Below are 72089 nucleotides of genomic sequence, written 5' to 3'. Positions count from 1 at the left end.
CCCTTGTCTATGTCTTTAACGCGCAACAGTGTACGAGTAATGACAAACCAACAAGCCCAAGTAGATACCCTTCTAAATGCGAAGCATTTCTTTGCAAAACAAAGACACTTTGAGCGTTCCTTTCTGTCTAGCCACCTACGTAAAGGTGCTTTTGGTAGTCACCTTCTTAACTTGGATTATAATAAAATTGGCATAGGAGGGTATGAGTGTAGAACGAACACGACTACGAGGTCATGGCATGACTAGCATGACGTGTCTGTCGAGTACGTCATGAATACCACAACCGTGGTATGTGAGTATGCGCCACACGTGATTCCCAGTCTGTCATAACCTAGGAACAGCGAAAATATACAGTGAAAAATTTTATAACAAACTTGCGTGGACTAAACAACAGAAAGACATACGGTTTGTTCCAGTTGTCCAGATTTTATTCCAACAGAAGAATGTTGACAGCTGTGCTGCAAAGACCCTCCACCAGCAACCACGCGGTACAGATCGTAAATAAATATTTTACATCAACAGTTGCCTGACGTCAGTTGTTGTGGTGGCGCTCATCTAACGTCAGTTGTAGTTGCAGTGTGTATTATGCGCTTTATAACAATGTATAAAACATTACATATGTGCTCCTATGACTCGGCAAGCTGTAGTCTAGCATTGCTTCTCCTCGAGCGAATAGCCTAGTGAACGCTGCTTCCACATCCTTTCGATAAATATGACGTCTGTGCTGTAGCGCGAGTGCCCACGTTACGTCGGACCATTGCTTACCCTCTACGAGCCAGTGCAGTTGACGTCCCTGGTAAGCCAACGATATGCACACACATAGGCGTGCGCAGAGTTCCGCATTAGGGGGGGGGGGGCAAAGTTTCGTCACAGCGTCCCCCCACCCTACTAAGTCAATGTATGAGGCAGATTTTGCGCCCCCCCCCTCTTAGGTGACTAGAAGGGTCCCTGTACGGGGCAGATTTTGCGGCCCCATTCTTAAATGATTGGAAGGGGGCGCCCCCCCTGCCCCCCCCCCCCCTGTGCGCACGCCTATGTGCACACAACTAGTTTATACGAAGACCGTGATCCACCCCCTGGTACTTGACTCATAACCCAAAGAGACTCGACACAGCCAACTACTTGCTGACTGGTTCGCATGTATTCAATGCCCACGGTGCATGGGATCCGTCGGAATTTTTTGTGCAGTGATGAAATCCGCCCAAATTCTGCCGTCGAAGGCGTAACTGAAACGCCCAACAGCACAAGCACCCTGCTGTACAGTGTCGTCGAAGTGCTTGCTGCCATACTTACGTTATAAAACTCAAGAGGTATTCTTTGGAATTATCGCACGGTACTCAATAATAGTCTATGACCATGCACGTCACACCTAATGTTCATGAGCCAGCAACTGGCCAAAGAAAATATACATGTCTACGCGTTCAAAAATCCACTGGTGCCTTCAAGGATACTAAATGAATACTTGAATGTCACAACCACCACTTTCTTGTTTAGCACAACGCAGGTGACGAAGCAGATTTGACAACTAAGACACGAGCAGAAGTAAGCTGAGGGAGGCGTGGGTGCTCTGGTTGACCAGAAACGCAGGGATATCGACAGCATTAGTTAATCCATGAAGACCACAGTGAGTATACGTGAAATGTGTTACCTGACCATGGCGACAGTAGTGTTTCGAATGTTTGCGAGCAGCCGAACTGCCTGGCGCAGGCCAGCGCTGCCAAGCGACGCCTGAGCCCTCTCGTGGAAGAGCTCCCGGCGAAATCGGCTTTCGGTGATCGCATAGCAGTCGATGGGTCTGTTTGCCTGTGCCAAAGCTGCGCTTCCGTACGATGCTAGGCCACCGTCAGGCGACGCTATCACAATGTACTGCTGCGCGAACCACCAGCCCAGCGTGTAGAGCAGGTCTTCGTTACTGGGTAGGAAGCAGAGTGTAAGACAAATACTTTTGCAATACTACGGCCGTGATGATAACCTTTATGATTATTTATTCATTTAGTATTTTGACTATACATAGCTTGACATTATTGTCATACCGTTGGAACTAAAAGCGTACACAAACGCCTGACTTAGATCCTAGCACCATAGTTACGCTCGAACTACAGCCAGTAGTGAAGCCAGAAGTGAAGTAGCTGTAGCAAAATTACGATATAGGATGAAAGGCATATGCAGCAACTAGCCTGCAATAGCGCATCGAACACAATAATTTATAAACACAGGTAATGAACCAGATCGTCGCACCACATGTGAAACTATGAACGCAATATTTAATCAAGAGCGCCACATTTACAGAAACAAGCAGTAATATTAAACTAATAAATATATGACACTCCTATATCAGCAGAATACGAAGTCAAGAATGTTACATATACTTTAATAGCGAGTAAACAGCTACAAAAGATAAAAACATTCTAGAGTCAATTTGTGATCGCCTTCTGAATGCAAGAAGAGGTGTAGTTTGCTCAATGGTGTAAATTAATGATCAATGAATATTTAGTATATCGGGGACTATCCATTGCAACACCTAAATGCCGTAATATGTTCTCGTTCGTGTTTTAAACATGCTCTCATTCTAAAAAAAAATATGTAGTTGCGCGAGTGTATGTAGAAAAAACTTATCACAATCTGCTTGCACGAAACAAACTGACAAAGTCCGAGTTTGTTAAACGAAATTTCCTTGGTTTTCAACCAAGCGTCCTCGCCTATCATCATGCGTGTCAGTAACGCTAAGCGCTGAGAGAGCTTGTACATGCTCAAATAAGAGGAGAAGCAGCGAAAGAAATGCAGGCGCAAGATTTAAAAAATGAGCACTAACGATGTTCGTCATCCGGTGGATATCATGTTCCTTGCAGGCTCCTCTACGGTACTCTGCTCTTTATTTATTTGGCCATGTGTTTCCCCCATTCCAGAGACAGTGTAATACTAAACTGCGTAGGGGTGTTTCCACGAGAGATCGAACATGCCTGTCCCGGTCGCAATTTTTGTTTTGCCTGGGTTTTTTATATGTTATGTGGGCACACTTAAAGTGCATGGAACCGAAAATTTTATTTCCAGGAAACGCTCCCAGCGCGCCAAAAAATATTTGAAGGTGGCGGCGCGGGCCTCCTGTTTTTGCTCACTGCAATGTTTTCGGATTTCACGGCCGAATTTAGCGCGAACTATAAATGATGTGTCGAAAGTTCTTTTCTTTTTTTTGCTGGTTTTAATACGCATTACTGTGAATTACATCCATGCTTTTTTATGCTGTCCTAAAAAAGAAGAAAATGTGAAAAAATGGCAAACACGGCCGAAATTAAAAAAAGGGTCCTAAGTTTGAGGTGCCTTGGCGCCTTTGCTATTACAAGCAGAAACTTGAAAACAATGTCAAATATAGAAAAGCGCCTTTGCGACATTTATACTGAAGGTCATTTTCCTACAGGCAGCGCAAAAAAAGAAAAGAATAGTTAAAGAAGCGAGTTTTTTCAAAAAAGTACATTTTCAAAAAATAAAATAAAAAAACTGCCGCCTCAATTTTGACGACAATTTTTTATCAGAGAGCGCTTATGTCAGTGAACACACGGTTTTAACAACATATGTCCTCATTTGCTTTGTTTACGAGATATAACTGGCCAAAATGACCCTTGCTGTGTGTGCTCACTTCAGTGCGACTGATGGTTGTTATTAGCTTGCATTGTGCGTAGGTCTCAGTTTTAATTATTCTGCTGCAGCAAAACCTTGCTCTGGTGGCTTTTCATCGAGCAAAATGTGTTCTCAGATTTTATTTGTGTCTAGCGTGTGCAAAAGTGGGCTGCTACCGCCCTCTAAATGGCTAACGTGTAAACAGTTTGCAGCCTACAACCTCGCCTACAATCATCAGAGTAAAGATGGGCGCGCCTGTTCAAGATATCAATCGTTTCTTCTTCCTGAAGGAATGCCTGGTCTACGTCATCGCGGTTAGATTTAGACAGGTTTTCCTTGAGGAGCGTAAAGCAATGCAAGCAGAATTCGCAGGTGTCGCGAAGATCCTCAGCCTATGACAATAGCTTCTGGAGGTAGGCAACAACAAAAAGAGCAAAGAAAGAAAATTTGCGCAACGAAAATTTTCCTCAGCAATCTTCCTTTTGTGAACGCGTAAATAATCGGCCCAGAATAATAGGACCTAGCCATGGGCCGCGGGCATCGCGTGTAGTGAACAGCTAGACCTAGAGCAAGTCGAAACGTTTATACTGAACGGTGCCGCACAAATTATCTCACATCTGCGCAGCTGTCATGAATGCGTTTCCAGAACTGCTCACGGTTTAACATTTTATGACTAAGGGTGTCTAAGCGCTTTGGGCTGTAATAATTAATTTGTAGGCCACCCTCATTGTCAGAACTAAGGGTAAAGTCCGTCTGGCGCCACCAATGACCTCTGCTGTCCTCGACGTGGGAAAGCACTTTAGTAAAGTGGCAACAAAACATCAATTCGGCCACTCGTGGCTTAATCATGCCGCACCGCATGTTTTCTGGCTGTTGAAACGCTGAGGAAAGGTCGAGATGATACTGGAAGACGTTATCTGCGACGCCGAAAACATGTGATAGCAGGAGGTGAAATAAACGGCTCGGAAATGATTGAGCTAACTTTTTACAAATGTTGTTTAGGCACAGTGTGCGTCGAATGGGGAAGATGGTTAGAGCGTACAATGCACATAATGGAAGGGAAGCAAGCAGGCAGTGAGAAAACAACTGCATAACAGCGCGCCTGTTCATTGTGGCATTTACAGATTAGGTTGGCCTTCGCTGGATAGAGATGCTTTATTCTGTGTGCAAGGAGAGTTTTGACAAAGTGACCTAAACCATGTGTTCGCGGTGTCTCGGGTGTCTCGTACGCGTTAAGCCTTTAGAGAGCGGCAGCAGCCCACCACCGCACACGCTAGACACAATTAAAGTTTGAGAATACATTTTTCTTGACGACAAGACACCAGAGCAAAGTTTTACTGCAGGAAAATAATTAAAACTAGATTTACGTGCGATGCAAGCTGATGACAGCTATCAATCGCACTGAAGTGAGCGCACACAGCAAGGGTAATTTTGACCCGTTAAATCTCAAAAAGCATGGACACAGTAATGCGTATTAAAACCAACAAAAAAATTTTCGACACATCATTTATAGTTCGCGTTAAATTCGGCCGTGAAATCCGAAAACATTGCAGTGAACAAAAACAGGAGGTCCGTGCCGCCACCTTCAAATATTTTTTGGCACGCTGGGAGCGTTTCTTAGAAATAAAATTTTCAGTTCCGTGCACTCTGAATGTGCCCACATAACATATAAAAGACCCAGGCAAAACAAAAATATCGACCGGACAAGCATGTTCGATCTCTCGTGGAATCGCCCGGCGGCAGCAGCCCACTTTCGCACACACTAGAAGCAAATAAAATCTGAGGACACATTTTTCTTGAAGAAAAGCCACCAGAGCAAGATTTTGCTCCAGCAGAATAATTAAAACTGTGATTTACGCACAATGCAAGCTGATCACAACCATCAGTCGCACTGAAGTTAGCACACACTGCAAGGGTCATTTTGGCCAGTTATACCTCGAAACAAAGCAAATGAGGACATATTATATTAAAACCGTGTGTTCACTGACATAAGCGCTCTTCGATAAAAAATTGTCGTCAAAATTGAGACCGGAGTCTTTTTTAGTTTATTTTTTGAAAAAGTACATTTTTGAAAAAACTCGCTTCTTTAACTATTTTTTTCTTTTTTTGCGCTGCCTCTAGGAAAATGATCTTCCGTATAAATGTTGCAAAGGCTCTTTTCTATATTTGACATTGTTTTCAAGTTTCTGTTTGTAATAGCAAAGACGCCAAGGCGCCTCGAACTTAGGACCCTTTTTTGATTTCGGCCGTGTTTGCCATTTTTCCACATTTTCTTCTTTTTAAGGACAGCATAAAAAAAGCATGAATGTAATTCACAGTAATACGTATTAAAACCAGCAAAAAAAATTTTCGGCACATCATTTATAGTTCGCGCTAAATTCGGCCGTGAAATCCGAAAACATTGCAGTGAGCAAAAACAAGAGACCCGCACCGCCACCTTCAAATATTTTTTTGGCGCGCTGGGAGCGTTTCTTGGAAATAAAATTTTCGGTTCCGTGCACTTTAAATGTGCCCACATAACATATAAAAAACCCAGGCAAAACAAAAATTGCGACCGGACAGGCATGTTCGATCTCTCGTGGAATCACCCAGGAGAGTTTTCTCTTGCTGCATCCTTACGAATCTGCTTCACAGAATTCGAGAGAAAAAAAAACGCCTTTAACGAAAAGAGCACATGTTTCATGATGTCGTGAAGCGGCTGCTTTAACTAAAAAATGTACCAGAGCTGCATGCTAGGAAAACCGCAGCGTTCTTCGCCTCCAACCGTTTCTGGCTACCGCTAGAGCTTGAGAAAAAACAAAGCAAAGAAATATAGATATCATACCGCCTTGGCAAAAGATGCTTCCACGAGTGTCCACTTGAGCGTAGTTGAACTGGCTGATTCCTGCCGCACTCGCAGCTAGCGGTGAATGGGACGCGCGGGAAAGTGCCTCAGCGAATCCCAGACGCGGCTCCTTCGACGAGACGTGCGGTGGCAGTTAACTTCGATGCGCGCCTCGTGCTTGGGGCCCCAGCGGCTCGGGCGATACCATTCTGAGATGTGGGGGAGGATGCCAGGGATGCCGCCGCCCCGGTAGCTCTAGTAATGTGAGGCGGAGCTCGCCGCCAGCAGAGTTTTTCAGTCCGGCCGCCAGTATGTTTAACCTACTGCCTGCCCTGTGAGTAGTAAGCACGGCGATGTGGTTTAATCGACCCTTCCCGGCACAGTGTATACTTTGGTTGTGCATAACTGGAGTGGCACAATCATTTAATTTTGGATGCGGTTTTCTTCTTCCAATGATCGAAACAGAGTGTGCATCGCTAAAATTAAAAGGTGCATGAGAGAGCTATGGCACTGCTCCTATTAAATATGGTTTACGCCTCGGTATTTCGGTGTCGTACTAACCCACTGCGAATATCTAAAACGTTTGAACTGCTGTGTTGCTCGTGACTTAATGCATTGTGCTACTGATCATCGAAGGTAACATACCCTTAGCGCAATTACACCGCCTCATTCTTATTGCGGACTTCCTGAACTTACCGTTTATGCCTACAAGTATACTTAGTGTTTACAATATTACCGGAACCGCGCCTGAAGTATAGTAGTATTACGCGAGTGTTACCGTTGAAGAATAGGACGAAACACTTACAGCATAAGCGGGCACAATCATTTTAGGGGCGAAGCTCCTTAAGGCGGCACCCGTTCGTCCCTCGTCGTGCTCGTAGTAGTGAGTAACAAGTCTTACCCTTTGACCTCCAAGGTGGTGCCGGTGGGAGATTTCTCCTGTGCGTTGTTGAACAATAAAAAATTCGCAGCGTGCGCGTTAACTAAAAGCCGAATTCTTCTGTCTCTGTAGAAGTGTAAGTGTTAGCTAAAAGCCGACTTCTTCTGTCTCTCATTCCCATTAGCAGCCATTGTTTACCTCCAAGGTAGTGCCTGGTGAGATTTCTCCTGTGCGTGATTAAACAATAAAAATTTTGTTCAAAACGCCGTTGATTGATGAAATAAACCAACGAAAGACGCCAGATGTTTTGTAAAAACAAAACGAAAGAACGCCAGATGTTTCTAAAGCAAAACGAAAAAGACGCCAGCTGCTTAGCGAAAGAGGCAAGGTGTTTTCTAAAGCAATGGTTTTCTAAACAATGAAAATTCACAGCGTACATGTAAAATTAAAGTGAGCTGCAAGTCGTCATAACTCATCGAACCTTTAGTATAAACGCGCCCGATCTCACGTCGGTGATGATGTACTGGGCAGAATTCACGGAAGATTCACGGTTTACCGATGAACCTCCGCAGCTTCGCCCACTCATCATCATTCACTCCGTGGATATGCTGTGATTTTTTTCTATAGAAGAGCTGACATTCATTTCAAGGGCGTCACTTTGAGTGAATAACAAAATACTTCAGTAGACGTTCGTCTAAAGCAGGGGTCGGCAACCTGCGGCCCGCGAGGCAGTTTTATGCGGCCCCGGCACGAGGTCAGAACCACTCCACTCCCCTTGTCGCTCCCTATCTCAAGGCCGACATGGCAGATTTGACCTAAAACGAGGTAAGACAGGAACAAAGAAAGGTCGCTTCCAGGACTTCATCTTCACACTTAGCTAGATAACGTCCCTACTTTGTTTATTTACACAGGTACAAGACAGAGGGAATAAATACTATTAGGGGAGAAGCACCTTAAGACCTCACCATGTCCTTCCGTCCGCCGTAGTCTACAGTCGAAGCGCAGGTGCAAAACAGCTGTGCATAAACCGTCTACAGAGTGAGCTTATCCCGCATATGGCTTAAAACTAGACCGTACTCGGCGCGGCGCCGCTCGAAAGCTGCTCGAAAACAAGCGCATCGATTAACAGGTGACAACATGAGCAAAACCGTCTACAAAGCGCGCGTAGCGCGCATATGGTCACGAAATAGACAGTTTTCGGGCGGGGCGCTGGGCGACCTTTTCTCTGCCAACTTCAGGCTAGATTCGATCGAAGAACCATTGGCTCTAAATTGTACAGACCACAAAGCAGTAATAATGAAGGCAAAACGGAATCCACAACTGAACACGACATACGAGTTATGACCATTGCACATTGTATATCACTGTACACGCATTGTCACTCATTTACACGCGCGAGTGAGCAATGTCACGGGAGATTCACGATTACAGAACGATCCCCAGTGCTTCGCCCACTCATCGTCATTCACGGCGTGGATATGCGTGGATTTTTTGTGAAAATACTAGCTCATGGACGGACCTTCGTCCAAGGAAAAGGGAAATTAGTGTCCGGCATGCTCGCGTACGTTAAGGCTTTTGAGCTGAAGCTCAACCTTTTCCAACATCAGGCTAGTCAGTCTAATATTTGTCGCTTCCCTTGCTGCAAACGTTTTGTGGGAGATACGAGGACACCAGTTTCCCACAGTTGAACTCTGTCAGATATTACGGAATTTAAAAAGGGAATTCGAAGTTCAGTTCTCTGATTTTCAAACAGATTCGAGTAGCATCCCATTCTTTCATGACCTGTTTAAGGTGGAAATATGCACCTGTTGCAACTGGCTGATCTGCAGAGATCCGATGAGCTCAAAGATGCATTTGATACGAAAGACACTGTGAAGTTTTACGCTGGCCTCACTGACTCAACGTTTTCGAGTTTGAAGACACAAGCAGAAGCCACGATACAGGGTTCGGCAGTAAATAACTCTGCGAACAGTCTTGTTCTATAATGAAGTTCATCAATTGAAACTTGCGTTCCGGAATAACTGATCAACAGCTTCATAAATTTCTGGGTCACTCGGTGAAACCATGATGTAGATATTTGTGAGTTCGCTAAGAATTTTAGGCACCAAAGATTTGTTTTTTTTTTTGCTTGTAGCCAATCCTTGTAAATTGCGACCTTGTGATGTGCGTGGTGCAAATAAACATGGTATATACTTCAGTTTTCTACATTTTTGTCACTTCGCGGAATTTTCGATCTCTGTCTGCAAGGCACCCCCCCCCCCCCGCACTTTGCCATGGGGCCCCCGCCGCGTCGGCTTCATGCAACTCGGCCGTCCACCTCAAAAGATTGCCGATCCTTGGTCTAAAGGGAAGTAAATAGCAATGTGTTAAGACGAGGCATGAACAAGAATGAGTTACCGAGCCTGAGTAGATTAGTGCATGAGAATGAGATCCTATTTGTGTGAGAGGCGGGGGTATAAACAGGATTGCGCACTGTTGCGGTCTTAAAGGGACCCTCAAACGATTTTGACTGTTTTGTACAAACACATTGAGCCTCCAAAGCAAGTCTTAAGGATTATTTGCAGGCCGAGCTCTCAGCTTCAAGTAGGTACTTTGTTACAAGTTTTAAACCTGCGAATCACTACAGATCGAAGCGGCTCAGCAGAACGAGCTTTGAATGTGCCGCTTCCATTGTACATAAAATTCATTCATGATAAGCAGCATCGGTTGTTGATCTGATTGGATATGTCCTGTTACGAGTGGCGTCGGAGGCCGTAGCGGACCAAGGGGGTAGCGTGGTGGTGAGCGGCGGGAGTCGTGCCGCAGGCCCAGGGATTTATATAACAGCAGGAAGCCGAGGCAGAGAGATCGGCGTTGAGGAAAACTTAACAGACGTTTATTTACTACATCGTAGAGGACAGGGTCGTCAGAACGACATCTAGTCCGATCGATCCGTCCCGAGCAGACGCTCTGCTGCTCCTTAAATACGCTTCTATACTCGGCGACAACTTATCTTGACAGTGGAGCGAAGGCTACGGAGGCGGGGCTTCCGCACATTCGTGTTGCTCCGCAAGTAGTGCGGCAGCTTGCGGCTGATTTCGGTTTTGCTCGCTCTCAGTTTAGAAAAAACATATACACGAAAAATGCGAACGGGGTGACATTTAGATTGTTCAGTGTACATTTTCGTGTCGTAATACGAGTATATTTTTCTTAGAGAGCTAAAGAGCACGTTTGCGGCCGCACACTGGCCCACTACGTCACGGACGCCATGTTTACTTGGAAAACGGGCATGCTGAAAAGGTGGTGCTGTCTAAGAAATGGAAAGAAAAGGAAAGGATTCTTGCAGAGTGAACAATAACTGTATTTTACCTACGACTTCCCGCAACTGTTTGAGTCTCATAATAAATAAAGCAGCATTTATTTCAGCAAGGCAAATCAGAGAATTATCAGTAAACTAAAGTACTATTTTCTGGTGCGGTAGCAGGCATGCGCTTTGGTTCTGTAGCTTCCACAGTGCTGTCAAGAAAAGTTGTCGCCGAGTATAGTTAAATGTCCAATCACGAACGTGCATGCCTTTGAAGCGTCCGTCTCTCCGAGACACAGGTCACCGCCCCCACACAGCCGAAGCGCTCAGTTGAGGGAAAGATGGCAGGTGAAGGTGACAAACCCGTTCTCCGCAATGAGAGGGAGAGGTTCCAAGAGGCGGGAAGACCCGTTTGGGGACAGCTGGCCTAGGACCGTCGCATCTGCTTTGTAACAGTCCAGTCTACGTCACTGAACCTCCAGTGGTTGGCGAACGTTGTGTGCCTGTGTTACAACGTTCTCTATGTCGACGGGAGCTTCGCGGCAGCGTTTACTTCGAGTCTTTTTTCCGGGCGCCATGAATTGCCCTAGCTGAGTTGTATGCTGCAAATACAGCCATTGGATATTTGTAAAGCTGCGACATCGTGTAAGGCAACTGGCGTGCGGAGTCGCTTCAGCTAGTAGGTGCAGTGAGCGTCGGGCTCTCGCTGTCCGATCAGCGCGAGGATCCACGCGCCTACGGCTGCACGAGCAGCTTCGTTACTGAAGGCACAAGGGTTCACGCTTATCGTGTATCCTTCTCCAATACTTTTCGTTTGTCCGCATACCTCGCGTTTGCAGATTATCGGCGAGCAGCAGTGTGGATGGTTCTACCGGCGGGATGCTCAGTAGTCCCTTCTGCTTCGTTCTTCAGGTTGGTGATAACCGGCCTTTGCGTTGTTTTCGTAGTGACAACCCTCATTTGTTAATGGTACCTCGCTTACAGTTCGCATTACAAGATGTCACTTATAGTGTCACCATAGCAAAAACTTATTACTTTGTGGGGACATACAAACTAACTCTGGTCCTTCCCAAACTGATACGTTGCGAGAGCTACTTTCCGGATAACAAAAAATAATGGAAATCATGACACCGATGCAGTCCTGATAGATAGATAGATAGATAGATAGATAGATAGATAGATAGATAGATAGATAGATAGATAGATAGATAGATAGATAGATAGATAGATAGATAGATAGATAGATAGATAGATAGATAGATAGATAGATAGATAGATAAAAAAGTCACAGTTTCACCGCAAGGGCGAAGCAATGAATGCGATAGCAATAAATTGTAGTGTTATACGAAGTGAGGCTGGCAGCTAACTCTCTTGTATGCGATCTCGCGTAACTGCAAAACGCTGGTGTAAGAGAATACGGCCGCTCCAGGGAGAGATGCTCTTTCCGCATAGTCAGTTCGTGTTGAGAGCGCAGCACGTAGAAGGGGTAAACGAGCCGCCAGCTGATGGCGCCGGAGATAGCGCGCGCGCCAGCGATCGCGACGCGCCTTTAGAATCAAAATTTAAAGTTGCTGCTCGAGCAACAACACCCCCGTCCTCGCGTCTTTTCTTGCTCGTTCAAGACGGGCGGGGCGTTTCCTGTCTACTCTGACGGCAGACCTCCTGAGCGGGGTAATGTTATCGCATGTGCCCTCGGAGCGACGGAAACGGGCCGGCTCGTTTGATCTGCGCTTCGGCCGCGTTCGTCGCCCCCGCTCGCGTGGTAGAACACACGATGCGCGGTAGAACACACGATGTGCGGCGGGAACTTATCAATTTGCACTTTATACTGAACATGACGGCGACGGCTACGGATAACCCGTCGAGACTGTCCATGTAATTGCCATCGCAATTATAAATGCCTAGATAAAGAAATGCATAAATAAGTAAATTACCACGCAGCGTAACGTGCTGAAATCATAGGATCAGGGCATGTTTGTTAGTCCCTGTGAGTGCGGAATAAATTCGGAACCAAAGCGTAAATACATTTTCCGGCATATGCAGAACGCTTCTCATCAAGCGCCACGCAAAGTATTCATCGTTTTCCGTAGAAGATTAAAAACACAGTGCTACATGTACTCAATATGCGAACATATCTATTTTTACTAGATGACTGAAAACATTGATTTGAACAATTTTGTCTTCATGAATTCTTACAAATACCAGTTCATATTACGATTTGTAGGAACCTAGCATAGATTGTTTCAACGGGCATCGCCAAAGCGTTTTCCGTAAATATTTAGTTCGCATAACTGTGCCTGAGTCTTTATTCCAGAAATGCATACACAAATGCATGGCCGATGAGAGGTGAAAAAAAGCTGCTCAATCGTGGCTTGACGATGCTCTTTTCCCCCACGTACACATCGGTACTGCGGTATGCACAGAACCGAAACAGCGCGGGCTAATGATGTATGAAAAACCCATAAAACAATTCGGTAGATCCCACATACCCAGGGAATCGATGTTATGCGAAGCATGCGGCGGGAAGCCGACCGTGGCGTAATTTTTTACATTGACCAAAACGCTACGAAATGACGCTAAACATATGTGCAAATAGTTTACGCACGCACATATGTTGAAGAGTCGCACATGTGTTACATAACCAGTTGTTTGCAGTTGCGTAACAATGCCAACAGCAACATGGGTATTAACAACACCAGATGCGGTAAGCTGATACCTAGTGCTTATACTTGTCCGTTATGACGGAGAACGCACGCACGTTTCACGAACCCGTGTGCATGTGTGCAAAGGGTTCTTGAGAGTTCTCAGGTAGATGGCGGCGAGCGGAAGCGAGGAAGGAACAGGAGAGAAAGGAAAGGCAGGGATGTTAACCAGTGTAGAAGGACCGGTATGCTACCCTACACTGAAAGAAGGGATGGGGGAGCTTTAAAGATAGGGAGAGACAGAAGAGAGCACGCACAAAGTCACACACAGTCATGCTTTTGTTATTGTAATTCATGTGCGCAACGCAGACCTCGCCGATTCTGCTGCTTGTCTGTGTGTGTTCTGTGTCTGGCGGCCGGCGAAGCGGGATGTGGGATGCGGCCCACGTTGAAATTGCGCATCGCCGTGTTCGTATATGTGCCCCCGCCATGCACCTGGAATGAAGCCGCTTGCTGTGGACGACACAGTGCGCTCATCGCTTCAGGTCTCAGGAAGCAGAACACGCCGGTTTCGGTGAGCAGTCCAAGACAATGCCTAGAGGCCTGTTTGCTAGCCGTGTCATGTCGTCCACAGACTGTCTGTCGATACAGCAGGCGACATGTCGGTACCTGAAGTCACCTTCTGCGTTGGTGACGCATAGGCCATTGAGGCTGGCAGCCCTGGAAACTGTTACGTAGACCAACTTCAATGGTTGGCGCTTATCGTATCCGTAGATTAACTGGGCGTATGTGGCCCTTTGTGACTTATATATAGTTATGGCGTTTGCTTGCGCAATGGGAAACTGTCCTTCTACACGAGATATTTTTCTGGTGTATATCGTGTTTGTGGTCGTTCGCATTTCCACGGGCACCCATTTGAATTCTGTTGAGGCTTGTGGTGTAGTGATGTGCTTCGTCCTGGCTAGGACGACAATGCCGAGAGGGGACGTTGGAAATACAAGCCTCAGTCGCACGAGGTTGCCGTGTTCGTCAAGTTCGACGTGACTCCTCTAAATTAAGAAGTTTCCTGTGCAGAGTCGTGCAACGTGGAGTTCAGGCAAAAACTCTCAAGTGTCTTTCTTCGTGGAGACTTCATGTTCATATTCAAGAAGTGTTGTGAATTCATCATACCAGTGACTTGAAGTACAAAACTGATGGCAACAAACAAAACAATGCTTCGTCACTGTGAGCCATAAATAATGCTTCAAAGTTTAGCAGAACCATTACTGAGTGTCCCCCCACCTCCCATCTATTGTATGGTTTGACTTTGTCATAGATTTATATAACACCTTCGTGTTTTAGGTGAGTGCGTAGTATATCATACACAGTCTAACTTCTGTCCCAGTTCCTTTGGAATAAGCCCTTGATGTGCCTTATCTTCATTAAGTTCAATCATTACTTGCACAATGTATCTGAAACCTTTAAATTTGGGAAAACGCACAGCCCCAAGAGAGGTTGAACAATAGCGCGTTTGTTTTTATGTTCGTGCTCAAGAGGTGAATAAAAAGACTTCATTTAACGAAAGCAAGAAATAAACCTCAAGGATATGAACCTCGAGGCCAGACATCGTGTAAGGTTTAGTACCGCACGCTGTTTACGGTGCGCCTAATGCACAGTACAACATTTTCGAATTGCACCGCCATAACACTACAGCCACCACAGCTGCCAAATTGCACTGAGAGGCTGAACATATAATGTCCCAAGGCCAAAAAACCGAAAACAGTGTATAGAAACATCTAAAATATAGAATAGGCCCTTGTACGTGGCTTTTCTAGACATCACTGGGGCGTACGACAACGTTAATCAGGAAATATTGTGGGATATAGTGAAAGAAATGGGCACACGCGACGACTGTATACAGCTTTTGAGGGAGATATACTGAGAAAATACAGTTTGCATAGAATGGGAAGGAGTTTGTAGCAAAGAGAACGTTGATATTAGCAAGGGGCTGAGACAGGGATGTCCTTTGTCCCTGTTGCTATTCATGCTGTACATAGTGAATATGGAAAAAAAGCGCTAGGAAGGTAGCAACATTGGTTTTAATCTGTCACACAAACAGGGCGGCGTGATGATGGAGCAGAAGCTTCTCTGGGATATTTTATGCTGACGATATTGTCTTATTTGCTGACAGTCGAGATGATATACAGCAGCTGGCGGATAATGCGGAAGGGAAGGGGAAGCTCTAGGACTAGGATTTAGTGTAGCAGAATGTGGATTGGTGGTATTCAATGATCCTTGTGATCAGGCGGTGTCAATACAGGGCCAAGAAATACCGAGGGTGAGCGAATACAAGTACCTCGGTGTATGGATAAATGAGGGTGACAGGTACATGGAGGTACAGGAAAGAGCCTCGGCAGCAAAAGGAAACAGGAATGCTGCAATAATGAAGCACAGAGCATTGTGGGGACACAATAGGTACGGCGTGCTTCGACGTCTGTGTAAAGGTGTAATGGTTCCGGGGCTTACTTTTGCGAACTCAGTGGTGTGCATGAGGGCAGAGGTGCAATCGGGAATGGATGTGAATCAAAGGACTGTGGGACGTCTCGCGTTGGGTGCTCACGGGAAGACGACAAATGAGGCTGTAAAGGGCGATATGGGATGGGCAGGTTTTGAGGCGAGGGAAGCTCAGAGCAAGATAGGGTTCGAAGAAAGTCTAAGGAATATGAAGTAGAGTATATGTGCAGTGAAGGCATTCCGTTATTTGTATAGGAGAGCAGCGCTGGGTAGGTGGCGCGCCGAAAAAGGGCGCCTGGCGGGGAGTCGAGACATAACTCAGCCGCTCGCATGGCCTCCGCACCACCGGCTAATCTCGGAGGCCATGCCGCTCGCGCTCAGACGACCGGCAGCACTGTACCACGGTACCACCATTTTCTGGACGCGTTCTGGGATTTGTGTCAAGCTAGCGCAGGCTCACAAGCCTCCATTGATAAGTACGTGCTGCGTCAATACCAGCTGCCCACTACTGCAGAAAATAAAAAAGTAAGAGGCAAAGGTAGCTGCGTCAACGTTTTTCTGCCGTGGTATGTATGCCCATCCCGCGGTATGTATGCACGCGGACGTTGATCAAGCAGACCACAGTGCTATAGTTACCATAGCATGTATGGTGGCGCGCTGTTATGCTCGAGGGCGCGGGATAGATTCCCGGCCACGGTGGCAGCATTTCGATGGGGTTGAAATACAAAGAACGCCCGCGTACTGAGGTTTATGTGCACGTTCAAGAAACCCAAGCGGTCAAAATTAATCCTGATTCCCACACTACGGCATGCCTCATAATCACACTTTGTTTGGCACGTCAACCACCAGCCATTGTTGTTGTTGATCAAGCGTTTATTCTAAGCAGACACAGGCAAGCGAAAAACCTAACACAGTACGTTAGGAGAATTAAACGGCGAGTAAAAATCCAAGACATTTGACCCTTTTCTAGCGAGTCATAAATTGCGATGTCACTTCGCCGCGGCAGCCAATGCACAAAGAAGCTTTACCGCATCGGCTGACTCCAGAGAGCTAAGCTTCAAGTAGTCCGCTGTTTTGTTCGTGACAAGAACTCTGTCTGTAGCACAAGTGAAGTTCAACGGAGGCATCCATCGCGTGCGTATTTCTGATAACAGTTCAGCGGCTTCGGTGAACGTGCCCCCGTACGCATCTCGTAGACAGACAGTTTCCCTTCTGCGTAACTGTTAGCAAATAATGTAGACTACCTGCCTACCGTATCATATCCACTGCACGCGGTGGCATCAGAAGGAGGTTGGTGGTGGTCAGATGAAAAGATTCTTAGATATGCCGCAGGCTGCATAATATGTATGTTTTATTTGCGACAAAACACCGATTAAATTCTGATCGTTGGCCCCGGTTTTCACTGGTCGCCCACACTATCGATTAAATCTAACAGACACGCGCAATTCGGTTTAGGAACCAGCCCGATGCCACTAGACAGGAGAGCAAGAGCAGAACATACTGTGCTCGCCTGACCGCCGGGATGCAAGGCCGCATCCGTTACTATTCATATGTTTTAAAGCAAAAGCATAGAAGGATACGCCCTCCCTCACTTTTACGTATTGTGGCACTTGAATGCGCAACAGTACCGCCACTATCCTTTAGTTTTTTTTCGGCGATACGCTCCCGCATCTTCTCAACCAGCAGCCACTCTCGTCCGCCGGAGCGGCTGGAGTATGCGCGCTTTCACCGCCAGGGCGGCACTGCCCACACCGCGGGAACTCCAGCACTGGTTCCCTGTAGGAAAAGCGTGGACACATAGTGGAGGAAAAGAACAAGGAGGCTCTCTAGTAAACATACGGATGGTAGTGTAAGCAATATGTCAACAAAGAGCGTTAAGCGAAAAGTCAGAGAGGCGGAGAGGATTTACTGGATGGCAGCTATGCAGAAAAAAACCGGCTTTGACTAACTACCGAAAGGGCAAAAATGAAATAAGGAGGGAGGCATCCTACGATTATTCAAGGGGAAGTGCTTTACTGTTTGAAGCGAGATCGGGTTGCCTTAGAGCGCGTAGTTATAAAGCGAGATTCAGTAAAGAAGAAGAACAATGCACATGCTGCGGGGAAGCTAAGGAAACGGCGGAGCATGTTCTGATTGAATGTGGAGATATCCATCCAGGTGTACGTTTAGGCACGAGCTTACATGAAGCCTTGGGTTTTAGAGACAACGGAAAGCTGAACACACTCGCGAGTGAGATAAGTAAGTGACGGTTAGAGTATTGGTGGCAGAAAATTAGAGACAAAGGATAAAAATAAATATTGGAAAAAAATAACATTCTGCCCTAAAGGGCAGAGAACTGGGCTGAAAATCTAAGTTTTTTTTTTTTGTGTGTGTGTAGTAAGATAGATTTATTGAAGTAGAGACACCAGGCCAGCACCAAGTAAAAGAAGAGTAAAAGTTTTTTTTTGTCCAGCGTGGTGGCACACTTAATTTGTCACCGCCCCGTTATAAAGGGGGCGCTCATAGCATCCATCCATCCATCCAAACTTGAGCTTGGGTTTCCTATCGAGCGGTGTATTAATGATAACTGTGCGTACGATCGTTTGTTAGGGCAACAAAATCACATTCTTTCGATTATGCTCTCCACCGAAACCAACGTTCCGCAGCGCGAAACGGGCTGGGACCGCCCATCGGCGTCTCTCACCGGCGTTGGCTTGAGACGCCGCTAGACATAGCACGGTCCGTGCGGCTATCGCCGTCTGGTACCCACCGGTGAAAGGCATCATTGTGCGTGCCACCACCGCGACGCCCGCGGTCGGCACATTAGTAAGTATATTCTAGGCAATGTAGTTAGAGTGCACTAGAATATTTTGAGTGGCGCAACTGAAGGCGGCGCCCCTTGAAACCGGTGTCCACCATAGAGTTAGTTCCCTACAATACTTACTAGAGGGAACTCTGGCGCTAGTGTCTATGGAAGCTGCAACGCATGACGCTTCAGCCAGCATGGGAATTATAATTATTCTAGCACACTATAATGGGAATGATGGGTAGTACACAAATTTGTATAAACTTCGTTCTTGCGGCTCCGCTTGGCTGCGCGTCGCCTGCATCCGCTTTGTCGCAAAACAATGTTCAGCAAATGTCAGCAGTTCCACTTCACCACTTTCTACGCTCACCAAATCAAACCTGGTCACGAAGTTCACAACGGTCTATTCTTTTATCCGAAACGAACGCCAAAACACAGCAATAAACAAAGCCACAAGTACGTTTGAAGCCGCAAGCACGAAGACTAGGCAAATTTGTGTACTACCCATCATTCCCACGGTAGCTGAACGATCGCAGCGCCAGAGTCCCTCTAGTTAATTTTAGGAAACTCTATGGTGTCCACCATGGCCTCCGAGATTAGCCGGCGGCGCGCCGTTGCTACGGCCGTCCCACTCGGCACGTCGCGAAGGCGCCGCGAGGTGGCGATGTTTCCCCAAGGCTCGTTAAAGGCTCGCACTGCGCTCGTTTGGCTCGTCTGCCTGACACAGCGTGCGATTTCAGTCACGACATCAACCGTGTTGGCACGTAGCAGGCAGTCAACGTGCATCTACGCCTTGCTGCAGCTACAAAGAAGTTCAGGTACGTAATTAAAAAGTTACTCCTTGCTTTTGCATGCAATTTTTATGGTCGTTAAAACCGATTTCGGCAACAGAGGCTGCTACCGCGGAATATTTCATCTAAACTCGGGGACAACTTTCTGTGGCAATGAAGGGAAAGCTACGGGGCGGAGCGTCCGGTTTGGCGCGCGTCTCGTAATGCCGTGGAAAGTGATGGCTAGCGTGTCATTTCGACGCAAACGCTGCTTAGCGTCTAAGGTACGGGTAAAAGGCGCCACTTTTTCACGTATGCAAAAACGCAAAGTGACAACGTATAAAGTAAGAGAAATAAAAATATCTCGCTTGTGTGTGCTGCGTTCCGTCTCAAAAAAAATCGCAGCATAACCACGGAGTGAATGATGATGAGTGGGCGAAGCTGCGGAGGTTCATCGGTAAACCGTGAATCTTCCGTGAATTCTGCCCAGTACATCATCACCGACGTGAGATCGGGCGCGTTTATACTAAAGGTTCGATGAGAGTTATGACGACTTGCAGCTCATTTTAATTTTACATGTACGCAGTGAATTTTCATTGTTTAGAAAACCATTGCTTTAGAAAACATCTGGCGTCTTTCGTTAAGCAGCTGGCGTCTTTTTGTTTTGCTTTAGAAACATCTGGCGTTCTTTCGTTTTGCTTTTAGAAAACAACTGGCGTCTTTCGTTGGTTTATTAGATGCGAAGTATCTTAAGGCGGAGCTCAATCCGGTGGTGGTGGTGTGCGGCGTGACCACCCTTACTGCGCATGCGCATACCCTCTCCACACACCTCCTCTCCACTTTCCCTCTCCCCTCTCCACTTTCCCTCTCCCCTCTCCACTTCCCCTCTCCCCTCCCCTTTCCACTCTTCCTCTGAAACGCGGGCTAGACCTGTCGAAATTCTCTCCTGCACAACGCCGCGATGAGCTCGAGCGCATGCGCGTCCCCTCCCCTTCTCTCACCTCTCCTACGCTGCCCCCCCTCGCCCGCCTGTCGACCGCATTCCCCGCTCACCCTGTGAGAATTAACGGCCAGGCTAGATAGAAGATATAACGCGCGTAGCGTCCCTCTTCGCGTTCCACGGCGCGAGGTCGGTAGCATGCCCAACGAACGCCAACGGAACGCGATCGTGCAAGTGCTCCGGCTTCGCATCACCTCATGGTCCCCTTTAGCGGGAGATGGTGTAATTTTTTCATCAATCAATGGCGTTTTGAACAAAATTTTTATTGTTTAATCACGCACAGGAGAAATCTCACCAGGCACTACCTTGGAGGTAAACAATGGCTGCTAATGGGAATGAGAGACAGAAGAAGTCGGCTTTTAGCTAACACTTACACTTCTACTTCTACTAACGTTTCCTACTGGAACATCTGGAACATGCCAATGCCTGCTAATGGGGAATTAGAGACAGAAGAATTCGGCTTTTAGTTAACACGCACGCTGCGAATTTTTTATTGTTCAACAACGCACAGGAAAAATCTCCCACCGGCACCACCTTGGAGGTCAAGATCTGGTACTAGCGTTACGACTGGTTACGCACTACGACTACGAGGGACGAACGGGTGCCGCTTTAAGGAGCTTCGCCCCTAAAAGTCGGCACATATGACGGCGGCAATTTTCTATTACGCGTCGCACAGAGGCTGCGATTGCCGAGCTTTGGCCCTCCGCGCGTGCCCGCGTCGGGGGAAGCGGATGGATGGATGGATGCTATGAGCGTCCCCTTTATAACGGCGCGGTGACAAGTGTGCCACCAGGCTCGACAAAAAAAACTTTACTCTTTTTTTCTTAGCGTTGGCCTAGTGTCTTTACTTCAATTAAAACTATTTTACTCCACAGTTTTCAGTTCCGTTCTCTGCCCTTTACGGCAGAATGTCATTTTTTTCAATATTTATTTTTGTCCTTTCTCTCTAGTTTTCTGCCACCGTCTCTTACTTATTTCAATCGCGGGTGTGTTCAGCTTTCCATTGTCTCTAAAACCCAAGGCGTCATGTAGGCTCGTGCCCAAACGTACACCTGGGTGGATGTCTCCACATTCAATCAGAACATGCTCCGCCGTGTCCTGATCTTCCCCGCAGCACGTGCATTGTTCTTCTTCTTTACTCAATCTCGCTTTATAACTACCCGTTCTAAGGCCACCCGATCTCGCTTCAAACAGTAAAGCGCTTCCCATTGAATTGTCGTAAAATGCCTCCCTCCTTATTTCATTTTTGCCCTTTCGGTAGTTATAAAAGTTCCTAGACTTTTCCCTGTTCTTTCTTAAGTACCGACAACCATTGAAGCTCCGCCGACGAATCTCATTGGCTAACGCTCGTTTTCGGTAGCCATGTTCTTCCTAACGCTTTTCCAGCACACGGTGAAACGCGTCCCCCTTTCACTAATGACAGGGGGTTGACGGGAGGAGAAAGGCGCGTCGCGTTAGCATATTGTCCGCTGAAAGATGCGTGGCTAATGTACTTAGACGCATAGAGTTTCCTAAAATGACCTAGAGGGAACTCTGGCGCTGCGATCGTTCAGCCACCATGGGAATGATGGGTAGTACACGGATTTGCCTAGTCTTCGTGCTTGTGGGCTTCGAACGCACTTGTGGCTTTGTTTATTGCTATGTTTTGGCTTTCTTTCGGATAAAAGAATGGATCGTTGTGAACTTCGTGACCAGATTTGAATCGGTGAGCCTAAAGAAGTTAAAGTGGTGAAGTGAAACTGCTGACTTTTGCTCAACTTCGTTTTGCAACAAAGCGGATGCAGGCCACGCGGAGCCAAACGGAGCCGAAAGAACGAAGTTTAGACAAATCCGTGTACTACCCATGATTCCCATGCTGGCTGAAGCGCGATGCATTGCAGCTCCCATAGACACTAGCGCCAGAGTTCCCTCTAGTAAGTATTGTAGGAAACTCTATGCTTAGACGCACATGGCTTTGTAAATCTTCCAAGATAGGAAGAAAATGGCGGCAGACGCCAGCTGCGCGTCAGAGAGGGCCGGGAAAGGAGGCAGTTGTCGGTACTTAAGTAAAAAAGAAAAATCTAGGGACTTTAGGTAGTTACTCAAAGCCGGTTTTTTTCTCCGCAGCTGCTATCCAGTAAATGTCCCGAGCCCCCGCGTCGACGGGGGCTCGGGACAGGCAGTCGGCGTCAGAGTGTTTTCGTCCGGACTTGTACACGACGGTAATGTCAAATTCTTGAAGTCTGAGACTCCATCGTGCGAGACGACCAGAAGGGTCCTTCAAGTTAGCTAGCCAACATAAGGCGTGATGGTCACTGACAACTTTGAAGGGCCTGCCATAGAGGTAGGGGCGAAACTTTGACGTAGCCCAGATGATGGCAAGGCATTCCTTTTCTGTTGTGGAATAGTTGGCTTCTGCATTGGATAGTGACCGGCTAGCATAACTGATAACTCTTTCAAGCCCGTCAGTCTTTTGCACAAGGACGGCACTGAGTCCTACGCTGCTTGCGTCGGTGTGTATTTCCGTATCGGCGCAATCGTTGAAATGCGCAAGTATGGGTGGCGTCTGCGGGCGTCGTTTAAGTTCTTGAAATGCTTGCACTTGCGCCGTTTCCCACCTGAATTCCACGTTAGCCTTCGTGAGAAGCGTCAGTGGTTCGGCGATCCGTGAAAAGTTTTTGACGAAGCGTCTGTAATAGGCGCATAAGCCGAGAAATCGGCGCACTGCCTTCTTGTCGGTGGGTGGCGCGAAGTCGGCGATGGCAGCTGTTTTCCGCGGGTCTGGGCGCACTCCAGACTTGCTGATCACATGACCCAGAAACAGGAGCTCGTCGTATGCGAATCGGCACTTTTCTGGCTTCAGGGTCAGTCCAGAGGTCTTGATTGTTTGAAGTACTGCCTCAAGCCGCCGGAGATGCTCGTCGAATGACGAGGAAAACACGACGACGTCGTCCAAATACACAAGGCACGTCTGCCACTTCAATCCGGCGAGTACGGTGTCCATGACGCTCTGGAACGTCGCAGGTGCCGAGCAAAGACCGAAAGGCATGACCTTGAACTCAAAGAGGCCGTCGGGCGTTATAAAAGCGGTATTTTCTCGATCTCTTTCGTCTACTTCGATCTGCCAATAGCCGGTCTTGAGGTCCATCGACGAAAAGTACGTCGCGTTGTGAAGTCTTTCCAGGGTGTCGTCTATCCGTGGGAGGGGGTACACGTCCTTCTTCGTGATTTTATTCCGGCGCCGATAATCAACGCAGAAGCGCAGTGTCCCATTCTTCTTCTTCACTAACACCACAGGTGATGCCCACGGACTCTTTGAAGGCTGGATGATGTCGTCGCGAAGCATTTCGTCCACTTGTTTCTTTATGGCCTCACGTTCTCGTGTCGAAACTCTGTAGGGGCTCTGTCGGAGTGGTCGAGAATTTTCTTCTGTTATAATTCGGTGCTTAGCAAGGGGCGTTTGTCGGACCCGCGATGATGACGAGAAACAGTCCTTGTATTGCAGGAGCAGGGTTTTGAGCTGGTCTTGCTTGACCTTCGGAAGGCTCGGGTTGACGTCAAAATCTGGTTCGGGACCTCTATTCGTCGAAGCAGGTTCGGCAGCATCGAAGAGGGCGAAAGCATCACTGGCGGCTACACATTCGTCGATGTAGGCAACCGTCGCACCCATGTTGAGGTGCCTATATTCGTGGCTGAAGTTTGTCAGCAGTACCTTTGCTTTACCGTCATGCAGCTCGGCGATACCTCTTGCGACGCAAATTTGACGGTTCAGGAGTAGTTGCTGATCGCCGTCGATTACGCCTTCAAGGTTCGCAGGTTTTTCGGTGCCGACGGAAATAATGACGCTGGAGCGCGGCGGAACAGTCACCTGCTCTTCTATCACCTTCAGTGCATGGTTCCCTGGCGTCGCGTGGGGTGGGAGCGCTTTGTCTGAGCTTAGTGTCATCGACTCAGACCTCAGGTCGATAACGGCGCCGTGGTCACTTAGGAAGTCCATTCCGAGTATCACATCCCTGGAGCAGTTTCCTAGGATTACGAAGCTCGCAGGATAAGTCCGGTTATTGATGGTGACTCTCGCCGTGCAGATACCAATCGGCGTTATCAAGTGGCCTCCAGCTGTCCGGATTTCGGGTCCACTCCAAGCGGTCTTTACTTTCTCCAGCTTGGTGGCGAATGGCCCACTGACGACGGAATAGTCGGCTCCGGTGTCGACGAGAGCTGTGACGCTGTGGCCGTCGATAAGAACATTGAGGTCGCTAGTCCGTCGTCTTGCGTTGCGGTTAGGTCGTGGCGTCGGATCACGGCTTCGTCGATTGGTCCCGCTGTTTCGACGTTGCGTCGTCAGGTTTTCTTCGGGCCGCGAAATTTCGTCGTGAGGGCTCCGTCCGGTTTGCGTCGTGTTCTGAAGGTCTCGTCGCGTTGTCGTCGTCGGCGGCCGCGGAGGATCTTCGGCATTTCGTCGTACAGCAACCGCACCTCCATCGGTTGCTGCCCTTAGTTTCCCGGATACGGGCTGGGCGACCGGCCCCGGTTTGGGCCAGTGTACTGCCGGCGGTGCGGGGACATGTAGCGGCCGGGCGACGGCGATCGGGAAGGTCGTCGTTCTTGCCACTGTGTTCCGGTGAGGTAGTCGTCAATGTCGCGAGGCCGTTCGCCTGGCTGCGGGCGCGGCGCGTTCATGGCGAATCCGCGTAGCCCCATCTGTCGGTATTGGCAGCGGCGGTACGTGTGGCCGGCCTCTCCGCAGTGGTAGCAGAGCGGGCGGTTGTCAGGGGCACGCCAAACGTCGGTCTTTCGGGGGGCGCATCCTTGTCCTGTCGGCGGGCGGTATGGCGTCGTTGGGGGTGGCGGCGGTGCCTGGCGGCGGAACTGCTGCGGCGGCGCGGCGTCTTGACGCGGGCGAGGAGGGGGGGCGTTGCGTCGAGCTGCAGCAGCATAGTTCATTGCTTGCAGCTGCGGCTGCGCTGCATAGGGGGTGCCGAGCGACTGCTGGATTTCCTCGCGGACCATGTCGGTGATCGAATCGACTTGAGGCTGCGCTGAAGGCAACAGCTTGCGCAGCTCCTCCCGCACTATCGCTCTGATGGTTTCCCGTAGGTCGTCGGTGCCTAGCGAGTGCGCTTCGGTGTAGCCTGTCGACAGGGTTGAGCGGTTGTACTGCTTCGTCCTAATCTCGAGGGATTTTTCGATTATTGTAGCCTCGTTTAGAAATTCGGTGACAGTTTTCGGTGGGTTCCGCACCAATCCTGCAAAGAGGTCTTGTTTCACTCCCCGCATAAGGAAGCGGACCTTTTTTTCCTCAGGCATGGCAGCATCGGCCAGGCGGAAAAGTCGCGTCATCTCTTCCGTGTAGATAGTTACCGTCTCATTCGGTAGCTGTGCTCTTGTCTCCAGCAGAGCAGCGGCCTTTTCCTTGCGGACGATGCTCGCGAAGGTATTGAGGAACGTCGTCCGAAAGAGGTCCCAGGATTGAAGGCTCGATTCATGGTTTTCGAACCACGTCTTCGCGGCGTCTTCTAAGTAGAAGTAGACGTGGCGCAGCTTCTCTTCAATGTCCCAGTGGTTGAAGGCGGCGACTCGCTCGTACGTCTCCAGCCAGCTCTCCGGGTCTTCAAACGACGATCCACGGAAAGTTGGTGGCTCCCTTGGCTGTTGCATCACTACCGTTGTAGGTGGCAGGGGGTCTGTCATCGTCTCGGCGGTCGATGTGACGGTCTTCGGCTGCCTGGCGTTTCCGGGAAGGAGCCCGTACTCTGGTTATAGTCCCTTCTGCCGGCGGCTGGTTCGAGGATCCGGGTTGTTCTTAGAGTCGTCTTCTTCGCGGCTTGGGCTTGGGTCAGCGCTCCGCGGTGGCGTCCGGATCATGAAGCAGCACCTCCACCAGATGTCACGTGGTCGTGACGTCGACAAAGACAGCAGTCAGCACGTCCGAGATGAAACTGTTTATTTGGCCGAACTTGTGGCCGGGAAAATGAAAGTCAAACTACAGCAATACACTGATAGCGTCGAACAGAGCGTCGACCGTCGATCAACTGACAAGCGGTCACGCGCGTCGGCTTTTATACAGGCGCTATCGAAGTTTCCAGCAATATCGCTGGTGGCGGCGTAATCTCTAGACAAAGCTGTAACATTCGCGTGCGGGGCGCAATCTTAACAAACCGATCTACTACAATCGCGACGCTTCTAGAACACTACTTCGCGGACAGCGTCGAGCGTTGATAACCGTCCCTGCCGGTCAAACCCGAATACATCAAAACAAGACAAGAAGTGGGCGTGGCAATAGTCCTTAGCCTTTCTTCGAACCTTATTTTGCTCTGAGCCTCCCTCGCCTCAAAACCTGCCCATCCCATATCGCCCTTTACAGCCTCATTTGTCGTCTTGCCGTGAGCACCCAACGCGAGGCGTCCCACAGTTCTTTGATTTAAATCCATTCCCGATTGCAGCTCTGCCCTCATGCACACCACTGAGTTCCCAAAAGTAAGCCCCGGAACCATTACACCATTACACAGACCTCGAAGCACGTCGTACCTATTGTGTCCCCACAATGCTCTCTGCTTCATTATTGCAGCATTCCTCTTTCCTTTTGCTGCCGAGGCTTTTTCCTGTACCTCCATGTACCTGTCACCCTCATTTATCCATACTCCGAGGTACTTGTATTCGCTCACCCCCGGTATTTCTTGGCCCTGTATTGACACCGCCTGATCACAAGGGTGATTGAATACCATCAATCCACATTTTGTTACACTAAATTCTAGTCCTAGAGCTTCCCCTTCCCTTCCGCATATATCCGCCAGCTGCTGTATATTCTCTCGACTGTCAGCAAATAAGACAATATCGTTAGCATAAAATAATCCTGGAAGCTTCTGCTCAATCATCACGCCGCCCTGTTTGTGTGACAGATTAAAACCAAAGTTGCTACCTTCTAGCGCTTTTTCCATATTCACCATGTACAGCATGAATAACAGCGGGGACAAAGGACATCCCTGTCTCAGCCCCTTGCTAATCTCAACGTTCTCTTTGCTACTCATTCCTTCCCATTCTATGCAAACTGTATTTTCTCAGTATATCTCCCTCAAAAGCTGTATACAGTCGTCGCCTATGCCCATTCCTCTCAATATATCCCACAAAATTTCCTGGTTAACGTTGTCGTACGCCCCAGTGATGTCTAGAAAAGCCATGTACAAGGGCCTGTTTTCTATTTTAGATATTTCTATACACTGAGTGAGAACAAACAGGTTATCGTCTAACCGCCTGTCGACTCGAAATCCATTCTGGAGTTGTCCCAAAATATCGTTATGTTCTGCCCACTTTTCTATTTTCATTTTTACTGCTTGCATCGCCAACCTGTATAGTACCGATGTAATGGTTAGTGGTCTATACGAGCAAATGTTATCCTTTTCTCCCTTTCCTTTATAGATTAAGTTCTTTCGACCTTTTCGCCAACTATCCGGTATTTGCCTGTCCTTTAAGTATTTTCTACAGCTTTCAGCAGTGCTTCTTTAGTGCTATTTCCTAGTTCGTTAATGAGGCTAACGGGAATCCCATCTAAACCCGCGGCAGTGCGCTTTGGAATTTTTCCTTCAGCCTTTTTCCAATTGAAATTCTCCAGCACTAGCTCTTCCTCGGTTGCTTTCTCCGCCACACTTTTACTCAACGGGGAAATCCCCTGGACCCTCTCTTTAAACGAATCGGCTGTTATCTTTCGAATGTAACCCAGCGCTTCGTACCCTTCCAATTGATTTCCTCCTTCATCTAGAATATGTTGTTGCGTTGTGACAGACTTCCTACCTAGCGCCTTTATGTGGCTCCAAAATATCCTAGGTGCGGCCTCCTTTTTTTCGTAATCTCTGTCACCCAGCGTTCACTTTCGCCTCTGATTTTTGCCTCGACCAATTTCTGTTCAAGGCATTTTTTCTCTAGATATATTTCCCATATTTCGTTGACTTCGTCCTGCCGTCGCTTGTCCTTTTTTGCCCTTCTATGATTCCGCGATTCTTCACGCCGCTTCTCGATCGCTTCCCGGATTTCCTTGTTCCACCGACTTTTTGGCTTCCTCTTTCCCTTCCAGCAAATAGTTTTCTTCTCTCTCCCTATCTCTTTCGTCATTAGATCTAATAGCTCACTGTACTCCCAGTCCTTGCCTGGTATTTTGGCTACTTCTTCCTCGACTCTTGTGGCTATATTTATTATTTGTTTGTCATTTAAATACGAGGTGCTAGACTTTGATTCTATGCTCTCATTTCCAGTTTTATATCCCATTTGTAATGTTATTCGTTTATGATCACTACCCAAGCTTTTAATCCCTTCCTCGTCTATTCTCATTTCCCTCAGTTTGTGATAAATTCCTTCAGACATGAGACAATAATCAATACTGGACTGTTTGTTTCCGACTTGCCACGTGATCTGGCCGTCACATTTAGGCCCCGTGTTAACTATCTCCAGACTATGTCGCTTGGAGAGGTCTAGTAATAACTTCCCATTGGTGTCTGAAGATCCGTGAAGGTTGTGTATGTGGGCATTCATGTCCCCTAGAAGGATGATTTCGGCCCTATTACCAAATTCCTTAATATCCTCACTCATGCAATCCACTAATTCCTGATTCTTTTCTCTGCAGTTTTTTCCCCTCCACAAGTAGGCAACCCCTAGCCACGTTTTCTTTCCAGCTACTGTGCCCAAAACCCAGAGGTGCTCTGAACACCTCTGTTTCACTCTAACCCATTTGGCGCCGCGGTGAATTAGCATTCCTACACCCCCACCTTTCCTTTCTGATATGATCCTGTTGCACCCTTCCCAAACATAATTTTCAATAGGTGGTGGCTCTTTCAAGTCGTGACTCTTTCAAGTCTCTAAGGTGTGTTTCTGTAACCACATAAACGCCTATCTGTTCTTTGTTTAACTGCTCCTCAATCTCTAACCATTTTGCCTTTTTTCTGCCACCCTGCATGTTTATGTAACTAATTGCAACACGCGCCTTATCCCTTTTTCTTTTACCTTTTTTCTGGTTTTTCGCAATACTACCTGCCAAAGAGTCCTGGTTGTTTTCCCTGTTACTAGCTACCCCGGACTCCGAAGGGCCCGCGTGCCCCCCAAACCAGCTACTGCGCGTCCTGCCAGTCGCCAGCCCACCTCATGACCAAGCCTCTTATCGAAGTGAATTCTGTCTCTTTGGAAACCGCCCCACCTGTGCACCTCCCTTTTTATATCCACTACCTCGAAACTCTTCTCTCGACTAATTCGCCATATCTCGTCATGGGGAGCGCGCGCCGCGGTGCGGCGGCCGCTCTCTCCGATTGCGCGCTCTGCGTGCGAATGGAACGGCCGTAGCAACGGCGCGCCGCCGGCTAATCTCGGAGGCCACCTGTCCACTCTTTTGAAGAAAGCAGCGGTGGCGCTGGCGTCACTTAACCTTGAACCCGGCCGGGTATGCGACACGCGCAAATGTAGGAACGCGCACGTCTCCCGTCTTTCCCGGCCGCGCCGAGTAAAGTTGGCATGCTCCGACTCGCTTTCATTCGCGTCTGCGAGTTTCGCCGCGCATCAGTGACCTGAATGCAATGAAAAAAAAAGAACAGCGTTTAAATCACTGCTACGCTCCCGGGTGCAGTACTGTGCACGCCCGCATGAACCAAGGCCACAGGATATGGCTTTTTAAAGCTCCAATTTTGTGTGTCTCGATGCGCGGAGAAAGCGCGCATCAAGGTACCCTACTCCCAATGATAAAGAGCGACAACTTGTGTGGTAAACAAATTTGTGCCGACTTGACAAGCCCCTCGGTGCCTATTGCGCTGTATGTTAATTTCACTTTGAGCCTCACTTCGTCGAGAGAGACTACGTGCATGTAAATAATTATCGGAGCGGAAGTTCCAGTGCCGAGAGAAAAGCCGCCTATTCGACCTGACGCGGTGCCGACAATTTTACCGAATGCACCGTCATATCTCTCCAAGGAAACACCGGCGGCGCGGCCTCGGACAAAACGGCGTCAGCTTGCGTCTGACGATCACGTTGAAAGGAAACGACGTCGCATCGAGCAGGGCAATGCGTCGTCGCCCGACGAATGTTCAACAGTCGCTACTGCGAACGAGGGCGGTGAAGCGTAAACTGAAACGGCGAGTGCGGTCGTGGTCTTTGCTTTTGAACAAGCCGCCTCCGTTGACGAGCTGCACAATTTCGCCGTTCCATTCACGTCCTCGGCAGGGCTTGAATTCCCTGAGCTTAACGGTGTATACGTTGCGTGCAAGTTGAAGCAATGCTTAGAGCAAATTTCAAAAAACGGCAGGTTCATAACAGCGTTTTCTAGAATTACATTATTGTCGCACTTCACCACAGCACGACAAGGTACTATCACTCTGCGCGTCAATAAAAAACAATTAAAAAATAAGCCGTGTATCTGTGTACGAAGACAACCGATGAGCGAAGCGCCTTTGAAATGGAACGCAAACGACCATGTACGTTTTGAAATTGTTTATCTCCGCCGCACGCCTTGTTTTTTGTGCAACGCGCGCCGAACGCCTTTTTTTATTTTTATTTTTCCGTCGCGCTTAGCGTTTTATTAGGCAGTTTTAGAATAGCGCACGCTAAGTTAGCGTTTGCGGCCCGCTATTTCTGTCACTTAACGGGAGCCAGCAAGCGCTTAGCGTATGACGCATGCGCAGTTGCGCGAAAAGCCAACTGAAATCTTTGCGTACGCTATTCTAAAACTGCCTATTGGCTTTTTGCGCCGGCGCCGCATCTATGTTGCAGAGAAACTCGAGTGTGCCAGGGGCTCGCACGGCGCATATTAGTTGTAGCCGCACGTTAATGTAGTTCAGTTGGGAGGGAGCGTTCATTTCTACGTTCTTTTTGTTCTATCTAGCCGCCTCTGAAACGCACCGCCAAGCAGCCGCCTGCGATGCCGGGGACGCTTTCAAGAGTAGTCGACTGCAACGCAGCCGCTATTTTATACACAAAATGGGCCGCTCCACGGCAGCCGGTTGCGCCACTCAAAATATTCTAGTACACTCTACTGTAGTTCCACCATCGGGCTCGCAACCAACCAGGGTTGCCAGCCGCGAGCGGTGGATAGCAGCTATATACAACTATATACATACGATACAGGCTCTAAATGCCTTAGTGGTGGTGGTGGTATCAACTTTATTAAATGCCTTAGTTGAAAGATTTCCCATAGGCATAAATATAGTTGCTGAAAAGTACAAGGCATACATAAACAAACTAGTTTATTTTGTGCATGAACTGTCATGATCATGACTGCTGGAACCGTACGTGTGTCCGTCTTTGTAAGCAACGAGAGCGACCTGGACGCTGACCATTTGCTCTGAGGTGGCGAACGCGCACTTGCTGTAGCCCCAGTTACATTGCCTGCAGTTATAGAAATGTCACAAAAACATGGTTGATCCCTCCGTCATAGGAATCGGAATAACACGAAAGTAAAACGTGCCCTTACAGAAGTAACCGAATGTTTACTGTACATTGATGTAAGAGAGTTTGCACAATGTTTATTGATATCTGGCAGCTATAGCACCGTTAAACGTGGATGCACCCACTTGATGCTTGGTGGTACATGTCCATCCCGGCGACTAATGTCCATGTGAAATGAATAAACAAACCCGTGTGCTAGCCGTAGTAGTTAACGGTGAAAGCGTAATCAGAGAACTTGTGATAGCCAGAACAGCGTCGCATATTGGACGCAGAAATTTGTCGCCATCCTGCGGCATGTTAAAATGTGATTGAACACCACGGCCGCACTAGAGGGAAACGCAAAGCGCGTCGTGCCGCCCCGGTAGCCCGGCCGCAATTTTTCTACGGGCGAGCGCTTAGGCGGGGAACGCGGTGACGCAGGCGCGCATCGCAGAGCTATTTATGGCTTGATTAACGTGATGCTATGAGCGACGCCGACGCTTTTACGACACTTATGGCAACCCTCCAACGTAAGGTGTAATTAGTAATGGGAAGCAATCATAGTTCGAATCCTGTCCAAATATCACTACCCTCGGATTTTCTAATGCGGCAAATTTGTAAGACCTAATTGGTATAGCCGGGATGTTATTGTTTCGCGTGTGTAGATCACAGGCTATCGCGAAAGCTACTTTTTCGTTTATAACAAAATCTACAAACGCCTCGGTTGCCGATTTAGAATGGTCCAAATTAGTTTGTATGAATGTTAAATTTTTAGTTAAAGCCATTTTGAAGTAAAAAGAATAGGTCTGCCAAATCGTACTTTTAATAAATTTAGAGAAGCCGGTGTAAATGCCAATGTAACCAAGGCGCAAAAAATTTAGAATTGTCTTGCCATAAGGATCGTCGTGTCTTGTAATGCTATGGCGGTACATACCCAGTAAGTTACTTAAGTCCAATAAGAAATGGCAGCCATTTACCAAACTATCATTAAGCACAAACCCACTACGTGTTGTATTAATGATGTTACGAACGTATGTGCCAAGGCAAGGAGCACTAATCTTATGCCATCTAGTGAGGGAGCGGCACATACCCGCCAGAAGATTGGCAAAAATTGCCGATAGATGGCAGCTCATAAACATACAAAGTGGAGGGATGAACCCACTATATTTAGCAAGGGAAGCCCTAAATAGGTATGTGCCGGTAGATCTGAGAGTACTATCAGCTATCAGTAAAGCCCTCCTTATCAGAGGAAATGTCAGAGAGCGCAATAATCCATGGCGAGAAATATGGCCGATGAAAGGGTGAAAAAATAAAATAGAGCAAAAACGAAATCCGGCACAACGCCCTTATGCCGGATGTCGTTAAAAAGAGGAAAATTAAAAAAGAAAAGAAAAACGTTGCCACGCCCCAAGACGAAATTGGAAGCGCAGCAACACGATTTCCTATTCGCCGCCGTAGTCAGTGCGCGCTCTTAAGCGTGCCACTCTGTCTACCAACACTGGACATGTTCGAAAACCAGCTGGGTGTCCCTCTGCGTCCGCACCTACACCTCTACACGGCGCACAACAAAGACCCGGTTCCCCCATCCTGATTGTACAAGTCTGTGTCGAATGTGAGCCTGCGCATTTTGTGCAAACTGCACGAGAGGTATCTTCCCTGACAGGGCAGAATCGGCGCGTGTGTCCTTACGTAGCGCAATGCGTGCATAACGGAACGTGCAGATCCTCATATACCCGAACGGAAGTCCAGCCAATGCAAAGTTGCTGCTTATTCATTAAGTTGTTATAATCCTGTGGCGAAACCTCGAGCACGTGAGTAAAGTTGCCACTACGTTCTTTGAACGAGGTCCTCAACTTTACCGTATCTACGTCCAAGTGTAAGTCAGGGTTCCTGTTCACTATAGCTTCTATGAGACTACCTGGCTTGATATCCGGATCGACTCCAACCAACTTAACGTGTGGACGACGTTTTTGGGGAACACGTACAACTATTGTATTTTTAGTCGCCTGACATTGGTCTACTGCCTTCTTCAAGTTATCTACGGATGATTTATTTTTAGCTAAGACCGTTACTCCAAGTCTGGTGGATCTTAACGTGACCTGTCCTATCCCAGCTTGTGTCGGGTCGATGTTGTTCTTTAATAGTGAAAGAACATCCTTCGCAGGAGAAAGCGACTCACCGATTGGCGTGATGAACGCAATGTGGTCGTGCAAAGGTGTTGGCTGTACAGGGGGCCCAGTCACAGTAGAAGAGTAAGGTTCCCCGAGACCCCGGTCCACGACATCCGAAGCGACCATTGCCGGCCCACCAGGGACCGCGGCCGAAGCCACGACAGTCGCGAAGGACCGGACCGGAGGCACGGAGGCGCCAGCAGCCAAGCGCATCCTGAGGTCCATAGCTTCCCTTCTGGCGTCGTCGAGCTGTCGACGCAACTCCTGAACAACACCGTCTCGCCAAGCCGCAGCCGCCTGGAATTCCGCACTGGCCTTGACGATGGCGTTCAGCTCAGTGATGACCTGCGCTCTGATGCTATTAGATACCTTTGTCTTATCATCAAAAAGAATGTGTTCTATCTTATTCTGGTGACCCACGACCTGAGTCCATAAACGCAACAGCGCAATGTCCACACCAATGGACTGGGAACCAGAACCCAACGTCGCACCGTCAACAACACTGGCTGCCTGTGAAGAAATGCCATTGTCATTTGCAAAATTGCCTATGACATCATCTGTCGTGAAGTCTTGAAAATTATCTTCACCGCGTGGCGATATCCCAACGTCCTGTGCCGTTGGTGAGCTTCCCGAGCTGGAAATGTCGCCAACAGACATAACTACAGCGTAGTAGAATAGTAGTAGACTCAATTAACGGTGGCTCATAACACCGTCATGTGATGACGTCATCATGTGATGTGACGTTATGGCGTCACAAATATTGGCGGTCTGTGATGTCATGAGGACGTCATAAAGTGACGTCATCGTGTGATGATATTTGCATCACTCGTGTTGACGCTGCCGACTAGAGACGCCGACGGTGAATTTTCGCGTTTGATCAGGAATTCAAAGCTTTCACCGTAAAATATTCAATGTTGTTACAGCGCGGTAAAGAATAACAATAACCAGCCAAAGGGGCCAAAATAATGGTGGGAAAGAGCTCTGTTTCTCCCCTTCTTGGACATATATTCGCCGATTTTTCCTACTGTTTACCAATATGTATTGTCGGTGTTCTAGAAATGAATCACGAAGAGCGGGGCGCGTTCCCCAAGCGTTAGGAACTGTATAATGTGCGCCGTCCTTTCATCACCATTGACATTGTGACGTTCCCGAAAGCGCTGACTGGACCTCAGGCATCTCAAGATGTTTACGTCCATTCCTTCAACCCAAGCGTCAGCAAATAGAAGACCCCGTGGTAACGAATGCGCATTTCGGAGCGGAGTTCCTGGAAGAATTCTGTCGATGGTCCTCGCGGGTCCACCGCGGAAGCGCCGGTATCGGGTGACAGCTTCTTTTGTGTACGGCCACTGCAGCGACAATAGGCCGTGCGCACCAGGGGCGTAGCCAGGGGGGGTTGGGGGGGGGTTCAAACCCCCCCGAAATTTTTCAGTTTTGCTTGCGTATTATATACACGCACACATACAAACGCACGCACGAACATACATAAAGTATGGTTGAACCCCCCCCCCCCCGAAAAAAATTTCTGGCAGCGCCCCTGGTGCGCACCCTTCAATTTTATGGCTTGTGGGGCAGCGGAGCGCCCTGTTCGGTTCCATTCATACAACTCTGCTGTGGTCCCCGAGCTAAGCCAGGCCTGACATTCCGTCAGCCTCCGCGACTCCTGGGCTCATTGTCACGTTCTCCGCGGACGACCGCATGCGGCGTTCAAGGAAGAAGAAGCGGCGACGGCGGAGAATTGTGCGAGAGACACCGGGTTGGAGGCGTCGAAACCCGACGTGGACATCGGCGTGGACATGGGCGACCAGAGGCTTTTCAACGCAGCGCTCGAAACACTGCGCATCGGCCATTAGAGACGGCGCGCTTTGTGTGAGCGTTGGAATTCCTAGTCGGCCATAATTCACGCGTCATCCGACAACTCGCCCATTTCGCTCTCTTAATTTGGAGCTTGCACATTTTCTTGCTCTACTTTGGTTAAGAGAGGGCTTTTCACTGATGTGGGCTGCGGGGGCAGTCGTCGAGACTGACCCGCACCGGCCGACAGCAAGATCCCATCAACAATGACAATTGGTTAGGTGCCACGGAAGGGCGGTGTATGTCGCATCAACAGTGACAATTGGTTAGGTGCCACGGAAGGGCGGAGTCGGAACTCAAGAAAAGCGGCTGCGAGGCAACGATGCAAGGAGAGAGATCAAGAGAGTCGCGAATAGCTAGCTGGACGTTTTAGGGCAGCTCGAGAGGAATCCCCTGAGAAAGTTCGGTCGCTCGAAGCCCCGAGAAAATTGAATTTTTAGGCGCCCGGAGCACAAAGAAGTCCAACGCCACGACCGAGGAGAAGAATTGGACAGCAACCCCAGGAATGAGCCCCGAGCCCCAACTCGAACAGCCAGCTCCGAGGCCTCCGACAACATGGACCTTTCGTGAGACGAACTTCATCTTTTATTAGACGAGCTTTGCGGGAAGGGAGGTGGCGCGTTGAGAAATTGCGCGGTTATATTAACTAATAACTTCATTGTGTGTGTCCTCCGGTGTTAACTTTGCTGAGTCCTGTTCCTGCGCTATGCTTTCTTTAAGAACTCAATACCCTTGATTGTTCGCGCCATTGTGTTGTAGCAGTTATTTTGCTTATGCGTCCTGTGTCGCACGCCACGAGTGTTTTATTCATGTGTTATAATTTTGTGTAGCGGTGGTTGCATGTGGGCGGGCAGCATGTATGTACGCCACTTGCAATTCCTATCAATCTAAATGAGTCAGTAATTAAGAACAAGTCGTAGCGTCTCTCACTTCCCGGCCCCAGCACGAATGCCTGTGTGTAGAAAGTTGTTGAGACATAGAGCCGAGAGGGAACCAGGGAAATGGACTGAGTGGCCTTCTTTCTATTTTGTGGTCGGTAGCCGGGGACGTCTCAACATGCACGCACACCCTATTAGGCAGCACTGCGCAATCGAAAGCATGAATCTGGCTGACGAGCGGCAAACAGCATGAGCGTATCTATCTCTAATCATAAGGGTGCGAACTGTACCAATGCTGGCGTTTCATTCAGAGCCGATAGTACGTGTAACAAGTTTTAATGCGCATCCAACTCGCCCAAACTACGCTAGTTGTCCGCAAATACGCGCTGGTCGATGAAGTTATTAATTCTATTTTTGCGGAAAGCGTCTTTCGTACTGTACGTGACTACAATTGGGAGTGGAGTGTCAACTTTCGTTCAATTCTGTTTACAAAGCGCTAACTTTTGCGAATAAACCGTAAAATTGATCGCGCTTCGCTTGCAAAGCAGCGCAGACTCTCTTTAACTAGCTTGGCGGGACGTTCGCGCTTTCACGTAAGCTATTTCAACGCCATCCAGTCCAGTGAGTGACGCTACGAACTCAGTGGCATGATCCTGACCGCGATGGCTCTGGGTATATAGAAGATACGTTAAATGTTCACGTTTCTTAACCTCATGTAATGCTAGCGGCCATTTAAAGAAATATAGAAGAAAATACAGCGTCGAGGAACGCCGTGCGACGAGAGCGAAATATAACGAAAATGCTGCAGCTCTAGCCACAGCCTAGCAGAAGATAAAAGCCGAATCCCCGCCTTTGCGTCACCGGAGAGCCGTTCGCAACGCCGCCATCGGTGGCGAATCAGGCGAATAGCTCCTGAACCTTACAGAAGTTTTAGGGGCGAAGCACCTTAGGGTCTAGGCTGGTCCGTTGTGTGGAGTCCGTGCTCACGGCACATACCTAATGTTTATACCCGACAAAACATCTGTGACACATGTGTGTGTACGTTGTGATTTCGCTTACGATTATATAATCTCAAATAAAAGTCATATTGGCCGCGAGGAGTTACGGAGTCGCCCTCTATCGGGCGCGCCTCGTTTGCGTGCTAGGTAGGATACCGCCGGCGCACTCCCCATAGGTTTTGCTGTCGACGCTCTACAAAAACACCTCGCAGAAGCCCTCCATGCGAGGTGTTCTCCAAATGTGCAGCACAAGCACCCCCATTAGACAGCGCTGGCGAGGATCTTCCACTTCAGGGGCCATATTCTCAAACGATTGCAAAAGGCGACAATTGCAAAAGTATCGCCTTTGCTGAGCGCTGGTTGGCTATTGAGCAAAACCGGAAAAGTGAGTCCGCCATCTAGTATTTCCGTCGACGTGACGGTGCTCTACGGCGCTCCTGACATGCCTGGAATAAACGAACACACCTTATCACCGTTGGTTCGAGGTTAATTCAAGTGTTTCATTTGCATAGACGGTAGCTTATAGTATTCAATCTCCGGTGGATGTGCGCAGAATTTTTACGCCAAAGCTTTCAGCCAAAATTACCTTGGGGTGTTTTCAGTGCTCATTTTTTGCCACCGCGTGTTTTTTCTTCGCTTGAACGTTCCAGGAACGTGAACTGTGCGATGCTCGCGTGGTTTATCGTGCGCCGGCAACATGTTTGAGATGTTGAGACGATGTCGCTGCGGCGGCACTTTACAGCTGAACTCTCCGAGTACGCCATGTTAAACTCTTAACAAAAATACATTTCACACAACGTTGTATTCTTTAAATATTATACTGTGTATTAAACAATTGCACTAGAAACGCTGTAAGCACTTTCAACATTCCCGATATTTTAGGTTGCCACAGCCATGCCTGGCGACTGCGTAGAAGCCAGCATACACTCGAAAACGTCGCACTCGGGTTGCTTTGCGCTCGTACGGTACGCTCACTGCTACGTTGCGAGACATTCCTGACACCAACGGTCAGTGCAACAATGTCGTCCTAGGCAAATGTTTCTTCACTTATTGAACACATCAGGTTCTACGTCCCAAACGCGATGCTATCACATTTCGCGATCGTTTGAGAATACGGGCCCATCAGAGCGTTCTTCTTCGCTACAATAGGAAATACTCAAAATGTACAGTGCCATCTGCCGACAAGCCCGTAAACTCGATCCGCCATGCATGACCTCCGAGATTGCCCACCGGCGGGAAACCCGTCGGCGCGTGATCTCGGAGACTATGCGCCATGTTTTGCTGGGTGCGAAGGCGAAATCAGTTGCATATCGCATCCTTTCAGACGCTATGTGCTGGATTTTTTATCTTCGTTCTCCAATGATTTCCCAATGCTTCGTGCGCTGTTCAGGCATGGAGGAGGCCATGACAATGCCGGGAACCAAGTAACACTAAATATAATTGAATGTATCGGGTATCTGAACAAAGAAAAAGAAAGCACCGACGTGACCTTTGTGGTCAACAAGATCGGCACTGCGCTTCGGTTCGCAAATTACCGGCGCCCACACAAGCGATCTTCAACCTCAGTCCTTATTTCTCCGTGCAATTTTGTTGCTCACCTGCAACATAAGCTGGACTTGCAGAAGAATATTACGATATATGCATTTTAAATACGGTGTAAGAATATACTCAGGTGATGACACTCTTCCCCCAACGCATGGGAAACCGCAATCCACGCGCGTCCAGATAATGTTCGGGTTCTTATCAGATGACTTGCAGTTTCATCGGCGCCGTCTTGGTGGGCGCTACGAAAAGCGGGGCAGCCGTCTCCATATCAACGCGCATGCTGCTGATAACGTCCATTATTTGTGCCATTTTGCTGGATAATGTGCATCCGCCAAGCGGCGTCGAGGGGCAAAATTGAGAGAGCAACAGGAAAGGGCACGGCGAGCGCGGCGGCGATGACGTAGCACCACCGTGATTCGGCTACTCGCGGGCGCCCTCCGCTTCAAGCCATTAGATGGCGCACCGCTCAACGGACCGACGACCGGACATTTTCTGGCCGCTTAGGCGAGTGCAGTGTCAACACCTGAATATTCTTACACCGTGATTTTAAAACAGACGGTCGACGTCGCACACGCGCGAGAGAGCACGATCGATCAACATTGGCATGTCAGTGTTGCAGATAGACGAAAGTGATTATTTACGTGTACAAACGTGTGTAAGCGGTGCCACAAATGCGGCTGCGCACGTCCGAGGAAAATATTTGCCTCAAGCCGTCACCTGACGCCATAAGCCCTGTCCCGGACGGGACAGGGGTTAATCCCCTCTTCCCCCCTCCTCGCCCGGACTTTTATTAAAGTTTATTCATTCATAGACTACTCGATCGGCACAAAGGCCCCAACAGGCACGTCTATGCAGGCTTCTCAAGGCAGTGTGCGCCGAAATACCTAGTCCTCATGCCGCGTCTGCTCTTCGCTTTTTCTCCCCTTTTATTTTATTTTGCTTTCCTCAGTCCTCGTGCGCTGCGAACTCGTTGGAGCTAAAAGTTACGGAGCACACTCTTCTTGTGGGGCACACGCGCTAGTCAATCTGCACGAAGGTCGCAGTTTGTTGGGAGCAAAAAAAAAATGACTTTACCCCTGGCACGTTCACCGATGCGTTTACCAATGTGAAAACTCGTGAATGTACGGAATAACTGCTACTATATTATTCGTGGGCGGTGAAGTGATTGTTTGCGCTAACATGCGATTCAGAAGGCCTTCGGCAGCATTAACGAGTACATGCGAGGGATACCCCGCATGTACTTGCCCGCACTCGTCTTAAACGCATCGCTAAACGTGCCATCGTTAAAGTTTTTCTGCACCCGATAAACTGCGATGTTTGTGCAGATTTATTAGGCCGTGTGCCCCCAAGAAGACTGAGTGCAGTAAAAGCAACAAACCGCTTTCGTTGACTGCGCAAAAGATGCAGTATAGAATGTGATTTTGACTCGTGGTAACAATTATGTTGGTCAAAGTGGACGATGCCTTAATGATAGGCTCCGGGAGCATCGTTACAGCGTGTAAGGGTTTTAGATGCACACTTTAGATCTTGTACTGTAATCACCACGTATGATCCCGTTTACAATGAGTGTTGAGTTGTGAGAAGAAGTGGAAATCAAATAACACGCGAGATTATTGAGGCGGAATTGATTGATAGGTAAGGTGACCCTGTGTTCCGAAACCCTCAATTAATCTTTCTAGGAAAGAGCTGTGTTTAGGAATTGTGTGTGGACGGCGCACACGTGTTGTCTCACGGGTTTTCAGCCATATATGTGGTTGCCTGTTTCCAGATAAAATATTGTAAGTCAGCCCTCGTGTCAGTCAAGTATCTTTTATGTCCTCGGCTTCTGCACATTCACCCTGTGTGATGTCACATCGAGCCCAGACTGCTACCTTAGTGCAAGTCATGCCGGCTCTGCTCCTTCAGTGACTCTGTCCGCAATGACCTGTAGGAAGTTGTGGGCGTTTCTTTCTGTGCTCCGGAAACTCTATATGTGTATTCATGGCCCGAAAAAAAGTGGTTGTCGTGTAATTAGTAGCAGTCTTTTGAAAAGAACCTGTCGCTATCTGGCTTGCCGAATGACGAGGCTGTCTCGGCACAGTGGCGGAGGGTGATCCCCGTTCTTACAAGCAGATTGACAGTCCGCTGTATGCGAGGTGCACTTCGACAAAACGCTCCCGCGTAGTTTGCAGAAAATGGCGCCAATTTTAGTCTCTTTTAAGAACGATTTCAGGTCGAACTCGCTGTGAACTCAGTTACTGCGCAAATTTCACGTGAATTTGCATGCGATCGCAGCGACCGACGCGATGGTGACCGATGTGGTGTCCTTCACCACATCGAAATCAGAGCGACGGCTTGATCAACACAGGAGCAACAATTAACAGATAGTATACCGAACGGCCTTGGTGATCGCAGGAAAACCTAACCTGCATGTGTGGCTATTGGCCTCGAGGCCCACCACTGGAAGCGCCGGCGCCACCGTCGGCGTGACGTACTTGGCAGGATCACGTGGTCTCCGCGGCCGCGTCGGCTGCTTGTGGCGCACTGCCGCGTGCTTTGAAAACGAGTTTCAAGTCCCACATGCGCTGCGGTCTGTTCAAATTCGGAAGTTTTCTCTCATTTTCTACTCAATTGAAACCATTGTAATAGAGTGGCTGCCTCCGAAGGCGACGAACATGGGGCTCTACCGCTCGGTGCCTCAGCGCCGCGCTTACGCAAAGGAGCCCAGTGTCAGCCTGCACTGGTAACCGCGCGACAAGAAACAGCGTGAAGCATGGGTTGTAAAGCTAAGAACCGGCAAGTAGCCATCCGCTACGAGTCTTGTGTGCAGCAAGCACTTCCGCGACGAAGACTTTTGTTACTGCGTCGGGCCTGCTCCTCTATCGTCTTTTCACGACATTTGCAGCGACGCACGCAGATACGCGGCCATTTTTTTCTTTCTTTTCCTTGGCGTTGCATGCTACTACATGCTCGGTCTCGTAGACTGGTTCTCCTTCCACCAGCAATCTCGAAGTGGTGAAGCTTTGGTCTATGAATTTGTTGATCACAGAGAGCGGCAAGTTCACTGGAATGCAAATGGAACGATAATAAGGAGCATTAAAAAAGGCGTCGCATTTGCTCACGTTTTGTGTGAGCACCAAACGAAACGAATGTGCTGAATAAAGAAACAGAAGCAGCGGCATATGCCCGCTGAGAAGACCGATCAATACGCAGTGCGAGACAACTTGTCAAATGACATTGAAACGTACCCGAATTTAGACCGAAAAAGAAAAAAAATACACTGAATCGTCGGGACGGCAGATCACAAAGTTGTCATGCGCACCGAAGCCGCAGTTGTAAGGAAATTGTTTTTGAACTGCTCTGATAGCGTCCGCGCAACAGTAGTTGTTTGTTTACTAACAAATTCTCATGTTTTGCGGCCTAAAGTTCACAGCGCGGTGCCAAAACGCGCTCGTAGGAAAAGCGAAACCATCAGTAAGAACATACATGCAGACGCTCATACATGTAGAGGCACCGTCCGTCGTCGCGAACCCGTGCGATCGCTGGCTTGAGGCTTCTTTCTGTTATGCTCCGTTTGGTTATACAGGCAGTCTACTGTAACGAGATATTTCCCATAGTTTGCACTCAGCGAGTGACTACCGTTCACGCAAGAAGCCGATTCAGGGGTCTCCAACGCGGTGACAGCGCGGGTGCTCGGTTTTCTGCGAAGAGACAGCGACTGTAGACTATCTTGTGCTTTCAGCTCGTCGAAAATGATTATCTTGACAGTAAAGAACACAGTTAATTTCGAAAGTACTTACAGAAATGCCCTGGAGGGCTTCCGCGAGGTGTTTTTGTAGAGCGCCGACAGCAAAACCTATGGGGAGCGCGCCGGCGGCATCCTGCCTAGCACGCAATCGAGGCGCGTCCGATAGAGGGCGACTCCGTAACTCCTCGAGGCCAATACAGAGCAACATCAAATAGGTTTGGAGTTCTTGTTTGAAGGATATCTAGTCGCTTGCCTTGTAAACACCATAGGATAATAGCGGCAAAATAGGCATTGTCGTCAGCTATGGTTAATAAACGTTGCTTTAAACAGGTAAAGAATGCAAACTTCAATCTGCCTGTCAGTGCTTTAAACCACAGCCTATACAGTTCTCGCACGACATCCCAAACAGCGAGATCTGTTTAATTGAGTGGTCGTATGCATCGTTGCCCAAGAGATTGCACCATGACACCGCGTCTTGGTTTGCAGTGTCATGGCGCAATCCCTTGGACACTGGAACGAATAAGTGCATGACTTTTCCACCGTGGGTACGATCCATGTAGGCAGCAGATATGTTTGTTCGAGTGCGTGCAAAATGACATCCTTGAATCACACAGTCATGCACGGCAAAAACCGCGGAGCTCCGTTTTAAGCGCTAAACACATTTTACGATTCGGCATCCGATCCGACGTGAGACGCCGCACGCGGCATACGGCGATTCAGGACACATGGGGCGAACGAGCAGTCAGCGTGCTTAAACAGGTAAAGAATGCAAACTTCAATCTGCCTGTCAGTGCTTTAAACTACAGCCTATACAGTTCTCGCACGACATCCCAAACAGCGAGATCTGTGTAATTGAGTGGTCGTATGCATCGTTGCCCAGGAGATTGCACCATGACACCGCGTCTTGGTTTGCAGTGTCATGGCGCAATCCCTTGGACACTGGAACGAATATGTGCATGACTTTTCCACCGTGGGTACGATCCATGTAGGCAGCAGATATGTTTGTTCGAGTGCGTGCAAAATGACATCCTTGAATCACACAGGCATGCACGGCAAAAACCGCGGAGCTCCGTATTAAGCGCTAAACACATTTTACGATTCGGCATCCGATCCGACGTGAGACGCCGCACGCGGCATACGGCGATTCAGGACACATGGGGCGAACGAGCAGTCAGCGTGCTTAAACAGGTAAAGAATGCAAACTTCAATCTGCCTGTCAGTGCTTTAAACTACAGCCTATACAGTTCTCGCACGACATCCCAAACAGCGAGATCTGTGTAATTGAGTGGTCGTATGCATCGTTGCCCAGGAGATTGCACCATGACACCGCGTCTTGGTTTGCAGTGTCATGGCGCAATCCCTTGGACACTGGAACGAATAAGTGCATGACTTTTCCACCGTGGGTACGATCCATGTAGGCAGCAGATATGTTTGTTCGAGTGCGTGCAAAATGACATCCTTGAATCACACAGTCATGCACGGCAAAAACCGCGGAGCTCCGTTTTAAGCGCTAAACACATTTTACGATTCGGCATCCGATCCGACGTGAGACGCCGCACGCGGCATACGGCGATTCAGGACACATGGGGCGAACGAGCAGTCAGCGTACACGCTCCGCGCACGCACGGCACCTCGGCTTGCACGCTCGGAAGACATCGTTATCCTCTTCATTCGCGAAGGTGGAAGCGAAGCGGGCCGGTTCGCCGAGACGGCCGGTGCCGCTGTTTTTCTGTGAAGTGGCCTTCCATTACGGCTCTACGTCTCGCTAGTGGTTCGCAAACGGGCGCCGCCTTGCACAAATGGCACACTGCAAACGTAACTTTATTCAATTATGAGTTATTTGATGTCAGAAAGTTTTAAGCAACGTTTTTCATGATCGGTGCCATCCGAGCTTCGACAACAAAGGCGCAGACAACCAAACAAGCAACAAACGCACCACCAGAGGCGCGACGTCAGACGTCTCTCGCGCTGCCATTGGCTGCGGCCGTCTGACCGACGCGGCAGCCGCGCGGCTACATTCAGCAAGTTGGATGCTCGTGCGGCGTGCGGATCGTCTATGCATGCTGTTGGAAGCTGTTGGACGTCTGTCGGATGCGGCTGTTGGCGCGAACAGCCGTAGGGCGAATCGCATCCGAAATCGCACCATATGTCCAGCACTTTAGGCGTCAAGGCGATCAGTTATCGTTTACGTTCAAGGCAACTTATCAACATTCGACCCCAGATAATCCATCACAAGACACAAGAGAAGAGATCAAAAGAACACACACAGTGTGTGTCTTGTCTGGATCTCTTTTATAACCACCTAGCTCAAATTTAGATCACTCTACAGTTTATCTGATTTATTTGATGAAAGACATGCATGCGATGCCGTATTGCGTAATACCAGCCAGAACGGCGCTAATCAGGCAGAGCATATGTTAGAGCTCAAGAGGAGCATATAGAATGTCTTCAATAAAAATGTAATTACTTGCCCTGGTCATTTCTTTCCTCAGTTATTACGTTGTAGACTACGTGAACTAGTAAACTAGTAAACTAGTAAAGATTGACTCCTTAAAATCTCTAGGGGAAAGCCGAACACGCCAATAACGCTCAGAGGGTCAGTAAAGATACGAATTGGTGATTCATTTTACGCCAAACTGCCTTAGATTTGGCATACTGCACGAGCACACAGTGCCTTGCAAATGACCTTATGGAAATTTCATTTCAATGAAAAAACGCAATCCCCACCATGCAGCAGTTTAATGGTCAACTTAATTAACCCTTACGGATTGGTAAATGGTGTTCTGCGTCTTCCTCGCTAATTGTTCTTTAATGGAATGTTGTATGTATATATATACACGGCTCAATCTCCAAATACTTTGTTTGCAGGGCGGATTGTCTGAAATCAACAGAGCAGCCGGCTCCCCAGCAGAGCTGGACGAACGCCAAAAGCACGCCTGCCGCTTTTGTAACTCGTTTTGCGACACCCACAAAAGCCTCACAGACCACGTTTTCGAGAGTCATCACTGTGAATGGCCATACGAATGCACCAACTGCAGCATCCGGTTCACTCGCCACGACAACTTAGTACGCCACGAAAGACGCTGCCATGAGGCGAAGGGCGCGTACAAGTGCAATACGTGTGAGGCGGCCTTTGCACGCCTTTCCGCGTTAACAAAGCACCGTATGGTGGCCCACGGGACGAAAGCAAATTTCAAGTGCAGCTGCGGCAAAGTGTTTGTGACGATGGAAGGACTGAGAAGACATAAGGCAAAACATGAGCCAACATCAAGCTTCAGCTCAAAGGACACCAGCGCACGCGATGATCACCCCTGAGAAGATTCGAGTAGTTTGTCCGTGCTGTCTTCCCAATCTGGAGTCAACACATTGTCCATGTGCACCCCCAGTGCAGTGACTGTGAAAAATTAGTCTAAGAGGCTTGATTCTTACGACAACGCCTGAGAATCTCATGGCGTTGTGAAGTTAATTGAATCACTCCGAGTGTGCTCTGCTTCTGGCGTAGACAATATAATTGGACGATTTCTTAAAGAAACTAAACATACCTCGTCCCTTTCCTTGTGCAAAGTATTTCAAGAGTCTTTGGATGAAGGTGTGGCGCCATCCGCTTGGAAAGAGGCGAAGGTGGTTCCACTACATAAGTCAGGAAACAAGCATTCAGTCACGAATTACCGATCTATTTCACTCACTTGTATACCATGTAAACTTTTGGAGCATATCATCTTCTCTAACTTGGTCACCTTTCTCGAATCAAACTCGTTCTTTAACATGTCGCAGCATGGATTTAGAAAATCATTCTCATGCAAAAGTCCGTTGCTCTGTTTTACCCATTCCTTACATTCCATTCTAGATCGGGGTTCATGGGTTGATTGCATTTTTTTAGATTTTTCGAAGGCCTTTGACAAGATTAATCATCCCCTACTACTTTACAAGCTTAGGACCCTTAATATTGATGGCGGCATTGGATCGAGTTTTTCTAACTAATCGCTCGCAGTACGTTATTGCCAATAATTACTGCTCACCCTCTTCTCCGGCTACTTTTGGTGTGCCCCAGGGCTCTGTGTTGGGCCCTTTACTTTTCCCTGTGTATATTAACGATTTACCCGATGTTGTAACTTCTTCCATTCACCTTTTTTCAGACGACTGCGTTGTATACCGTGGAATGTCAAGTGACTTCGACACTAGTTCCTTGCAAACTAACATTACTAATATTGCTAGCTAATGCACAACTTGGCACATGGATCTCAACACTAACAAATGTAAAGTTTTACGCATTTCACGTACTACCAAACCTCCTGCTAACTGCACTCTAAATATCGCTACTCTAGATACTGTTACTTCGTATAAATATTTCGGGATTCACATATAATCTGACTTGAGCTGGAAACATCACATTAACTACGTTATTAACAATAGCAACTGTACGCTAGGATACCTACGACGCAACTTTATTCGCGCCCCTCAAGCCGTGAAACTAACAATGTATAACATATTAGTTCGTCCAATAATAGAATACGCATGCTCCGTCTGAGACCCTTTTGAACTGAACTTAACTCACTCGCTTGAAATGGTACAGAATAACGCAGCAGGCTTCATATTACATAAATACCATCGCATTAGCAGATTCACATCAATGAAACGCACCCTTTCCTTGCAGTTACTTGAATCGCGTCGCAAAGCATCTCGCCTCATACTTTTTCACAAGATTTTCAATCATCCAATTTTGAAACCTCAGTTCGTTACGACCCCATCTTATGGCTCATATCGTTTAGATCATCACCATAAGGTGCACGTCATTAGCTGCCGCACTAACACTTTCTATCATTCATTTGTCGCACGCACGTCCAGCGACTGGAACCACCTTCCCTCCGACATCGTTTCCATTTCAAATCATGACTTGTCCTTCACGCAATTCATTAGCTCCCGCTGTGGAAGGGAATAGTATAAATCTACAACATCAAGACTGAATGCAGTACATCCTTCAAACTTTCCATGGTGTAAATCTTCAACAATTACCTCCGAGTTCCTTGTTATGAAGGGATCTTGCACTACTAATTTTTTAGTTGCTTCTGCAGAAAGGTTGAAACAACTACGTGCTACGTGCCATTCTTAGAGACGATAGTGCGAAAAGGCTGCTCCGTTTTGTGGGTCTTAATCGAGAAAAATGGTTCCAACAATAACCCCTGAGCTTTCGCTACACTTCTAGACAGGCGTTCCAGGTTCAATTCCTGCAAAAAGCCTTTTGCTCTTTCCTTAACCTTTTTCAGCTCTCCTGCCGCTAACCGGAAGTTTTTCATTAGCGCTGCAGAGGCCTTGTCGGAAAACTGTCCCTCGGTCAAGAGCAAAAGAAAGCCTTCCTTGTACGCTGTCATCAGCTTTAACTTCTTTTCTCTCAAGGAATTAGCAAGAGGAACTAGCCCTATACTTCTCTTATCTTTCTCTTTAAGACTACGCATAATGACATCTCCACATTCAGACACACACCACGACCTCTCATCGTCCGTTCCATGTTTAGAAATAGTTCTCGCCAAGGCTACCTTTTCAACGGTGCTGAGCCTCGGTTCTGCGCAAAATTTTGGGCCGAGCTTGAGGATTTCCAGGTGCTGTTCCGGTATCGTTACGCCAGCAAGGTTCAAGACCTTGCCCGCAGGACCTGTTCTCAGGCTCCATAAGTCAGATCGCCAGATTCGGCACATCCTTTTTGTGTGTCCCACCGATGGGCGAATCCACCCACACATGGCCAATAGTTCCTCTGGGCATGTCCCATGGCGTAAGTGCCAAGAAAACACCCTTGCACGACACTCACATGTGGCTTTTCTTGCCACCAAGAAGGCTGGGTCTTGAAAACATACGTTAGGACGAGGAAAAAAAGCCCTTGTACAAGAAATAAACTGCAGAAGGATTGAAAGTTGGGCTAGTTTGTAATACATAATGGGCAAAAAACAGCGCGCAGAGGGACGGGACGAAGAAAGGGATACACAGAACAAGCCCTGAACAAGCGCTGTTCGTCCCGTCCGTCTGCGCGCTGTTTTTTTGCCCATTATCTATCACTAACTAGCCCAACTTTCAGTACTGCTGCATTTCTGTCATCATCAACACGTCACGCTGATGTCAAACAACGCGACGTAGTCCTCACGTCATCGTGACGTCACTCCGACATCACGTTACTTGACGTAATGATGACGTCACCGCTACGTCACTTAGCATGCCGCCATAGTGACGTCACTGTGACGTCACATAATGCACGTCATCACATGACATCTTTGCTTGCTCAATGGTGGGCCGATTCTGGAGGCAGTGCGAAACAAGATGAGGCGCAGAAAGCTTACAGTGCCTCCGATCTTGGAGGTGTCGCAAAACCACCTTAAGTTGCAGCAAGCTTTCGCAGGAGTACGCTGAAGGTTCAATACACCGGCTTAGAACAAAAGGAAGAAGTGACTAGAGGTATGTGGCCTTCGAGTCGACTGAGGTAGATAAGGGACCCTGTGAGTTTTCGTAACATGATCGCTACTGGTGAAGCTGGTGCTATAGCACACATTGTATTGAATTTTTTTGTTTATCTCATGATAAGAGGTAAATAGAGAATTCGGAGCTCACAAGAAATTTCAGCAGCGTTCGTTTGCGGCAGCATTTGCTGCTGCTATCCACAGTTGCAGTAGTCGGGGAATCAACGCACTTAGAAGTTGAGCTAGCAGGCAGGGAGTCGCGATTAAATGTGCTGACACTTGCAGGCATGAACACAAAAGACGGTTATCAGAACACACAAACGCCTAAACAAAACGGTACACTGTTGTGCTTGTTTTCTTTGGTTAACTCCTCTTGCATCCGTGTCTGCACGGCTCAGCTCTTTCGGCGAAGCAATCAATACTCGCAGATTTCAGTGGCGGTGTTGTACGCGCGAAAGCCGGCGCCGGCGAGCGTACAAAACTGCGGCACTAGAAGGGGCTGCGGGTTAATCAGAACATGTATGCGTGGTTTTCCAGTAAAGGCACGTTCACCAAGGTATATGGAAACTGGTAGCGAAGCTTCCATAGACGCCCATACGTTCAGAAAATGGCGGCTCTTAAGCTGCTCATGGGGCTTAGCGCCATCTGTGTGAGGAGGGAACACTTCCGGCGGAACAAAAAATAAGCCGGATGTGACGCAAGATTCAATAAATAAGTGACGACATTTTGGTGGCACTGGCGCGAAATTTGACTTAAAATCACTTCAGGCCTTTGATCATTGAGGGCTCACGTCATTGCCATCCGACGCAAGTTGTCGAGTGTGCTCCTAGTCAACGCCGGCTCAACTAGTAGAGACTCGTGACTATAGCATGCTGTATGAATCGCCTTGGTGTTGCTGAAAAATCTTGCATTTTCTCTGAAGCTTTATGCTGCATTCTTGTCTTGCTGTACTAAAGAAATAAGTTGATTACCTTGATTGTATTTTTTTCTGCCGTGGGATACAGAGCCCAAAATGACACTTGACCACACTTGGCTGCCATCAGCCCCCCCCCCCCCCGTCCCCGTAATAAATTGCTGCCGACGCGACTGCTCCGTTGTTAAATTGCGTCGCACATACGCAGGCCGCCCTCGTGCCTTAAGTATAAATCAAGGTCATATAATACTTGCGTGGTTTGTGTGCTTCAGTTCTAAGAGAAGAAATATAACGTCTAGTCACAATCATGATATTTCAATTTATTACTGGATGAACATAATACAACTTTATTACACTGTAGAAAATCAGCAACAAGCATAAAGATAAGTACAACATGCGTACGGACACTAAATACATTATGATCTCCTTTAGCCACCGATAAACTGACCTTACCCGTGACACATAGCATCAAGCGTCAATGAAAGTTTCAACAGCGGAACTACTCTCAAACAAGAGAAAATAACTAGTGCATTATTGCCAACGTGGGAGATTCCCACTGCGCGCGTCTCTCAGGACTCTAAATAAAGGTTCACCATCCAGCCATCCATTGCCTTAACAATCTAAATATGGAGCCAACTGAAGGGGCACATCTCAAAAATTACAACTTTGCTTGTGTAAGTGCGACCAATATATACCATTTTGACATTTTCCACCAACAGGTCGTTAGGTATGAACGTTTCTAGTTAACATTCAGGGTGGTTAACTTTTTTGCTGTTAATATAGTTATATTCACACGCTTTCCAAGCAAAGCAGCGTGCTTTGAACATCTTATAAGTCTTATTACACCACCTATGTCTGAGGGTCGCAGGAAAAGAAGCAAGCCAACGCGCCAGCACAACTTTGCTAATCTGACGTGGTGCGTACAGAGAGATCTAAAATGGCTGTAAATATTTAGCAATAAAACGTACATGACAAAAATACTAGTGTGTATTGTTCCAGAAGGTAGGCGAGCAAGCCCCGACTAAATAAGCAGCCTCAGATCGTCGTTTTTTGCATGTGTTACCCCGCTTTTTTTTCTTTCTTTTTTCTCCATTAATGACATTCGTGCCGTATAAAAAAGGGGCGCATGAAGCGTGATGTGCGTTATTCAACGATTTCGCACGCACTCACGAGCGCAAGAAAAGGAATAAACCATGGCGACACTCGCCGATAAAGGCATTCAAGAATAAATGTGAGATACATGATGTCATCCGGGGCATACGCGCTCAAATTCAGATCTCACTCAAACACACGTAGGACGAGCGTCTGGTCCGGGCGTTCTGTTAATCTTACAACGTCGCCCTGGCACTCCCACCCTCTACTGCAAACGATCGACTGTATGCCCTAGGAGTTCACAATACTACACAGGAAACCCTACAAACTAAGAGAATTGCCTATCAAGTCCAACTCAATCACAGAGAGTAAGGGACATCATTACCAGCCTCAATATTTCGCATTTGGTCCAAGATCGCCAGATACCCCGAATGGCATACGCTCCCGCATCGATAGTCAACCGCTCATCCTCACAAAGAATCATTCTCCCCGCTCACGAACACGATTGGTGCGCACTTCAATCGGCATGGTTATCAAAAACATGGGATCACTAGCCAACTGCTTTCCATGTTGATTGTGCAGGACTGCACGTCTTTACAGCTGCAGCCTTATTGGCTGCAATTCGCCTTCTTAATGACCAGAAAATATCATATTCCGAGTGGCTGCCATGGTAGAAGAAGCAATCGCCCTTGCCATCTGCACTAAGTCCAAAGCCCACATCCTCACGAACTCGCAAGAGACCTGTCGACATGCATGGTAGCGTTTGCAAACAGGCTACCCAGATCGTAAGTTCTCCTTTCCCCTCCCCGAATATTATGAGGCCCATCTCCATGGTTCCTACCACCAGAGACTCGCCGAAGGGAATGTGGCTGCACATGCGCTGGCCCGTGAATCACTTTACTAGGTGACCCATTACGGTAGTCTAGTGGTTATGGTGCTCGACTGCTGAACCGCAGGTCGCGGGATCGACTACCGGCCACGGCGACTGCATTTTCGATAGAGGAGAAAATGCTCGAGGCCCGCGAGCTTACACTTAGGTGTACGTTAAAGAGCCCCAGGTGGTCGAAATTTCCGGAGCCTTCCACCACGGCATCTCTCATAATCATATCGTGGTTATGGGACGTTAAACTCCAACAATTATAATTAACTTTACTGGGCGCTCCACTCTGCTGTCGACCGTACACCTGTGGCGGCCTCGGACTCAACCACCGCCACCCCCTGAGGCACCAACTACATGTCACGACACCCACCTCTCAGTGGTGCAGGGTTACGGTGCTCGGCGGCTGGCACGCTTGGAAAATGCATTGAGAAAATAAATTCAGTTGCTGAGTCTTCGCGCTTGCTGCATAGCTTTATGCTTAACTTGTGCACATTGAAGCTCAGCATTTCTTTTTCTTGCAAACCAATGCAGCCTGACTCGAGCGAAGAGATGAAACAAGTGGTCATAAACTTCCTCATCACAAACGGTGAGCGTCCTTTCGACCTTCTCGCGAAGATGCATACACAGCGTATGTCCTACTCTGTTCGTAGAGAAAAGGCTCCCAATGGTGTTTTCGAAGACATTTTCACAGCCCTCAACAAAGGACACAAAAGGAGAGGAAGGCACTGAGAGACCTCCAAAGTCCGTTTCTGCAGCACCGTTTGCACTCAAATAAAGGAGAATTTGGTTACCCTCAGTTAACTCCGCACCTTCGACCCTGAGAACACAATTTTGGGCCTTTCCGACACACGAATGCGACCTCAAAAATTTTGCCGCAAGCCAACCCGCAAAATAAACTAGGTTATTTTGCTCAATGTCCGAGAGTTCTTCAGCGCAAGGGTCATCTGCGATCCCAAGCGAGACTATGTTTTCGGTATCAAGAGCCGGAGACGGCGCCGAAAGGTCTGTGGGGAGGGTCGCCAAGATCGATGTCATGTCCTCGGCGCAATTAGAGCTCTCAGACAGCTTGAACAGGTTACTGACCAACAGATGTCTGAAAGCGGCCTGAAACTGACGAGCTGTGGTGTTGGCGTTAGCTCCTGATTTGGAACGCACAACCGAGAAGGTGTTTTCCAGCGCGTCTTGATTAAGCCTCCTTGTCAGCGGATATGCAAATCCATAATGAACGCTGAGATGGTCGCATAGCATTAGGATAGACCGCATTGTCAAACAAAACCCGCGCACACAGGGCGGTTGCCTCGGGCACCCAACTACTTGCATGTTCTCAAACAGCGCAATGCATTCCTCCAGAAACTCTCTATGGACAGAGCCATTGCACATCGCAGATGCGTAAGGTGTTTTTGCCACTTTTTGAGAACTGTTGAGGCAGTCAAACAAGCGGTCTACCCTTTCGACAAACCGTGCAGTATGGATTGCTTCGGCGGGTAGCTGCTGAAAAGTCATCAACATGTACATCGCAGCTGCAGAGTGGTTGCTAAAAACCTGTGCGGCCAACTTTACAGACATCTTTGATGCAAATGTTAGATTGAAGTGCTTGTCGCTCAGTCTTGGGATGGAACGAATTTCCCGCGCGCGGTCCTTTTCGTAAGTATCTCTTATGTAGTGGCTCTTCACAAGATGATTCCCTATTTTGAAATCATACTTAAAGAGCATGTTTCGCAAGCACTTAAGCAAGTGAGGAGCATCGAAAATGAAAAAGAGCCTCCGCCCGTCGATGTCTGCATAGGGCTGTTCGGTAGTCACAAGGCTTGCAAAAAGGGACACGTTCTGGCTTCCCTGGTCACAGACCACAGCCACTGGTTGCAAGCCAGCGTCACAAAGGGACTTGTAGAATTGAAAAAGCAGGTCCTTCAAAGCACTCGCAGGTGCCCCCCGATGCGCGAAAAAATAGCCAAGGGGTTGTTTCCACGCCGTTCGGATACCTTTAGCCATAAAGACAAGAGCCTTGTTGCAAAGGTTATTTCCTTGAACACCATCATATTCTTCCAGGCCTTCGAATCTGTCATGGGATGGGTTGTACGAAAGCTCTCTCTTGATGTGCATTTCATGGAAAACAATGCAACAGGCTCTGTCACTCATGGAAAAGGTAGCCGCTCGTCTCTTTATAAGGTCGAAGATTTGCGGGAAGAACCCAACCCTTAACGGGACTCGCTTAAGCCACAACTGCAGAGATCGCACTGACGGCAGCCTTAGGAGTCGCCTACAGTACCTATAGCCCTTTGGGCTATGGAAGTAGAGTCCAAGGGCAAAGGATTTGTTTTGGCTCGACCAGCGGCGAACAAAGCGGCTCACGTTGTTCATCCTCAGCTGAGCCTCCACGAGTGCTGCAACAGCTGGAGACATGTGTGAGCGGACGCTTCGGACGACTTCCCCAAGGGTTAGGGCTTGACGCTGCCTCTGCAACCTTGCTTGCAGCCTCCGGTTTAAGTCCCGCTGTTTCCGCAGCTTCGCCTTCAGCTCCTTGGTTTTCCTCCGCACGTCGCGGTGACTCGTGCAGGGCACTGTGAGAGATGCGGGTTTTTTAAGGAGTACGCTTTGTAGATGTTCGACGCATAATAGGAGTCGTTAAGGAAATCATATGATAATGACCACTCTTCGTGACATCTTTCTGAGCTGTAAATGTAAACACTTCATAATATTTTACAGAAGCTTTGCAAAATGAAAAGGATCGGTGATTGCGCACATGCCGTTATGAACAAGTGCTCTATGATAGAAGGATCATTCGGTGGCAATGCAGTGTACTCTCTTTATTACCTTATACCTTAGACAAACAATACCTCTAGAACATATAGGGTTACACAAGGATGGAGAAATGATTTTCCGGATGGTTATTTGTGCAAAATTAAGGCATATGAATTACCGTCCACCTGCTGGCTTTCACATTGTTGACTGACATAGAAGGGAACGTTTCAGCGTATTTCAGGATCGAAGTGGCCGCTTGACGAGTGATTCTGCGCGAATAGGCAGACCTGCCCGGTCTACATTTCATGTTGTAGGAGATTGTGCCCAGTGCAGTGAGGTTAAGTAAAATGAATATTTGTAGATACACAAACATCTAACATTGTATAGAATCATAGACTTCGTCGATAGACTATTTGTGGCGTGCACGTCGATATGCGCACAAATAGTCACAAAGTCACAGAAATTCCTTTTCTGTTATTGTATGTTTGGTGTGACATGAAATCTTTGCAAGAACAGTTATTTTTCTGAAAGACCACTTTTTAGTCGCGATATTTCACCATATTGCAAGGATAATTTTTGGGAGCTCTAGAGATATAGCCAATGGCAGGACATCGCATGATGAGGGGTTTTGTATTCCAATGAGTGATGCAATGATTTTCAGAACAAACTTTTGTACTGGGGCGAAATTTTTTACCGTTGTTATGGCTTTTACTCTTGCCTCACATGTTTGTGAAAGAAGATGGCATGTTGACGTTCAAAATGACTCACTAATGCTCACCTTGGCTTAAAACTTCAGCAGCTACGCCAGTGACAGAGTTGATTGTTGGAGTCTGTGCAGCCGACGGAGTCTGTGGTAATGCGGCCTGTCGAGCCTCGTTAGCTCTGGCTTCTTGTACAGGAACTGCGTTGTCCACCAGCACGTTGTCCCGGTGTTCTGCGTATGAGGTAGATATAGTGCAATTTAGCATGTCGAACGAGGAAGAAAAGAAAATTAAAGGAAGAAGTGACGAGAGCACCGCAGAGATTACATCGGGTCAGTAGTTACCTAGGACTTCTTGGGGAGGTGCCAGGCATCCATGTGATGGACGGGCGTACGTGTGGTCGCAATGATCCCTTGTTGCGCTGCACCCTGCAGTTTATTGAGCTTGAACTTATTGTCTGAGAACAGTGGTGTTTCCGCTCTATATACGTTGCTTAAGCTCCGAGAGGCAAGGTTACCTTCTGCTCCCGATAATTCCGTCTCGGAGGCGCTGCCTTCAGGAAGTCGGATGAATGTCGGCTCGAGAACCGACGGAACCTGTGGAGCCGCGTTCACTCTGGCCTCTTGTGCAGGAACGGTGTTTTCCACGAGAACGTTGTCCCGGTGTTCTGCGAATGAGGTAGATAATATGGTACAATTTAGCCGGTCGAACGAGGAAGAAAAGAAAACTAAAGGAAGGAGTGATGAGAGCACCCCAGAGATTACATCGGGCCAGAAGTTACCTGGGACTTGGGAAGGTGCTACGCATCCATGTGATGGACGGGCGTAGGTGTGGTCGCAATGACCCTCCGTAGCGCACCACCCTGCAGTTTCTTTATTGGGAAGGGGGGGGGGGTGGCTTATTGCAGGATGGTAGTCATGTTTTCAATCTTTATAAGCTGTTTTCGCTTCAAAAAGCAAGGTTACCTGCTAAACTGGATACTTTCCGCGCGGCCGTCTCATTCGCTTGGCAGCCCGTGGACAAGGCGTTTTCTGGGAGGTACGAGTTCACGTGGCCTGGCGAACCCGACTCTGCAGACACGATACGAAAGATTTATGCAACGTGTATCTTTGGTGAAAAGCTACAAATGTCACCTTCAGTCTTTGAAGCCTGGACACGATGCTGGCCACGGTCACCACACGTGTTGTGATGGTTAGCTCCGGCGCCTGCTAGAAAGATGCAGTATGCGCTTATTAATTTTTTTCCTGAGAATGAATTCTTAATGCTAAAGCAGTTGTTTCTATCAATTCTCTCGATCTATTACCTCTTCTATATATTACCTATAAACACACTATCTTTTGTGTGAATAATTGTGCATGCATGCAAATTGTAGCGAGAAATACGGCTCATAGTTCTACTTACCGATGACAGGAAATACCGTAGGTACTGCGTCTTGACAAAGAAAACCGGGCCGCAGGAATGCCGATTCACGAAAGTGCAGCGAGCACACCACTCTGAGCCGCAGCTGTCCCGGCGTCTTATCATGCAGACACGGGTTTCTGCAGAACCTCACCCAGGATTCACGCCTGCAATTTCATGGTAGCATTGTTTTGGCAATTGTGTCGCGATAGATAAGTAAAAAGAAAAAAAATATAGATCACTGCAACAGAAAGCGATCGATGGCAGTAAGTAAAAGCACATAGCAGGAAAGATGTAGCAGCAACGCAGCACAGAAAAGCACGGCACAGCACTGCGATGGAAATATTGCTTGCGCATCCAAGGGCCGGAAGCAACAATCACAACAAGCATTTTAATGCGATAGTGATCTATGGCACTGAGATAGACGATTAAAGCGAACCGTTTGAAGCGATCCGAGTGACGCACAGTACTTGCGCTATTGTGATAGCTTGAGAAGTCCTAGAGTATTTGACACCACTTGCTCCGAGCCAAACCTGAGGTGGAATCAAGCGATAACTGTAACACAACGTCAAGCTTTAGACCCCCCCCCCCTTTTTTTTTTCAAAGCACCATGACTTTCCCTTGCACAACTCTACGTGCACTTATTAACAGTACTATACTTTTGCCTCACCTTGTGGGAATGAGAGGGAAACGGTGAAGTGAAATGCCAGGCGTACGGGAGTTGCTGTTGCATCCTTGTACAGCACATCGTTTCCGTGGGTACCGAGGCAAGCGCTCCGTGCCAACCGTTGGCCGCATCGTCCCGTACGACACCGTGCCCGTCGGGCACGGTACTAAACGTGCTCACCCGCGTTACAACGCACCTCGCAACTCCACACACAGCAAAAATAAAGTTCCCACCAAAATAATTAGCAAAAACTAATGCATGTGCACAACACCTAAACACGTCAGGGGGCGTTTCGTAGCAGACGAACTTTACGCGCGTCTTTCCGAACACTACAAGGACTGCGTCGCAGAGCAATGGCATGTGTCATTCTTTAGAGGGCGCTAATAAGAAGATTTTTGATAATGCATATACATTTTCATGAATTCTTTGTACACTGGATCTAAATAAATGTTATTCTGAAATAAATCTCGGTCATAAAATATAAATATTATTTTGTTGTTGAATGAAATTAGGTTTTTTGTTATTAGTGTTTGTTCCCACCACACCTAGTCGCGCTTCAATCGCTACTCCCATAACTCCCCATGCTGATGTCGCTGACAATAGGATCTGAACCGCTTTTCGCCCGAAGCTTCGCGACCTATTTGGATAGACCTTGCGTTCACACTGAGCGCGGATCCGGAAAGCGGTCACGGATTATCCGCAAAAGCAGAAAAATCCGAGCCCGCTTCCCCGCATTAAGCCTGGACCGATTTTCTCCGCAAGAAAAAGTTGGCCGCTTTGGCCGCAGCGAGTCAGGGCCGAGACGCTCACGCCCAGTATCGTGTAGTGCCGCAAGATGGCGTCTCCGTCTTGCCAGACAGCCAAAACGGAAGGCAAGACAGCGCTGCTGTCAGCTAGGACATGATTCTCCTTACTGCGGTGATCCACGCTTGTCGTCTTTATTTCTCGTGCGACATGCCCGGGAACCGATACAGTCTCACACGTGAATTGCGTGCCTTGGCGTTGTCTGCACTGTTGTGGCAGGCCACGACACAGCAATACATTGGCCCTCGCTTCCGCGGGGTCGCTTCTGCCAACGCGGATATGCAGCTTCGCACAGCAAGCCTCTCGGTTCAATGTGCCAAGCATGGCGCCCCAGTTGCCCGCACTGACTGAGCAACGCGCGCGCGTGTTCCCACTGCTGACAACAGGCCGAGTCGGCTGCGCCTGCCCCCAGTTTCGCTAGAGCTTCTCTGCAGAGCCGCAGCGCGGCGCTGTCGCTGCGCGTTAAGGTCGGCACGATGGTTGAGCAGAAGCTTCCAGGTCTATTTTATGCTGATGATATTGTCTTATTTGCGGACAGTCAAGGTGATATACAGCGACTGGCAGATATATGCGGAAGGGAATGTGAGGCTCTAGGACTAGGATTTAGTGCAACAAAATGTGGATTGATGGTATTCAATGATCACGAAGACCATGCGGTCTTCATACAGGGCCAAAAAATACCGAGGGTAAGCGAGTACAAGTACCTCGGAGTATGGGTAAATGAGGGGGATACATATATGGAGGTACAAGAGAAAGCAGCGGTAGCAAAGCGAAAGAGGAATGCTGCAATTATGAAGCACCGAGCTTTATGGGGATACAATAGGTACGAGGTGCTTCGAGGGCTGTGGAAGGGTGTGATGGTCCCGGGGCTTACATTTGGGAACTCGGTGGTTTGCATGAAGTCAGAGGTACAATCAGGATTGGATGTAAATCAAAGGACGGTGGGCCGCCTCGCGTTGGGCGCTCACGGGAAGACGACAATTGAGGCTGTAAAGGGTGATATGGGATGGACAGGCTTTGAAGTGAGGGAAGCTCAGAGCAAAATGAGATTCGAAGAGAGGCTGAGGAAAATGAAGAAGAGTAGATGGGCAGAGAAGGTTTTCAGGTATTGGTATAGAAAAAGCGTTGACACACAGTGGAGAAAGAGAACTAGGAGGCTCACCAGTAAATATACGGCTAGCAGTGCGGGCGATATGGCAACAGGGAGCATTAAGCGGAAGGTCAGGGAGGCGGAGAGGACTTATTGGATGACAGCGATGGAAAAGAAGCCGGCTCTGAGTAACCACCGAAAGAGAAAAAACGAAATAAGGTGGGAAAGGTTTTATGATAATTCAAGGGGAAGCGCTTTACTGTTTGAAGCAAGGTCGGGCTGCCTTAGAACGCGAAGTTATAAAGCGAGATTCAGTAACGAAGACGAACACTGTACATGCTGCGGGGGAACTAAGGAAACGATGGAACATGTACTGATTGAATGTGGCGATATTCACACAGGTATACTTGTGGGCACGAGTCTACAGGAAGCCTTGGGTTTTAGGGACAACAATGGAAAGCTGAACACGTCCGCGATAGAAATAAGTAAGAGACGGTTAGAGTATTGGTGGCAGAAGAGTAGAGATAAAGTACAAAAATAAATAATTGGGGGGGGGGGGGAATAAGGTCATTCGGCCTTAAGAGGCAGAGAGACAGACCGTGAATTTATAAATTTTTTTTGGTGTAATAGGATAGATTTAATCAATGTAGACAAGGTATTAGGCCAGCATGAAACAAGGAAGTTTTTCTTTTTTTCTTCGACCATGGTGGCAGACATGTCACCGCCCCGTTATAAAGGGGACGCTCATAGCATCCATCCATCCATCCAACTTGAGCTTGGGTTTCCTATTGAGCTGCGTATTGATGATAACTGTGCGTGCGATCGTTTGTTTGGGCAACAAAATCACATTCTTTCGATTATGCTCTGCCCCGAAACCAACGTTCCGCAGCGCGAAACAGGCTAGGACAGCCCATCGGCGTCTGTCACCGGCGTTGGTTAGAGACGCCGCTCGACATAGCACGGTCCCTACGGCTGTCGCCGTCTGGTAGCCACCGGTTGAAGGCATCATTCTGCGTGCTACCGCGACGCCCGCGGTCGGCACACTAGTAAGTATATTCTAGGCACTGTATTTCCACCATCGGGCTCTATAGGGAACCAGCGCTGGAGTTTCCGCAGTGTGGGCAGCGCCGCCCTGGCGGTCAAAGCGGGCATACCCAAAGCGGGTTGAGGCGATGCAGGGCAAGCGCGCCTGCATCGCCTCAACCAGCCGCTCCCGTGGACGAGAGTGGCGACTGGTTGAGGCGATGCAGGCGCGTATCGCCGAAACAAAATAAAATGATGCTGGCGGTACTGTTGCGTATTCAAGTGCCACAGTACCTAGAAATTAGGGAGGACGTATCCTTCTATGATTTTCCTACTAAAACATAAGATTAGGCACGGATGCGGCGTTGCATCCCGGCAGTCAGGCGAGCACAGTATGTTCTGCTCTTGCTCTCCTGTCTAGTGGCGTCGAGCTGGTTTCTAAACGGAATTGCGCGTGTCTGCTAGATTTATTCGATAGCGAGGGCCACCAGTAGAAACTGCAGCCAACGAGAAGAATTTAATAGGTGTTTTGTCGTAAATAAAAGGTACATATTATGCAGCATGCGGCATATGTAATAATTCTTTCATCTGACCACCACCAAGCTCCTTCTGATGCCACCGCGTGCAGTGAATATGATACGATAGGCAGATAGTATACGTTATTTGCAAACAGTTAAGCAGAAGGAAAGCTGTCTGTCTATACGGGATGCGTACGGGGGCACGTTCGCCGAAGCCGCTGAACAGTTATGAGAAATACACACGCGATGGATGCCTCCGTTGAACTTCACTTGTGCTACAGACAGAGGAGTTGTCATGAACAACGCAGTGGACTATACTCGAAGCGTAGCCAGAAACTTTTTTTCGGGGGGGGGGGGGGCTAGGAGGGGGTTCAACCGTCCTGTTTGCATGTTCGTGCGTGCGTTTGTGTGTGTGCGTGTATAATGCCCATGCAAAATCGAAAATTTCTTTTTTTTTGGGGGGGGGGGCTTAAACCCCCAACCCTTTCCCCCCTGGCTACGCCCTTGAAGCGTAGCTTTCTGGAGTCAGGCGATGCGGTAAAGCTTCTTTGTGCATTGGCTGCCGTGGCGAAGTGACATCGCAATTTATGCCTGGCTAGAAAAGGGTCAAATGTCCTGGATTTTTACTCGCCGTTTAATTCGCCTAACGTACTGTGTAAATTTTTTCGCTTGCCTGTGTCTGCTTAGAATAAATGTGTTTGATCAACATCGACAACATCGTTTTACGTGCCAAACAAGGTATGATTATGAGGCACGCCGTAGTGTGGTAATCAGGTATAATTTCGACCGTTTGGGGTTTCTATATGTGCACATAAATCTCAGTACGCGGGGGTTCTTTGTATTTCAACGCCATCAAAATGCGGCCATCGTGGCCGGGAATATATCCCGTGCCCCCGAGCATAACAGCGCGACACCATACATGCTATGCTAGCACGGTGGTTTACTTCATCAACGTCAGCGTGAATACATACCGCGGGCTGGGCACATATACCACGGCAGAAAAACGTTGACGCAGCTACCCCTTGCCTCTTAATTTTTTCTACTGCAGTAGAGGGCAGTGGGTATCGACCCAGCACGTACCTCTCAATGGAGGCTTGTGAGCCTGCACTAGCTTGACACAAATCCCAGGACGCAACCAGAAAATGGTGACGACGAAGTCGCCACCACGGCACAGCATTGTCTCTTCGACGCCGTATGAACAGACATAGTCTGCTTTGCAGGGCTTCTCTCCGTTTTCAAGTGCTTTCCTGAGAAAGTAGCCTTCAGACAAAGTTATTTTTTTCTAAACCATAGAGCAGTATTACTGGCGTAATGGCTGCTCGAGCTGTTCGCGCCAAAATGAAGCACGGAAACAGCACACGCGCGTGCGCTCACCGCGGTACAGTGCGGCCGGTCGCCTGAGCGCGAACGGCATGGCCTCCGAGATTAGCAGGCGGCGCGGAGGCCATGCGAGCGGCTGAGTTATGTCGCGACTCCCCACCAGGCGCCCTTTATCGGCACGCCACCTATCCAGCGCTGGTCTCCCATAGTGAACTAGAACATATGTTCTAGTGCTCGGGCTCGCAGTCAACCGGGGTTGCCAGCCGAGAGCGGTGGATAGCAGCTATATACAACTATATACATACGATACAGGCTCCAAATGCCTTAGTTGAAAGATTTCCCTTAGGCATAAATATAGTTGCTGAAAAGTACAAGGCACACATAAACAAACTAGTTTATTTTGTGCATAAATTGTCATGATCATGACTGCTGGGACCGTCCGTGTGTATGTCTTTGTAAACAATGAGACCGACCTGGACGATGACCATTTGCTCTGAGGTGGCGAACGCGCACTTGCTTAGTCCCAGTTACATCGCCTGCAGTTATAGAAATGTGACAAAAAGGCCACATCTATCCATACGCAGACTTACTCAAAATACTGCTAAATTCGCCTGCTTATCGCTCAATACCAAGCAGTGGGTATGAGTCATTGTTCGAGAACAAGGACAACATCAGGAAAGTACTCTACCAACGAATGTTGTTATTGCGACGCACGCATCGCAATCAGAGGAAAGAGCTGGCATAGGAATATTTTGCCCTGAACGGTTGCCTGATTTTCTTCTTGTTTTTCTAGCGGAATTTATGGCAATAATATTAGCTTTACGCAAGTTAAGTATTTCAGTTAGAGTAGTTGCAATTCTAACCGACTCTTTATCTGGATGCTCTTCTCTTTCCGCATCTGGTGAAACGCCACTCTTCAATATGTTAATTTAATATGGGTTCCAGGACAGGAAGGTTTGTTGTTAAATGAAATAGCTGATTCTTTAGCAAAGGCGTCGCTTTTGGCGCCGATTATTCGTGTTTTTCGATTATTCAGCTTATTCGATTATTCGATTATTCAGCTTACATCACGATGGCAAGATTTCGCTCACTAACGTACAGAAATAGTTTCTCAGACTCAGCACTGACTGCTTCTCACGAGTATAAGCACCTCTCATTTTCCTGGCGCAGCAATATATCCACGTCAAGAATAATGGAAGTATTCATGACGAAATTTCGTTGCCGCGTTAGCTGCCTCAATTTTTACTTACATAGAGCAGGTTTAGCGACTTCCCCACTGTGCCTCTTCTGCAATCAGGAGGAAACAATCGGTCATTTATTTCTATCCTGTCGACGCTTCACGACATTGAGGAAAAGAATCATAGAGCCACCTCTTCGAAAGCTGGGCCTGGAAGTATCAGAGCCGGTTATACTTTCTTTTGGGGCCAACACTCTGGGATACAGCCACAGGGATGCTTTCTACGCCATTGAGGAATTCATTCGACAGTCTAAAAGAATATCTTTCTAAATTCTGCCTGTGTTAAATATTTCATTACCAATATTTGAAACATCAATTCATTATAATAGTTACTAATAGCTCCTACGAACGACATCCTTAAGCTAATATTAGCAATCTTCACCCTCTACTCGGCCAATCCCCTGCATTGGGTATGAGCCATGCACAGAGGACAACAACAACGACGACAAAGTTCTCCAGCACGCTCTTTTTCGCATATTCATTTTAACTTATTTTTTCACAAAGTCTACTGCCGCACGCTTCGTGGCCGATCCCCCGTAGTGGGTTGGGCTATTCCCCCAAGGAACCAACCAACCAGCTGCATCGCGCTCCGAGGAACAGCCCGCCGATGTCTAGGCCCGTCAGGTCGGCTTCCTGTGCTCCGTCAGGTCAGTTTCCTGTGGCGTAAACTCGGGCCGTCCTAGATGAGTGGTCCACCTTCGGGCCGCGAACCGGCACTTGTTCCCCACTTTGTCTGCGGAGAGCCACAACGACTCCGACACGCTTCGTGGGCGAATACCGCTCTCCTGGAGCGCTCCCAGAAGGTAAGCACGCTTAAAGCTTCAGGTTCACGCATTCGCCAACCTTATTGACACGCAAATGATGCTGTGCCGATGCTACCATCTCGTTATGACGGCTGTTAAAGGTCGCCATCGTCCTCGCTTCAGCCGCCTAATTATGATCTTTTAATATGCCAGATATTTTGTATGTGATATCTCGTAAATTATGTGCATGCTCTACGACCACCTAATGCGACCTGAGGTATAGAATTGCACCCGCGGCCTTGTTCCAAGTGTAAAGCTATTAGGCTCGAGATCTTTGAGTGGCATCCTCTCGCCCGTGACGTCAGAGAGGGAACTTGGGTGCCACTCTTCGCACGCGCGTTCGGTACGTGAAGGCTGATCGACGCTAGCGGCCAGTCTCTCCTGCTCGAGTTATTGAAATATTAGTGGGCAAGTTCATAAAGCAATTTGTACTGAATGTTCAAGCAAAGTGCCCAGCAAAATTGAGGGGAGTTTCTGCTAGCCATTCATGTGTATATTTGCATGTATGGCGACGACCTATGGCTGTGGCGCACTCAAAATGACCTTTCAGCCCATTTTCGATCACTGCTTTCAGCGTTCGGGCTTCGGCTACCGTGTCTGCGTTAAAGCGCAGTATACGTTTATCGCGTGCTGCGCGTGTTCGGCTGCCAAGCCTTCTCCTTCGATTCAATCTTTTGTTCGGAGTTTAAGCGCATGACAAGCGACATGTGATGTCATTCAAATAAATTAAATGGTCGTTACAGGCAACAACCTTTGACTAAATCCAAGTTTTCATCAGCTGCTGTGTAAGCGCGTCGTAAGTACTTGATGTTTAAACAAGAAATAAACAGGTTGAGAGCACGTGTCAAAAGGGGATGCATGACGCTGATATGAAATATTTCGTAGGTGGTGCAGAGTTTTTTTTGCAGAATATTTTAACCCATACGTTAATAAATCAACGTTTGCTGACTCGTTCCCGGTCGTTTGAAAGTATGCTGAACAGAATTAGTGTAATCATACTAACGTAGACAAATACAAAGCTTTCGCCTCAAAAGTCGTAGTACCATGTATTTGCAATAAAATAGTATAAATCACTCTCAACGGTCGACTCCTGATAGGGCGTGATGCGGTCACTGTACTAAAGAGACTCGCAGGGTCCCTTACGCATTTGCCTAAGATGACTCGAAGGCGAAATACATCTTCTTCTTTTTGCTCATCGGTGTTCAGTCGATGTTCCCCCGCCTCCTTCCGAATGCTCTTTGGACGTAACGTGGTTTTGCACTGCCTCCAGGATCGGAGGCATTGCAAGCTTTTTACACATCGCCTAGTTTTGCGTTGCCTCCGTGATCGACCCACCCATCACGGAGGCAATACAAACCCACAATGTCACGTGATGACGTCATCATGTGATGTGACGTTATCACGTCACAAATATTGGCGGTCTGTGATGTCATGAGGATGTGATAAGGTGACGTCATTGTGTGATGATTTTTTGCATCACTCGTGTTGGCGCTGCCGACTAGGGGCGCCGACGGTGAATTTTCGCGTTTGATCAGGCATTCAAAGGTTTCACCGTAAAATATTCATTCTTGTTACAGCACGGTAATGAATAGCAATAGCCAGCAAAAGGTGCGAAAAGAATGTTGAGAAAGAGCTCTGTTTCTCCACTTCTTGGACATGTTCGCCGATTTTTCCTACTGTTTACCAATGCGTATTATCGGTTACAAATGAAACACGAAGAGCGGAGCGCATTCTCCAAGCGTTAGGAACTGTATAACGTGTGCCGTCCTGTCATCACCAGTGGCATTGTGACGTTCCCGAAAACGCTGTCTGGACCCCAGGCCTATCAAGATGTTTACGTCCATTCCTTCAACCCAAGCCTCAGCAAATAGAAAACCCCGTGGTAACGAATGCGCATTTCGTAGCGGAGTTCCTGGAAGAATTCTGTCGACGGTCCTCGCGGGTCCACCGCGCAAACACCGGTATCGGGTGACAGCTTCTTTTGTGTACGGCCACTGCAGCGACAAGAGGCCGTGCGCGCCCTTCAGTTTTATGGCATGGGGGCAGCGGAGCGCCCAGTTCGGTTCCATTCATACGACTCTGCTGTGGTCCCCGAGCTGGGCCAGGCCTGACATTCCGTCAGCCTCCGCGGCTCCCGGGCTCATTATCGCGTTCTCCGCGGACGACCGCATGCGGCGTTCAAGGAAGAAGAAGCGGCGCCTGCGGAGAATTATGCGGGAGACACCGGGTTGGAGGCGTCGAAGCCCGACCTGGACATCGGGTCGTCAGGCACCGGAAACTGGGGCAATAGGGGGGCGACCAGAGGCTTTTCAGCGCAGCGCTCTAAACACTGCGCATCGGCCATTAGAGACGGCGCGCTTTGTATGAGCGTTGCAATTCCTGGTCGCCCATAATTCACGCGTCATCGAACAACTCGCCCGTTTCGCTCTCTTGATTTGGAGCTTGCACATTTTCTTGCTCTGCTTTGCTTGAGAGAGGCCTTTCCACTGGTGTGGGCTGCGGTGGCAGTCGTTCGAGGCTGACACGCACCGACCGACAGTAAAATATGTCGCATCAACAGTGGCAATTGGTTAGGTGCCACGGAAGCGCGGAGTCGGAACCCAAGAGAAGCGGCCGCGAGACAACGATGCAAAAAAAAAGAGGGGAGATCTAGAGAGTCGCGAATAGGTGGACGTTGTTAGGGCAGCTCGAGAGGAATCCCCTGGGAAAGTTCGGTCGCTCGAAGCCTCGATAAAATTGAATTTTACGAGCGTTTTATTCATGTGTTATAATTTTGTGTAGCGGTTGTTGTATGCGGGCAGCATGTATGTACGCCTTTTGGAATGCCTATCAAACTAAATGAGTCAGTAATTAAGAACAAGTCGTAGCGTCTCTCACTTCCCGGCCCCAGCACGAATCCCTGTGTGTAGAAAGTTGTTGAGACGTAGAGCCAAGAGGGACCCAGGGAAAGGGATTGAGTGGCCTTCTTTCTCTTTTGCGGTCGGTTGCCGGGGACGTCTCAACATGCACGCACACCCGATTAGGCAGCACTGCGCAATGAAAGCATGAATCTGGCTCACGAGCGGCAAACAGCATGAGCGTATCTATATCTAATCATAAGGGTGCGAACTGTACCACGAGCACCACTGCTGGCGTTTTATTCGGAGCCGATAGTACGTGTAACAAGTTTTATTGCGCATCCAACTCGCCCAATCTATGCTAGTTGTCCACAACCACCCGCTGGTCGATGAAGCTATCAGTTTTATTTTGTCGGCAAACGTCTTTTGTACGTGACTATAGTTGGGGGAGTGGAGTGTCAAGTTTCGTTCAAGTCTGCTTACAAAGCGCCAACTTTTGCCAATAAACCGTAAAATTGATCGCGCTTCGCTTACAAAGCAGCGCAGACTATCTTTAACTCGCTTGGCGGGACGTTCGCGCTTTCACGTAAGCTGTTTCAACGTCATCCAGCCCATTGAGGGACGCAACGAGCTCGGTGGCATGATCCTGACCGCGATGGCTCTGTGCATATAGAAGATACCTTAAATGTTTACGTTTCTTAACCTCATGTAATGCTAGCCGCCATTTAAAGAACTATAATTAGAAGAAAATACAGCGTCGAGGAACGCCGTGCGACGAGAGCGAACTATAACGAAAATGCTGCTTCTCTAGCCACAGCCTAGCAGACGAGAAAAGCCGAATCCGCGCCTTTGCGTCACCGGAGAGCCGTTCGCAGCGCCGCCATCGGTGGCGCACAAGGCGAATAGCTCCTGAACCTTACAGAAATTTTAGCGGCGAAGCACCTTAAGGTCTAGGTTTGTCCGTTGTGTGGAGTCCGTGCTCACGGCACATACCCGATGTTTATACCGGACGAAACATCTGTGACACATGTGTGTACGTTGCGATTTCGCTTTCCGTTGTGTGGAGTCCGTGCTCACGGCACATACCCGATGTTTATACCGGACGAAACATCTGTGACACATGTGTGTGTACGTTGCGATTTCGCTTACGATTATACAGCCTTAAATAAAAGTCATATTGGCCGCGAGTAGTTACGGAGTCGTCCTCTCTCGGACGCGCCTCGATTGCGTGCTAGGTAGGATACTGCCGGCGCACTCCCCATAGGTTTTGCTGTCAGCGCTCTTGAAACACAACTCGCTGTAGCTCTCCAGGGCATTTCTGTAAGTACTTTCGAAAGGAACTGTGTTTTTTACTGTCAAAATAATCAATTTCGACGAACTGAAAGCACAAGATAGTCTACAGTCGCTGCATCTTTGCAGCAAACCGAGCAACCGCTTCACGCGGTCACCGCGTTGGAGACCCCTGAACCGGCCTCTTGCATGAAAGGTAGTCACTCGCTGAGTGCAAACTATGTGAAATATCTCGTTAGAGTAGACTGCCTGTTTAACCAAACGGAGCATAACAGAAAGAAGCCTCAAGCCACCGATCGCACAGGTTCGCGACGACTGACGGTGCCTCTGCATGTATGAGAGTCTGCATGTATGTTCGTACTGATGGTTTCGCTTTTGCTACGAGCGCGTCTTGGCACCGCGCTGTGAACTTTAGGCCGCAAAATATGAGAATTTGTGAGTACACAGACAATTACTGTTGCGCGGACGCTATCAGAGCAGTTCAAAAATAATTTCGTTACAACAACGGCTTCGTTGCGCATGGCAACTTTGTGATGTGCTGTCGTGACGATTCAGTGTTTTTTTTTTTCGGTCTAAATTCGTGTACGCTTCAATATCATTTGACAAGTTGTCTCGCACTTCGTATCTATTCGTCTTCTCAGCGGGCAAATGCCGCTGCTTCTGTTTCTTTATTCAGTGCAGTCGTTTCGTTTGGTGCTCACACAAAACGTGAGGAAATGCGACGCCCTTTTTTAATGCTCCTTAATTATCGATCCCTTTGCATTCCAGTGAACCTGCCGCTCTCTGTCATCAACAGATTCATAGACCAAAAAGCTTCACTACTTCGAGAATGCTGGTGGAAGGAGAAGCAGTCTACGAGACCGACAATGTAGTAGCATGCAACGCCAAGGAAAAGAAAGAAAAAAAATGGCCGCGTATCTGCGTGCGTCGCTGCAAATGTCGTGAAAAGACGATAGAGGAGCGCTGCATTACAGTTACTGTGCATGCTACCTTTGGGTAGCAGAGTTGCGCATAGGTCTGGCTAGCAATCATGCTTATGTCGCGAGACTCACTTTGTTTTTTCAGGCGACACGCCTACCGACACATGCTTGGCGTGTCGAAGACCGGTGATTTACTTTAATGTGAATGAATAGTGTCAATCCAGTTCGCCGCAGCGGCACCATCGAGAAATACAAAACTTGGCCCCAGCGTCAGCTTCTCCGCAACGCATGGTTGCTACCGGTGTTTGGAAGACAGATGCGCAACTCTGCCACCTAAAAGTAGCATATGCAGTAACTCTACGCTGCGTGAGTTACTTTTTGATCGGCAACGTTCATAAGTATGAACAGCCGTACCAGTTCAAGCTGGGTGGGCGGTAAGCAAGTGGTTCAACTTTGGCCGGGTGGCTGAATCGGGTGACAGACACACAAACAGACAGCCAGGCCAAAATTTCTGCGTTTAAGTTCCCCAAGAAAGACTATCGTCCTTAATACAGTAAAGCTTGTCGGACTTCTTCAGCAAACGTCGGCTATGAACTAGGACCCACATGAAGTTGAAATAGCGGTGAATAAAATAGAATTTATTGCAGCAGCCGCAAAAGAGGATAGTAATTATTTGGCGAGTACCCCAGCAATTTTGGCAGCAGTGTCGTGTCTAACGCCAATAGGGTGGCATGTTTTCCACGTAAATAAATGAGGCTCCAAGAAACTACATGAGGTTGGAGAGGCCCAACGTGAGTTTGAGAGTGGCACAAATAAATTTGGGCTTTTTAGCACATTGTGTTTGCGTCAGGGGAACGCAAGCTCGACTGAAACAATGTTACTGCCACCATAAATGCAGCACACAGCCGCACCATTTGACCCTCGCTAGTCCACCAGCAAACGTCGCGTAGCTTATGAAGGCGAAACCTTAGATGCCTCTTCAAACGGGAAGATTGACCGTCGGCGGCGTCAAGACGAGTGACGCAAAAAATAATGGTCTCATGATGATGTCGCAATATGGCATCATCATGACGTCACAGATCTATATTTGTAACTTCATTATGACATCACCAAGACGTGACATAACGTGATGTCACATGATGACGTATTCACACGACATGATCCCTTTGCATTGCCTCCATGATCGGTGGGCCGATCACGGAGGCAATGCAAAACTTATGTAGCTTATGAAGGCGAAAGCCTTAGATGCCTTATCAAATAGGAAGATTGCCCGTCGGCGTCCCGCGTCGGCGGCGTCAACACGAGTGAAGCAAAAAAATAATCGTCACGTGATGATGTCACCATATGACGTCATCATGACGTCACAGATCGCCAAAATACGCAGCGTCATTATGACGTCACATAACACGACGTCACATGATCATGTATGCACACGTCATGGTCGCTATGCATTGCCTCCGTGATCGGTCACGGAGGCCGTGCAAAACCGCGTTAGCTGGAGAACGCTTTTGGAGGGGGGGGGGCGGGAGAATCAGTACAACTACTGACAAGAAGAAGAAGATGGCTTTCGCCTTCTGGTCAACTTTAACGAATGCATAAAGGACCCTGTGCGTTTTTTAATTCAATGTATCTAAACAATGGCTTGCGCATCTGCAGCCGATTTTGTGGACGCTGAGCACGGGGCCGACGATCAAGAGGTCGCACGGGAGGGTTCTGAGATGGCATCGCACGTGGTAAAAGGTAGCGCCTTTTCCATCCTGTTTCAGATAAGCATCATTTGCCGGCGGAAAGCGGGCGCGAGCCATCGTCTCAGTGCGCGCTGTCTGCTACTCACCGAACAACCCAGACACGACGCAGTAACGAAAGTCTTCGTCGCGAAAGTGCTTGTTGCACACAAGACACGTAGCCGATGGCTACTTGCCGGTCCTTTGCTTCACAACCCACGCTTCACGCACTTTTTTGTCCCGCGGTTAGCGGTGCAGGCTGACACTGGGATCCTTTGTGTAAGCCCGGCACTGCGGCACCAAGCGCATACCTGCCAAGTTTGGAGGAACGGAATCCGGGAGATCTACTCAACGGGGGGGAGGGGGGGGGGGGTTCTGCGATAGCAATTATATGAACACTGTCAGCGGAATTTTGCGGTCGCCGCTGATCTGTACAGAGTCCAAACCGACAACATCGCTTACGCATCGTCTGTTTCACGTGCGAGTAAAAGCGCGCTAGCGCTAGGGACGAACGCGGTTGAAGCAGAGATGAAACTACCCGGCCGTCACCGTCGCGCGAAGGGCACATGCGATAGCATCGCTGCGCGTGCGAGGCCTGTCGTCGCTTGCTTACCAGTTATTTCGTCGGGCAGGGGACCATAAGGAGCACCGTTGAGACGGGGACGGTCGTGAGCGCTGGCGATCGCGCTATATCGACAGACATCGGTAACGGCTACCCTTTTAAGTGCTGGACTGCGGCGCAAAGTGCACAGCTACTTCATGCGCAATGAAACTGAGTTGGACCTTTCTACCATCGTTAAAAAAAAATAATCCTTTCTACTACTTGGCCAGACAACTTTGCTCATGTGGCCA

The sequence above is a fragment of the Rhipicephalus sanguineus genome, chromosome 3 (assembly GCF_013339695.2).
Source record: "Rhipicephalus sanguineus isolate Rsan-2018 chromosome 3, BIME_Rsan_1.4, whole genome shotgun sequence".
Lineage (NCBI taxonomy): Eukaryota > Metazoa > Arthropoda > Arachnida > Ixodida > Ixodidae > Rhipicephalus > Rhipicephalus sanguineus.
This window is presented reverse-complemented; position numbering follows the sequence as displayed.